The sequence below is a fragment of the Triticum aestivum genome, chromosome 3A (genome assembly GCF_018294505.1).
Source record: "Triticum aestivum cultivar Chinese Spring chromosome 3A, IWGSC CS RefSeq v2.1, whole genome shotgun sequence".
Taxonomy (NCBI): Eukaryota; Viridiplantae; Streptophyta; class Magnoliopsida; order Poales; family Poaceae; genus Triticum; species Triticum aestivum.
This window is the reverse complement of record NC_057800.1, coordinates 225,992,751-226,064,839: the sequence shown is the minus strand read 5'-3', so window position 1 is coordinate 226,064,839 and position 72,089 is coordinate 225,992,751. Positions and strand designations below refer to the sequence as shown.

At 45.5% G+C, this 72,089-nt stretch overlaps 1 protein-coding gene across 7 annotated transcripts; it reads left to right on the top strand.

Moving 5' to 3' along the window:
- The first annotated feature begins 29,720 nt into the window (after positions 1-29,720).
- On the top strand, positions 29,721-56,374 carry LOC123061060 (putative aconitate hydratase, cytoplasmic). Of its 7 annotated transcripts, none has more exons than XM_044483965.1 (21): positions 46,948-47,433; positions 48,104-48,176; positions 48,385-48,486; positions 48,723-48,883; positions 48,964-49,056; positions 49,212-49,397; positions 49,499-49,660; positions 49,870-50,017; positions 50,110-50,252; positions 52,886-52,942; positions 53,034-53,113; positions 53,325-53,400; positions 53,505-53,690; positions 53,808-53,875; positions 53,992-54,110; positions 54,181-54,305; positions 54,411-54,509; positions 54,768-55,247; positions 55,464-55,562; positions 55,657-55,899; positions 56,094-56,374. In XM_044483965.1, the coding sequence occupies exons 1-21, from the start codon at positions 47,020-47,022 to the stop codon at positions 56,154-56,156; spliced, it is 3,177 nt and encodes a 1,058-aa protein (XP_044339900.1). In that variant the 5' UTR covers positions 46,948-47,019; the 3' UTR covers positions 56,157-56,374. The 7 variants fall into 7 exon arrangements, with proteins under 7 accessions (XP_044339904.1, XP_044339900.1, XP_044339901.1 ...); XM_044483966.1 differs by having other exon boundaries at positions 46,949-47,433; positions 53,505-53,603; XM_044483969.1 differs by lacking the exons at positions 46,948-47,433; positions 48,104-48,176 and adding an exon at positions 29,721-29,995.
- Positions 56,375-72,089: the final 15,715 nt, after the last annotated feature.

Sequence of the window (72,089 nt, the reverse complement as noted above, 5' to 3'; positions counted from 1 at the left end):
AGAGTAGCGAGCCACAAGATCACAGGAGTTCTGCGAAGAACCAATCGACTAAATGTCAAATATAATTCACTTCCGAGTGAAAAAGGAAAAATCACACGTTTCTAAGACTACAGCCGAATACAAGCATTCGACCGTAGTCTCGGGGACTACACCCAGTGGGTGCACTCAGCGTGCCCCCACTAATTCTATCGAAGATAGAGTCGACCAGTCGACCTCAAAAAAAAGGAGAGATGTATTCTTTAAGACTATAATCAACTGCCAGCAGTCGACCACAGTCTCGGGGACTACACCCAGTGGGTGCACTCAGCGTGCCCCCACCGGTTTGCAAAATCCATTCGACATAGTCGAATGACGGAAAGACTGAAATTATAAAACCTAAAGCCGACTGCCAGCAGTTGACCTTAGCCTTGGAGACTACACCCAGTGGGTGCACTCAGCGTGCCCCCACTAATCCTATTGAAGACAGAGTCGACCAGTCGACCAGTTTGCGAAATCCAGTCGACATAGTCGAATGACGCAAAGACTGAAATTATAAAGCCTAAGGCCGACTGCCAGCAGTCGACCTTAGCCTCGGGGACTACACCCAGCGGGTGCACTCAGCGTGCCCCTGCTAACACGGAGTCTAAGTCGACACACCCACTGGGTGACTACCGTAGATGTTGGAAAGAAAAGTTTTTGATAGCATATCCTAACAGAACAGACGATGGTCGACTGACCTGAACATTACTTTGAAGGGCAGAACTGGCGTCGTAAGCTGCCTGGCTCGCATCCTGGATGGTCCTCAACTGCTCCATCATGATCCCTGCCTGGCGTATCGCCTCCTTCGCGGCGTCAGCTTGGTCCTCTGGGACGTGGTGCGTCGTGAAGAGGGAGGGCTGCTGAGCACTCGTCAGTGGATCTGCGAAGGACAGAGTGTGTCGAGTGGTGTTCTCCTCCTCCGCAACCAGAGTCTCAGGCGACGTCACATCCTGGGGCACCCTGCTGGTAGACGTTTTCCTACTCCTTCTGTGCTTCAACGGTTCCTCATCTTCATCATCATCTGGGAGAGTGATAACAACATTGGGTGGAGCTACAGAGAAGAATCAGGATTATAGGTCATAAGTCAGTCGACTAAAAACAGTGTTAAGAGTATAGTACCTGGCTTTGAGGTTGCTGCGTCCTCCATCTCATGGTCATCAGCCCGGGCTGAGGTCTCGGAAGTAGCAGCACTGCAACTCCAAAGAATCAGTCGACTAATCCCAGCGCCAGCCAGAGATAAAGTTCGTACAAAATAAGAAGACTTAAGCAGTACGATTACCCTGATATGGTGGGGATGGACACCTTCATCTTCGGCAGGAGCTTGGTCGGCTTTGACGGAGCCGCCCTGGGCTGCTTCGACGCCTTTTCAGTCGGCGCCGGAGAGGTGGTCCGAGGGCGCTTGGTCGACTGTGCAACGGTCGCAACCCCTTTGCCACGTTCAATCGCAGGGTCGTGGACAAGCTTCGACCACCTTTCTGAGCGCGGTGGTACGACCTCCTCCTCCTCTTCTTCCTCGTCTTCAGCATCATCTTCATCACCGTCATCGTCGTCATCGTCATCATCATCCTCAGCAACGTCCGAGTCCCACTCCTCCTCCTGGCTCTCGCCCCCACTCGCCTCACCCTCCTCAGTCGGAGCCTGTGCTCCATTGGGCATCGAGTACAGCTCGGTGAGGGCCTGATAGACATCAAGACAAAAATCAATCGACCGATTGGCAGAATAAACAGAAATGAATATGACAAGAACACAGTGGAGAGCAGAGCAGGCATACTTTGTTTGGATCACTGTGGTGGTCGAGTGGAGGAATCCTTCTGGCTCCGCGTGGGTTATCCTTGTTTCCGGTAACGGCGGCCATCCACCTTTCCAGAGTGACATCGTCGACTGCTTCTGGATGGACCCGAGTCTCGTCCTCAGCCCCACAGTACAACCACATGCAGTGGCTCCGAAACTGAAGGGGCTGGATACGACGCCTAAGGAAAACCTCCAGGAGATCCATGCCCGTCACTCCCTCCCGAACCAACTGTACTACGCGCTCCATCAACATCTTCCCGTTAGCTTTCTCCTCCGGAATCAACTTCAGAGAGGAGGGCTTGTTCACTCGGTCCATGGTAAACTGAGGGAGTCCACTCGACTGCCCCGGCGTCGACTGATCCTGGCAGTAGAACCAGGTCAACTGCCAGCCTCTGACTGACTCGGGAAAAGTCATGGCTGGGAAGGTGCTCTTATTCCTCACCTGGATCCCCAGGCCCCCACACATTTGGACAACTCGGGTCCTTTCGTCGCCTGGGCTCGCCTTCTTCATGGTCTGAGAGCGACACGTGAATATATGCTTGAACAAGCCCCAGTGCGGTCGACAGCCCAGAAAACCCTCACACATGGACACGAATGCGGCAAGATAGGCGATAGAATTTGGGGTAAAATGATGGAGTTGCGCTCCAAAGAAGTTCAAGAACCCACGAAAGAAAATACTCGGCGGCAAAGAAAATCCACGGTCGACATGGGTAGCCAGGAGCACGCACTCACCCTCTTCTGGCTGGGGCTGCCACTCCTTCCCCGGTAGCCTCGCAGCTCCATGAGGGATCAGACCCTCGTTGGCCATGTCGAGGAGATCTTTCTCCGTGATGGTCGACTGGATCCAATCTCCTTGGACCCAGCCCTTCGGCAGGCGGGATCTAGACGAAGACCCGCCGCGGCTGGTGGATCTCCCCTTCGCCTTCTCTGTCGCCGACGCCTTCTTCGCGCGTTCCAGCGCCGCCGTCTTCTCCTTGGCCATGGTTGCCGGTGAGACGCGCGAGGAGAAGTTGTGCGGAGGCGAGAGCGAGCGCGCTGGACGGAGACGAAGGGAGCAGAGAAAGAGAATGTTGAGGCACTGTACAAAAAACCCTCGCCGGGCGTATTTATAAGGTCCCTTCCGAGTGGATGACAGGTGGGCCCAGTCGATCTAATCATATCCAGGAACAGTTATGCAGGCGGGATACGTGGCAAAGAAAGCGGCACGGGGATCGAGGCATTTATGTCCCGTCCCACCGAACGCCGCGGTCCGCTCCGCTTCGCGCACTTCCCCAAATTTCGCATCCCGCGGAATCCGCGAACGGCAGATCGGTCTGTCAAACGCGGGATTTCCTGCGATCCATCGCTCGGAAATCGTCGAAGCCCGAAAGATCACTCGACGAAAGAAGAGAATGGATCGAGTCGACTGAAGACAAGTTGCTCACTACCAACGAAGAGATTCTTTGGTCCAGAACAACGCACGACCAGTGTGGAAAAGCTAATCGGAAACAACATCAACTCCTTCCTCACTCGAAGCCTCAATCCATTCGGGGGCTAATGATGGGGTCATGTACCTAGGGTAGGGCCACAGACCTGATCTAAGTACCCTGCCCAAGGACACCCTTAGAAGAGGTCACCTTCCAGTCGACTGACGAGAGACACACTCGACTGCCTTGAAGGACTCGACCATGAAGACTCACTCGACCACCAGAAGGTTAAGAGGCACTTTGCACTGCAACGGCCTGTAATTAAGTAGACTTTATGATAGTAAAGACACTTTATGTGGGGCGTTACCAGTAACAACCCGGACTTAACTTACCTTAAACCCTCTCCTACGTGGGCTGGCTGGGGTCCTGGCGCACTCTATATAAGCCACCCCCTCCACAGGTAGAGGGGTTCGGCACCCTGTAACTCTTATACATATAATCCACTCGACCGCCTCCGGGCTCCGAGACGTAGGGCTTTTACTTCCTCCGAGAAGGGCCTGAACTCGTACATCTCTTGCGTTTACAACCTCTCCATAGCTAGGACCTTGCCTCTCCATACCTACCCCCCACTCTACTGTCAGGCTTAGAACCACGACAGCAGACACAAATGCCGAAGCAATGGCGGTAACACCGATGAAACTGCTGTAAACGCCGGATTCAGCGGCTCCAAGTCCGGTCAGCAGAAAAAACCGTATCAAAGAAATAATCAGGGACCATCCAGCATGGACCAATACTTGACCGTCCGTGCCAAATCCATGGCACCCCGCACAAACCAGCCAATCATACTAACAGAGATTGCTGGGTTTTTAAGGAAGCCGGCAAGTTAAACGCCGAGAATAAGGAAAAGGGTTCACAGAGCGAGGACGATGACGAGGCGCCCCTGCAGCCAACCACAGGGGGACAGAAGAAGTTTCCCCCTCAAGTTAAAACAGTGAACATGATATATGCTACACACATCCCCAAGAGGGAGCGCAAGCACGCACTAAGGGACGTCTATGCGATAGAGCCAGTCGCCCCAAAATTCAATCTTTGGTCATGGTATCCGATCAATTTTGACCGTCGAGATCATCCGACCAGTATCTAGCACGGCGGATCAGCCACACTAGTCCTAGACACAGCCATCGACGGATTCCACCTAACGCGAGTCCTCATGGACGGTGGCAGCAACCTCAATCTGCTCTATCAGGACACTGTACGCAAAATGGGCATCAACCCATCACGAATCAAACCCACAAGGACTACCTTTAAAGGAGTCATACCAGACATAGAGGCCCTCTGTAGGGGCTCAATCACACTAGAAGTCGTCTTCGGATCGCCAGATAACTTCCGAAGTGAGGAGTTAATCTTCGATAGCGTCCCCTTTCGCAGCAGCTATCACGCACTGCTCGGACAAACCGCATTTGCTCGATCCAATGCGGTACCTCACTACGCTTATCTCAAGCTCAAGATGCCCGGTCCACGCGGCGTCATAACAATCAATGGAAATATGGAACACTCCCTCCGTACCAAGGAGCACACAACGGCCTTAGCAGCAGAAATACTGCGCGACCTTTTCCGGCAGAACCTTAGTTCAGCGGCCAAGCCCTTGAACACCATTAAAAGAGTCCAGACTATTCTGCGGCAAGACAGCCCGGCTCGTCAAGAGCTTAACTAGCAATTTGGCCTCCATCCCAGTCCCGATCAAACAGAGGCATTCGTACCGCGCGTACATAACTACACACTCAAAATCCCATTGGTATCGACGGAGGCATAGCTAGCTCGCGATCCACAGTGCAGCTCGACTGACCCTAGGATTCGCACACTTTTCCTTTTCCTTTTCATTTTCGGTTTTCTCTTTTCGAGGTTTCTCCTGACAACCCGTTTGTCGGACACACCAAGGAGGCAAGGAGCTTTGGCGTACAAGGGAATCCCCAGGTGGTCTCCGCTAACGATTGTTATACCTGTTTTACATACCCGCACGCAGCTCGCTCTTGGTCATGGCATGTTAAATAGCCTTACTTGCTTATCGTATTACTTGTAAAAGTACGCCTCGACGTATTAATCACATTACAAATGGTAAATAAATGGTAGCGTCAGCTTATTACTTAATTTTACCTTTTTCCTTACCTTTGTATCTATTACTCATTGCACACGTACACTCTGGTACATTTTACTTCACCAGGGGCTTTCGCGCCCCGCAGTACGGCAATAAAGTCCGAACACCTTTTTCAGTGCAGTTCGGCACCCCGAACTTATAGCATTATATGCATCGGCTCCGAATCATGTCTTTGGTCAATAGTTGGGTTGCCCGGCTCCTGTGCTTACTACCTTACGTTCCGCTATATCGGCTAGGGTAGTAAAGGGAGAACTAATGCGATTGTGTCCTGATACATCTACGTGGTATCTACTTTTCCAAACACTTTTGCCCTTGTTTGGACTCTAACTTGCATGATTTGAATGGAACTAACCCGGACTGATGCTATTTTCAGCAGAATTACCATGGTGTTATTTTTATGCAGAAATAAAAGTTCTCAGAATGACCTGAAAATCAACGGAGATTATTTTTGGAATATATAAAAAATACTGGAAGAAGAATCCACGTCGGGGGGCCCACACCCTGTCCACGAGGGTGGGGGTGAGCCTACCCCCTAGGCGCGCTGCCCTACCTCGTGGGCCCCCTGACACTCCACCGACCTCAACTCCAACTCCATATATTCGTGTTCGGGGAGAAAAAAATCAGAGAGAAGGATTCATCGTGTTTTACGATACGGAGCCGCCGCCAATCCCTAAACTCTCTCGGGAGGGATGATCTGGAGTCCGTTCGGGGCTTCGGAGAGGGGAATCCGTCGCCATCGTCATCATCAACCTTCCTCCATCACCAATTTCATGATGCTCACTGCCGTGCGTGAGTAATTCCATTGTAGGCTTGCTGGACAGTGATGGGTTGGATGAGATTTATCATGTAATCGAGTTAGTTTTGTTAGGGTTTGATCCCTAGTATCCACTATGTTCTGAGATTGATGTTGCTATGACTTTGCTATGCTTAATGCTTGTCACTAGGGCCCGAGTGCCATGGTTTCAGATCTGAACCTATTATGTTTTCATGAATATATGTGAGTTCTTGATCCTGTCTTGCAAGTCTATAGTCACCTACTATGTGTTATGATCCGGCAACCCCGAAGTGACAACAATCGGGACCACTCCCGGTGATGACCGTAGTTTGAGGAGTTCATGTATTCACTATGTGTTAATGCTTTGGTCCGGTACTCTATCAAAAGGAGGCCTTAATATCCCTTAGTTTCCAATAGGACCCCGCTGCCACGGGACGGTAGGACAAAATATGTCATGCAAGTTCTTTTCCATAAGCACGTATGACTATATTCGGAATACATGCCTACATTACATTGATGAACTGGAGCTAGTTCTGTGTCACCCTATGTTATAACTGTTGCATGATCGATCGCATCCGACATAATTCTCCATCACCGATCCATTGCCTACGAGCTTTCCATATATTGTTTTTCGCCTATTTACTTTTCCGTTGCTACTGTTACAATCACTATAAAACCTACCGTTACCACTACTATCATATTACTTTGCTACTAAATACTTTGCTGCAGATATTAAGTTTCCAGGTGTGGTTGAATTGACAACTTAGCTGCTAATACTTGAGAATATTCTTTGGCTCCCCTTGTGTTGAATCAATAAATTTGGGTTGAATACTCTACCCTCAAAAACTGTTGCGATCCCCTATACTTGTGGGTTATCAAGACCATTTTTTGGCGCCGTTGCCGGGGAGCATAGATCTATTCTTTGAGTCACTTGGGATTTATATCTGCTTATCATTATGAATAACTTGAAAGATCAAAGAACCAAGATTTTCCCTCAACTACGAGGGGAGGTAAGGAACTGCCATCTAGATCTGCACTTGATTCACCTTCTGTTTTGAGTAAACTTGTGACACCTAAACCTGCTCCTGCTATTAATTATGATATGTCGCATGTTATTGATGATGCCACTTCTGCTATGCATGATACTTATGATGAAACTACTTCTATGCTTGATACTACTGTGCCACTTGGTGAATTTCTTGATGAACAACTTGCTAGGGCTAGAGAGAATGAAATTATTGAAACTGATAATATTGATGAAAGTGATGATGAAGACTCTCCCCCTAGATATGAATTGCCTGTTGTGCCTGAGGGTTATGTTATGGATGAAGAAACTGCTAGAGACTTTCTTGCATGCAATGATAGAAGTGATCTTAAGAAATTATTAGCTAAGCTTAAATAAAAGTATTTGAATGCTAGAATGAAATATGATCCTGCTTATGCTACTTCACCTATCTTTATTACTGATAAGGATTATATTTTCTCAGTTGATCCTAATATAATTACTTTGGTTGAATCTGATCCTTTCTATGGCTATGAATCTGAAACTGTTGTGGCACATCTTACTAAATTAAATGATATAGCTACCCTGTTTACTAATGATGAGAAAACTCGCTACTATTATATCCTTAAATTATTTCCGTTCTCATTAAAGGGTGATGCTAAGATATGGTTTAATTCTCTTGATCCTGGTTGTGTGTGTAGTCCCGAGGATATGATTTACTACTTCTCTGCTAAATATTTCCCCGCTCATAAGAAACAAGTTGCTTTAAGGGAAATATATAATTTTGTGCAAATTGAATAAGAGAGTCTCCCACGAGCTTGGGGTAGGCTTATCCGATTACTTAATGCTTTGCCTGATCATCCTCTCAACAAAAATGAAATACTTGATATCTTTTATAATGGACTAACCGATGCTTTCAAAGATTACCTGGATAGTTGTGTTGGTTGTGTTTTCAGGGAAAGAACTGTTGATCAAGCTGAATTGCTATTGAATAATACGTTGACCAATGAAAATAATTGGACACTTCCTGAACCAACTCCTAAGCCAACTCCGAAGAAAAGGGGTATTCTATTTCTCAGTCCTGAAGATATGCAAGAGGCAAAGAAATCTATGAAAGAAAAAGGTATAAAAGCTGAAGACGTTAAGAATTTACCTCCTGTTGAAGAAATACATGGTCTTAATTCATCACCTATTGAAGAAACACACGGTCTCGATAACCCGGCACATGTAGTAAAGGTAAATTCTCTCTATAGATATGATAAAGCTGAAATCCCCCCTATTAAGTTTGCTAGCCAATGCTTATATGAGTTTGATAATTTTATTGTTAAACGAGAAAACTTTAATGCTTACCTGAAACATAATGCTTATATTATTAAACACTTGAGTGATTATATGGCTAGTGTTAAAGGTGAACTTAAACTTATTAGTAAACATGCTTCTATGGTTACCACTCAAGTAGAACAAGTGCTTAAAGTTCAGAATGATTTGCTCAATGAATTAAACAATAAGAATGATAATGATGTTAGAGTTATGACTAGATGTGGTAAAATGACTCAGGAACCTTTGTATCCTGAGGGCCACCCTAAGAGAATTGAGCAAGATTCTCAGAGAATTAATATTGATGCACCTAGTCCTTCTAAAAGGAAGAGAAAGAAAAATGATAGGACTTTGAATGCTTCTAGTGAACCTGTTGTTGACACACCCGAGAATCCCAATGATATTTCTATTTTCTGATGCTGAAACACAATCTGGTAATGAACATGAACCTAGTGATAATGTTAATGATGATGTTCATGTTGATGCTCAACCTAGCAATAATAATGATGTAGAGATTGAACCTGCTGTTGATCTTGATAACCCACAATCAAAGAATCAGCGTTATGATAAGAGAGACCTTGTTGCTAGGAAGCACGGTAAAGAAAGAAAACCATGGGTTCAGAAACCCATGCCTTTTCCTCCTAAACCATCCAAAAAAGGATGATGAGGATTTTGAGCGCTTTGCTGAAATGATTAGACCTATCTTTTTGCGTATGCGTTTTACCGATATGCTTAAAATGAATCCTTGTGCTAAGTATATGAAAGATATAGTTACTAATAAAAGAAAGATACCGGAAGCTGAAATTTCCACCATGCTTGCTAATTATACTTTTAAGGGTGGAATACCAAAGAAACTTGGAGATCCAGGAGTACCAACTATACCCTGCTCTATTAAAAGAAACTATGTTAAAACTGCTTTATGTGATCTTGGAGCCGGTGTTAGTGTTATGCCTCTCTCTTTATATTGTAGACTTGATTTGAATAAGTTGACGCCTACTGAAATATCTTTGCAAATGGCCTTCAAATCAACTGTTATACCTGTCGGTATTTGTGAGGATGTGCCTGTTGTGGTTGCAAACGTTACTATTCTAACGGACTTTGTTATTCTTGATATTCCCGAGGACGATAGTATCTCCATTATTCTTGGAAGACCCTTCTTGAATACTGCAGGGGCTGTTATTGATTGCACCAAAGGCAATATCACTTTTCATGTTAATGATAATGAGCATATGGTACACTTTCCGAGGAAACAACCTCAAGTCCACAGTATCAATTCTATTGGAAAATTTCATCGATTATTTTTGGAGGTTTTGAATTTCCTCTTCATACTGTCAAGAAGAAATATGATATTCTTATTGTTGGGGATGTGCATATCCCCGTTGAGGTAACCTAGTGTTATTCGAAAATTCTTCGGTTTCATGTTATTCGAAATGAGTTTGTTAACAAGGCCTGATCAACCTTGTTAGTGGATTCCTTTTGATGAGCATGAGATGGGTGAACTTAGAAAACACAACTCTCTGTACCCTCTTTTTACTTTCTGTTATTTATATTAAATAAAGCAAAAATAGTAATTTCTGTCAGTTTTCTGAATTATCCATGCAATAAAAAATACCTCGAAAATAAAAGTTCACGAAATGCCCTGAAATTTGAATATGATTTTTTTGGAATATTTGAGAATATCTGGCACTGAGAACACATCAGGGGGAGCCAGCACCTGGCCACGAGGGTCCAGGGCACACCCTACCCCCCTGGGCGCACACCTGCATCATGGGCCCCTGGTGGCCCCCTCCACTTATTCCAGCCACCACACACTCCTTCTTCCTCCCAAAAAAATCACCAACCAGCTCAAGCACGAGTTCTAGCTCATCTTGCTGCCATTTTCAATATCCTAGCTCAAAGCTCCATTCACAAAGCTGCTTTGGGGAATTGTTCTTCGGTATGTGACTCCTTCAATGGTCCAATTAGTTTTTGTTCTAGTGCTTTATTCATTGCAAATTTTTGCTGCCTAGGTGACCTTGTTCTTGAGCTTGCATGTCAAATTTATATGGTCCCAAGTAGTTCTAATGTATGATATAGTCTCTAGGCACTTGTGGGAGTAGTTGCTATCAATTTTGTTGAGTTTGGTTCACTTTTATTTTGAAGTTACTAAAAATTTCAGAAATTTTCAGAAAATGATGAAGAGATTTTTGAGGGGCTCGTCGAGCCAAAGCTTGAAGGACAAGCAAAGTGAGGAGGATAAGAGGCCCAAATATAATCTCCCTCGCACCACGGAAGTTCGGCCGTGTGAATGGCCTTGTGATGATTTCTTGAGAGCAGCCGGGATTTATGATGATTTTTATGAGTTGGCTGAGAATGCAGGCCTCACCAACTTCCTCCGCGACCAACGCGAACAATATCTCTTACTCACTAATATTTTTATGCAAAATTTTCATTTCCATGCTAGGAGGTCACCACATTCGGTGGATTTCTATTTATATGATGAGTATAAGGAGATGTCCCTCTATGAATTTTGTGAGGTTTGCAAGTTGCCCTTTTCGGGCAGCGTAGAGGAACCACATCGTAACGATGTGGAGGGGTTTATTGATACAATTGTTGTAGGGGAAACTAGGAAGGTTTCCGATGCAAGAATTATTAGCATACATTTTCCTGTTCTACGTTACTTTGCAATATTTGCTAGTAGATGCTTGATTGGTTGCGAAAACTGTGGCAACCTTAGTGCCCCTGATATTGTTATTTTGTGCCATGCCTTGTTCTGTGATGACACATTTAGTATGGGCGCTATTGTTGCAAAGCGGTTAAATCTTAACCATACTAAGGGCCCCATCTTGGGAGGTATCTTCGCATCGCGCCTCGCTGCACATTTTAACATACCTATTAGACATTATGAGAAAGAAGAAAAGTTGTTGCCTCTTGTTTTTCTAGACTATAAGAGTATGGTAGCACATGATTTTATCATTAAGAATAAGGAAAAGATGCTTAAGTACAAGCTAATTTTTGATAAAAATCACCCTAAGACTATCACTTTGCCTGCTCCTTCCTTGTTTGACTTATCTGCAGGCAAGTACCTTGTTCCGCCGGAGGCCATTCACGCCTACCGAAACCCCACACCAACTACAGAGCCAGATCCGGAACCACAATTTGTTCCTTCACGACAGTATGTTTACCAGTGGGATCCGGAGGAGATTGCCAACCAGTGGAAACCCGAGGCTCCTTCTCAGTACGACCCCAGCTTCAACTTCGGGTATCCACCAGGCCATCCATGGGCATAGACCAACTTAGGCCAAAAGCCTAAGCTTGGGGGAGTACGTATTTCTCACCGACATTACATTCATGTTCACACACTCATGCTAGTTGTCAGTGCTCATACTTTTTCATTGTATCATCCATTATAGTTTATTTCCTTTTTAGTTTTCTTCTTGTGTGCCTTAATAGACCTTAAGAAAAACCAAAAAAATTAGTTGTAGCTTTTAGCTAGTTTACTTTCCATGCCCGTATTAGTAGTAATTAAAAAGAAAACCCAAAAAGATTTCTCGTTCTTCTTTTGCTTGTTGGGAGCTTTCCTGTGTAAATAGTTTTGTTTCTTTTCTTTCCTTTGGGGGTCGAGAGGAGAAGACCATAATGAAAATGTTGAGTGGCTCTTATATGCATTATTGTTGATCTAACAAAGAGCCCATATTACCTTGTCTTCTCTCTTGAATTGAATGCTTGCAGATTCCAGCTTAGTCCAATGCACGTGCACTATTATTATTATTATCCACACTATTCGGTCGTGCAAGTGAAAGGCAATAGTGACAATTATATGATGAACTTATTGAGATGAGAAAAGCTGGTATGAACTCGACCTCTCTTGTTTTTGTAAATATGATTAGTTCATCGTTCCTGATTCAGCCTATTATGAAAGAAACATGTTTGCAATGACAATTAGAGATTGTAGTTGCTTATGCCATGCTTAATTAGCTAGGAAATTATAATGGTTTACCTTGCGTGCCAACATGCTATTAAAATGGTTGTGATGTGGTATGATAGGGTGGTATCCTCTTTCGAATGATTGGAGTGGCTTGACTTGGCACATGTTCGCGCATGTAGTTGAAAAAAATCAACATAGCCTCTACAATATTTATGTTCATGGTGCATTATATCTTACTCATGATTGCATTCAATGTTGATTAATTTTAATGCATGTTCATGACTGTTGTCGCTCTCTAGCTGGTCGCTTCCCAGTCTTTTTCTAGCCTTCACTTGTACTAAGCGGGAATACTGCTTGTGCATCCAATTCCATAAACCCCAAAGTTATTCCATATGAGTCCACCATACCAACCTATACACGGTATCTACCTGCCGTTCCAAGTAAATTTGTATGTGCCAAACTCTAAACCTTCAAATAAACATTTTGTTTTGTATGCTCGAATAGCTCATGTATCAACTAGGGATGTCTGTATCCTCCATGCTAGGCGGGTTATTCTCAAGAGGAGTGGACTCCGCTCCTCACTCACAAGAAAATGGCTGGTCACCGGGATGCCCAGTCCCAAGCTTTATGCAAATCAAATCAAAATAACTGCAAACATAACTCCCCCGGGACTCTTGTTAGTTGGAGGCACTCGTTGTTTCAAGCAATCCATGGATTGATGCTTGTTGGTGGAGGGGGAGTATAAACTTTACCATTCTGTTTGAGAACCGCCTATAATGTGTGTAGCATGGAAGATATCAAGATCTCTCAGTTGTTGTGTTGACAATGAAAGTATACCGCTCAAAATATTATTCATATCTATTTCAAAATCGAGCTCTGGCACCTCTACAAATCTCTGCTTCCCTCTGCGAAGGGCCTATCCATTTACTTTTATGTTGAGTCATCATCCTATTATTAAAAAGCACCAGTTGGAGAGAACCGCTGCCATTTGCATCCATTATTGTTAGTTTACATTGAGTATGACTATGACTGGATCTCTTTTACCATGAATTGCAATGTCTAGTCAGTCCTTGATCTTTAAAGGTGCTCTGCATTTATGTTTTGCGGTCTCAGAAAGGGCTAGCGAGATACCATCTTGTTATATCATATTATGATTGTTTTGAGAAAGTGTTGTCATCCCAGATTTATTATTATTGCTCGCTAGTTGATTATGCCATTGACATGAGTAAACATGAGACCTAAATGTTATTGCGAATGTGGTTAGTTCATAATCTTTGCTGAAAACTTGAATGCTGGCTTTACATATTTACAACAACAAGAGCAAACAGAGTTTGTAAAAGTTTTTCTTTATCACTTTCAGTTTATCAACTGAATTGCTTGAGGACAAGCAAAGGTTTAAGCTTGGGGAGTTGATACGTCTCCGCCGTATCTACTTTTCCAAACACTTTTGCCCTTGTTTTGGACTCTAACTTGCATTATTTGAATGGAACTAACCCGGACTGACGTTGTTTTCAGCAGAATTGCCATGGTGTTATTTTTGTGCAGAAATAAAAGTTCTCGGAATGACCTGAAAATCAACGGAGATTATTTTTGGAATATGTAAAAAATACTGGAAGAAGAATCCACGTCAAGGGGCCCACACCCTGTCCATGAGGGTGGGGGCACGCCCCCTGCCTGGTGGCCCCCCTGACGCTCCACCGACCTCAACTCCAACTCCATATATTCGTGTTCGGGGAGAAAAAAATCACAGAGAAGGATTCATCACGTTTTACGATACGGAGCCTCCGCCAAGCCCTAAACTCTCTCGGGAGGGCTGATCTAGAGTTCGTTCGGGGCTCTGGAGAGGGTAATCCATTGCCATTGTCATCATCAACCTTCCTCCATCACCAATTTCATGATGCTCATCACCGTGCGTGAGTAATTCCATCGTAGGCTTGCTGGACGTGATGGGTTGGATGAGATTTATCATGTAATCGAGTTAGCTTTGTTAGGGTTTGATCCCTAGTATCCACTATGTTCTGAGATTGATGTTGCTATGACTTTGCTATGCTTAATGCTTGTCACTAGGGCCCGAGTGCCATGATTTCAGATCTGAACCTATTATGTTTTCATGAATATATGTGAGTTCTTGATCCTATCTTGCAAGTCTATAGTCACCTACTATGTGTTATGATCCGGCAACCCGAAGTGACAATAATCGGGACCACTCCCGATGATGACCGTAGTTTGAGGAGTTCATGTATTCACTATGTGTTAATGCTTTGGTCCGGTACTCTATTAAAAGGAGGCCTTGATATCCCTTAGTTTCCAATAGGGCCCCGCTGCCACGGGAGGGTAGGACAAAAGATGTCATGCAAGTTCTTTTCCATAAGCACGTATGACTATATTCGGAATACATGCCTACATTACATTGATGAACTGGAGCTAGTTCTGTGTCACCCTATGTTATAACTATTGCATGATCGATCATATTTGACATAATTCTCCATCACCGATCCATTGCCTACGAGCTTTCCATATATTGTTTTTTGCTTATTTACTTTTCCGTTGCTACTGCTACAATCGCTATAAAACCCAAAAATATTACTTTTGCTACCGTTACCACTACTATCATATTACTTTGCTACTCAATACTTTGCTGCAGATATTAAGTTTCCAGGTGTGGTTGAATTGACAACTCAGTTGCTAATACTTGAGAATATTCTTTGGCTCCCCTTGTGTCGAATCAATAAATTTGGGTTGAATACTCTACCCTCGAAAACTGTTGCGATCCCCTATACTTGTGGGTTATCATGTCCCGGTTCTTCCGGACGAGCGCCTCAGTAGAGAAAGCCGAAAACTAACTGTCATGATGCAGCGCGAGCTAGTCAGCTATTCGAGAGGTTTCAAATCCTTAGAGATTTTTTCTGCTTTATGCGAGGAATCGGTTTCTTATCCGATCGGGTGCGTGTAGCGCCCCAAGTTCGGCCTTCCGAATACCAGGGGCTTCGCCAAAATTTTCATTGTCAAACTCCTATGGCTAAGTGAGGGCGACAAATGCCATATAGTCTGATTGCCTTGTTTGTTGCGCTAAACACCTCCTTTAGGGACTAGAATATGGAGTAAAGAGTGTTTAGATTTATCCGAACATCGCCGTACCATCTACGTGGGGGCAGAAGTCGACGACTGGCCAACCCTCAGATTTCATAAACGGCCGCACAGGAGGTAAAATTTTAAAATCACAAGCATTATATTACATAACATCATTGTTCCATATTACAGGACATGATAATACGAATGTTTTCATGGGAATATAACATCCTTCGTACATTGCTCCACCACAAGGCGGGATCCCTCAGGACACCATCAAAGTATAACTCGGGTCGGTGGTGCTCCTTGCCCTCAGGCGGCCCCTTGGTCATTATCTTCTTGGCATCCATCTCCGCCCAGTGCGTCTTGACGTGGGCAAAGGCCATCCGTGCACCTTCGATACAGACCGACCGCTTTATAACCTCAAGCCGTGGGCAGGCATCAACAAGTCGCTTCACAAGTCCGAAGTAACTGTTGGGTGGCAGGCCATAGTCGGACTATCAGCTCCTTCATGGCTAGCTCAGCCGCCTTGTGCAGCTCAACCAGCTGTTTCAGCTGGTCGTCGAAGGACACCGGATGTTCGGGTCCAAGATATTGAGACCAGAACAGCTTCTCCATAGAAATCCCTTCTTCAGCTCGATAGAACTCGGCAGTGTCTGATACGCTGCGCGGAAAATCCGTAAACGCCCCTGGAGAGCTCCAAATTTGGGCAAGTAAAAGGAACGCTTCCTTCACAGATTTGCTTTGCATAATGAAAGCCTTACCTGCCGCGATCTTCTTGGCCGCTTGGACCTCCTGAAGGGCGCTCTGGGCCTCGGCTCGAGCCTCTTGTGTGCTCCGGCGGTCGTTCACAAGTTCGGACACTTGCGTCTTAGAATCACGCTCCAAGGACTCGTACTTCTTGATAGCGTCCTGAAGCTCTTGCTGGACCTCGCCGACCCGGGCCTCATGCTTCTCGCGCGCGGCGCGTTCCTTGGTCGCTTTGTCCTCGGCCTTGGCTAACGCCTTCTTGAGGGCCGCCACCTCGGTCGTGGCCCCTAACAAAGTTCATGACGCTTTAGTCAGCATGAAACATTCATCCTTCCTAAAATATACGCGCAGGTTACTGCATACCTTGGTTGTCCTCCAGCTGCTTCTTTATGAGTCCGAGCTCTTTGTTGGCCCGCTCCAGGCTCTGCTTCAAGCCGGAGACCTCCGCAATATGAGCGGCAGCAGCCAGCAGCGACGCCTGCTTATTCACATAGACATCTTATGTTTAGGGATGGCAATGGTTCGGGTTTGGGGCGGGTGGAGCTGGTCCAAATCCAACCCATGACCCATCTTCCTACTCTCTTCCCATCCACCAAATTATCCATGGGCACAACTTGTGCCCATGCCAAACCTGCTGGATACCCACATAACCATGAAGCTCCATGGGCATAGAAAAGTCAGCATGAAGCATTTCCAAAGATCAAATTAACTCATAATCATTCACTCACAAATGATAACATAAGCTACATGCATAATTACGCAACAAGTGATACGATGAGTCCTTAAGTGTGACATACTAGAGGTTGATTCTGCAGCATATGGCTCATGGCACAAGTTGCATATTTCCTGCCATTTCCCATTGATTCGCTCTTTCTACTGTCACGGCATATGGCCCCACAAGTCATACGGGTATCCATTGGATATCCATGGAGCACAAACTATAACCATGCCCAACCCGGCTGTTCGTGGGTATCCATATCCACGGACCCATGAGCAGAAATGTGCTCCATACCCTTGCCCAACCGGATCGGGTATCCATGGGTATCCAGATCCATGGATAAAATTGCCATCCCTACTTATGTTAGACTCCTGCAAAAATTGTTTGATCCTCTGTTCATCTTTTTTTTCTGAACACCGAACAGAGCATTAGGGGCTACTGTCCACACTGTGATATTCTTTCTACAATTATTACCTCAAAGCCTGTAAAAGGCTAGCGCAGGCCTCGGTCAACCCGCTTTTGGCGGACTGAACCTTCTCGATCACCGTACCCATAAGGACACGGTGTTCATCCACAATGGAGGCGCCTCACAGCGTTTCCAGCAGAATATCCGGTGCCTCTGGGTGGACAGAGGTCACTGGTGGAACATGCACACCTCCTCCTGTTGGGGAAGGCCGTTCGCTGGACTTCGGAGCCGTGAAGGTCTCCGGAATGGTGTCCGACTAAGAGCCAAATGGAACTTGGCCCCCATCACCAGTCCCCATGGGGGCTTTTTCCACATGTGTCCGGCAGCCGAGGAGTCATCCTAGGGCGCCACCCTGACGATTTCCGTAATCTCCCCCGGTCTGGGAAGGTCCTTTGGGACACCACCTCATCATCACCCTTGGGCGAGACAGAGTGAGCAGGTGGCGGAGGCATACTAGCCATCTCCTTTGAGTCTAGTGAACCCTCTGTCGAGGATCGCGGGGAGCCGTCGCGGGCCGGACTGTAATGGCATAATTTAAACATATTAATATCATAAACTAGAAAGGCCGGGTATTGGGAGGTGCATGGGTTTTTTGGTACTTACGAGGTAGCCCGAGGCTTGGTCTGGGGCATTCGCTCCGAACTGCTATCAACGTCCCATGGGGAGTTATCCGCAAGGGAGCCCTTCCCCCTCTTGGGCGCCTTCGCCTCCAGATTCGGGGATACCCCCCTTTTCTTCCTCCCCTCCTCAGGGGGGAGTCGTTTTCCTCCTCCTCTTCATTGTCATCTTTGGCGGCCGAAGAGTGAGTCTCGTCTCTGGGCGAAGGCCACTCCTGGCCCCTTTGGCAATTTTCTTGGCCTTCTTCTTCGGAACATCATAAGGCGTCGAAAACAGCATCTTCGTCAAAAGTGGGGTTTCTTGGTCTTCGGGTAGTGGAGCCGGACAGTTAATCCTCCCTGCTATATCGATCCAGGCCTGAAAAATTGATAGGAAGGCTTAGACTCCTTCCTCAAAATATGCCAGTAGAGGGTGTACCTTGAAAACATGGAAGAACTTACCGAATTGGCCTGGCATTTTAAGCTGAGCCCGCGATCCTCGGTCGTGGACGGTGGTGTCTCGCCGGCCTTGAAGAGCACTTTCCAGATGTCTTCTTGCGTCGTGCCGAAGAGCTCTAGTAGCGTCTGGTGCTTGGCCGGATCGAACTCCCACAAATAGCAAGTCCGGCATTGGCACGGAAGGATCCGGCGAATGAGCATAACCTGGATCAGTTGATGAATTTGATCTTGTTGGTTATCATGTTCTGGACGCACATCTGGAGCCCAGTCAGCTCGCTCGAAGAGCCCCAGGTTAGGCCCTTCTCTTGCCAGCAGGTGAGCCGCATCGGAGCTCCGGATCAAAATCCGGGGGCCGCCGCCCAATTGGTGTTGCGCGGCTCGGTGATGTAGAACCGCCCCGACTGCCACCCCTTCACCGTCTCCACAAAGGAGCCTACGGGCTAGGTGACATTGGGCATCTTGCCCACCATGGCGCCTCCACACTCTGCTTGTTGGCCGCGCACCACCTTCGGCTTCACATTGAAGGTCTTCAGCCATAGGCCGAAGTGAGGTGGGATACGGAGAAAGGCCTCGCACATGACAATAAATACCAAGATGTTGAGGATAGAGTTGGGGGATAGATCATGGAAGTCTAGCCCATAGTAAAACATCAATCCGCAGACAAATGGGTGGAGAGGGAATCCCAGCCCGCGGACGAAATGTGTGAGAAACACCACCCTCTCATGGGGCTCTGGGGTAGGCACGATTTTTCCCTTGGCCGGGAGTCGGTAAACGATCCCCTTGGCCAGGTATCCGGCCTCCCGGAGCTCCTTGATGTCCTCCTTCTTGACGGAGGAGGCCATCCACTTGCCTCCAGCTCCAGATCCGGACATGATTGGAGTGCTTTCTCGGGCGGGGAAAGCTAGAGCTTGGGCACTGAAGCTCGAGTATGGAAGGGCAGAGGAAGGCGAAGGCGTGGGAGAAGAACAAGGAATCCTTATCCCCTTATAAAGGCAGTGAATATCGAACGCCTCCCCACTCGCCTTAAACCTTGCTTATTCTCGAGGGCTGTGTAAACAGGAACGGTTGGGTTACCCATGCCCGAATTGATGAAAATCCCACAATAAGGGGACACGATCTCTGCTTTGACAAGACGTGCCAATGGCAACCGCGTCTCGAAACGTGGAGTGGCAGACGAAAAATGGTTCGAAATTATGGCAGGATTGACGTGACGTCATGTTACTAAAGTGGTCAGCAGATTGGATTCGTGAAATATTATACTCTCTACGGCTGTGTGTTGCAGATCTGGACACGATTGTTTCGTCTGAAGACTATCTTGGAGTTCGGACGGAGGAACCCGCCTTGCAATGCCGAAGACAGATCTACGCGCCGGATACCTTGTCATTGAAGCCAGGTTCAGGGGCTACTGAGAGAGTCCTGGACTAAGGGGTCCTCGGGCGTCCGACCTGTTAGCCATGGGCCAGACTGATGGGCTGTGAAGATACGAAGACCGAAGACTGCACCCGTGTCCGGATGGGACTCTCCTTGGCGTGGAGGGCAAGCTTGGCGATCAAATATGTAGATTCCTTTATTTGTAACCAACCTTATATAACCCTGTATCCTCCTGGTGTTTATATAAACCAGAGGACTTAGTCCAGAAAGGAGAGATACTCATTACCATAGCCATACAAGCTAGACCTCTGGGGTTTAGCAATTACGATCTCGAGGTAGATCAACTCTTGTAATACTCGTATTCATCAATATCAATCAAGCAGGACATAGGGTATTATCTCCATAGAGAGGGCCTGAACCTGGGTAAACATCGTGTTCCCTGTCTCCTGTTACCATCGACCTTAGATGCACAGTTCAGGACCCCCTACCCGAGATCCGCCGGTTTTGACACCGACAATAACTATGCGCTTTTCTATCAATTGCTCGGCAGTAATCTATTCACCCACCATAATACATGCTATCTTGAGAGAAGCCACTAGTGAAACCTATGGCCCCCGGGTCTCTTTCTTATTATATTGCATCTCTTTTATTTACATCGCATCTCGTTTACTATTTTGCAATCTTTACTTTCCAATCTATACAACAAAAATACCAAAAATGTTTATTTTACTATCTTTATTAGATCTCACTTTTGCGAGTGACTATGAAGGGATTGACAATCCCTTTATGGCGTTGGTTGCAAGGTTCTTGATTGTTTGTTCAGGTACTAGGTGACTTGTGCGTTGTCTCCTACTGGATTGATACCTTGGTTCTCAAAACTGAGGGAAATACTTACGCTACTTTGCCGCATCACCCTTTCCTCTTCAAGGGAAAACCAACACATGCTCAAGAGGTAGCAAGAAGGATTTCTGGTGCCCTTCCCAGGGAGATCTACGCCAAGTCAAGACAGACCAAGTACCCATCATAAACTCTTCTCCCTCGCATTATATTATTTGCCATTCGCCTCTCGTTTTCGTCTCCCCACTTCTAAAACGATTTTCGAAAACCTTTGCCTTTTCTTCGCCCCTTTTTCGTTCATCTCTTTTTGCTTGCTTCTTGTGCGTCCGTGTGTTAGATCGTTTGTTTCACCTTCATGGCTAGTCCTCCTATCATTGTTAATACTCATGGTAATGAAGTTCTTAATTTTAAACAAAGGGAGGGAGAAAACCTAAAAGATGCTTGGTACAGAATTTGCAATGCTCAAAATAGATCTACTAGAAAGCAATCTACTTTCGTTCTTCTTCGCAATTTTTACGTAGGCATCACTCCTTGGAATAGATATGTTCTTGACACCATTTCCGGAGGGAATTTCTTGGGAAGCCATACTTTTGATTCTTATAATGCTATGATAGATTTGTTAGGCCCGCCACCTCTTTTGGTCAATGGAACTATTTTAACTTTGGAACATGTGATGCAAAGGCTTGATATTATTGAAAATAAAATTGCTACTATAGAGTTAATCGAAAAATTGGATAAAAAGATCCACAACCAAATTACCCAATACGGATCTAAGGTAGGAGTTACTCTGGAAAAATCTTAGGGAAAGGAACCCATAGTTAATGAGAAGATAGATCAAGATTCCACTAGAATTGATAAACTCGAAGATATTGTTACCAACTTGGGGACCGCTTTTTCTGCCGTTGAAAATACCTCAAATCCTCCTCCTACCAAAATTTCTAAGTTTATCTATGTTCCTAAAAATAAGGGTGAATCTTCTAGTAAGGAAAATGAAGACCTCAAATCAATAAGTGTTCACCCCAACTTTTTCGATATCATTAAGGAACCTTTTGCTACAAATGAATTTCTTGATTTCTTGCCTAGGAGTTTGATCATTAACAAAAACAAAGAACCTCCTAGGGGTTATGTGTGTTCAATTGAAGAATTGCATACCAAAGATGGCAATACTTAGATCTATTCTTGTTTTTATGCCTAGCTAGGGGCGTTAAACGATAGCGCTTGTTGGGAGGCAACCCAATATTTTTTGCTTTTTGTTCTTGTTTAGTAATAAATAATTCATCTAGCTTCTGTTATGATTGTGTTTTTATGTTTTAATTAGTGTTTGTGCCAAGTAAAGCCTTTAGGATCTTCTTGGGTGATTGTTGTTTGATCTTGCTGATAAAAACTGCAAGTATGCGCGCACGAAAAAAAATATCATTTTTTACCACAGAGCGATAAAATACCAATTCCAACTGCAATAGATCAATATACTTTTTATCCTGGTCTTCCTAATTTTGCAGAATATTTGGAGTTACAGAAGTATTTGAAATCTCCAGATTTCTACAGACTGTTCTGTTTTTGACAGATTCTGTTTTTCGTGTGTTGTTTGCTTATTTTGATGAATCTATGAGTAGTATCGGGGGGTATGAACCATAGAGAAGTTGGAATACAGTAGGTTTAACACCAATATAAATAAAGAATGAGTTCATTACAGTAACTTAAAGTAGTGGCTTATTTTCTTATACTAACGGAGCTCATGAGATTTTCTGTTGAAGTTTTGTGTTGTGAAGTTTTCAAGTTTTTGGGTAAATATTTGATGGATTTTGGAAAAAGGAGTGGCAAGAGCCTAAGCTTGGGGATTCCCAAGGAACCCAAGGTAAAATTCAAGGACAACCAAAAGCCTAAGCTTGGGGATGCCCTGAAAGGCATCCCCTCTTTCGTCTTCGTCTATCGGTAACTTTACTTGAGGCTATATTTGTATTCACCACATGATATGTGTTTTGCTTGGAGCGTCTTGTATGATTTGAGTCTTTGCTTTTTAGTTTACCACAGTCATCCTTGCTGTACACACCTTTTGGTAGAGACATGCATGAATCGTAATTTATTAGAATACTCTATGTGCTTCACTTATATCTTTTGAGCTAGATAATTTTGCTCTAGTGCTTCACTTATATCTTTTTAGAGCACGATGGTGGTTTTGTTTTATAGAAATTATTGATCTCTCATGCTTCACTTATATTATTTTGAGAGTCTTTTATAACCGCATGATAATTTGCTTTGGCTATAAAATTAGTCATGATATGATGGGCATCCAAGATGGGTATAATAAAAACTTTCATATAAAGTGTATTGAATACTATGAGAAGTTTGATTCCTTATGATTGTTTTGAGATATGAAGATGGTGATATTGAAGTCATGCTAGTTGAGTAGTTGTGAATTTGAGAGATGCTTGTGTTAAAGTTTGTGATTCCGTAGCATGCACGTATGGTGAACCGTTATGTGATGAAGTCGGAGCATGCTTTACTTTTTGATTGTCTTTCTTATGAGTGGCGGTCGGGGACGAGCGATGGTCTTTTCATACCAATCTACCCCCCTAGGAGCATGCGCATAGTACTTAGTTTCGATAACTAATAGATTTTTGTAATAAGTATGCGAGTTCTTTATGACTAATGTTGAGTCCATGGATTATACGCACTCTCACCCTTCCACCATTGCTAGCCTCTCTAGTACCGCGCAACTTTCGCCGGTACCATAAACCCACCATTTACCTTCCTCAAAACAGCCACCATACCTACCTATTATGGCATTTCCATAGCCATTCCGAGATATATTGCCATGCAACTTTCCACCGCTCTGTTTATTATGACACGCTTCATCATTGTCATATTTCTTTGCATGATCATGTACTTGACGTCATATTTGTGGCAAATCCACCTTCATAATTCTTTCATACATGTCACTCTTGATTCATTGCACATCTCGGTACACCGTCGGAGGCATTCACATAGAGTCATATTTTGTTCTAAGAATTGAGTTGTAAGTAAATAAAAGTGTTGTGGTCATCATTATTAGAGCATTGTCCCATGTGAGGAAAGGATGATGGAGACTATGATTACCCCACAAGTCGGGATGAGACTCCGGACGAAAAAGGGAGAAAAAAAGAGGCCAGAAAAAAAGAGAAAGGCCCAAATAAAAAAATGAGAGAAAAAGAGAGAATGGGCAATGCTACTATCATTTTTCCACACTTGTGCTTCAAAGTAGCACCATGATCTTCATGATAGAGAGTCTCCTATGTTGTCACTTTCATATACTAGTGGGAATCTTTCATTATAGAACTTGGCTTGTATATTCCAATGATGGGCTTCCTCAAAATGCCCTAGGTCTTCGTGAGCAAGCGAGTTGGATGCACACCCACTTAGTTTCTTTTTGAGCTTTCATACACTTATAGCTCTAGTGCATCCGTTGCATGGCAATCCCTACTCACTCGCATTGATATCTATTGATGGACATCTCCATAGCCATCGATACGCCTAGTTGATGTGAGATTATCTTCTCCTTTTAGTCTTCTCCACAACCACCATTCTATTCCACCTATAGTGCTATGTACGTGGCTCACGCTCATGTATTGTGTGAAGATTGAAAAAGTTTGAGAACATCAAAAGTATGAAACAATTGCTTGGCTTGTCATCGGGGTTGTGCATGATTTAAATATTTTGTGTGATGAAGATAGAACATAGCCAGACTATATGATTTTGTAGGAGTAGCTTTATTTGGCCATGTTATTTTGAGAAGACATGATTGCTTTATTAGTATGCATGAAGTATTATTATTTTTATGACAATAAACTTTTGTTTTGAATCTTTCGGATCTGAACATTCATGCCACAATAAAGAAAATTACATTGATAATTATGATAGGTAGCATTCCACATCAAAAATTCTGTTTTTATCATTTACCTACTCGAGGACGAGCATGAATTAAGCTTGGGGATGCTTGATACGTCTCCAACGTATCTATAATTTTGATTGCTCCATGCTATTATATTATCTGTTTTGGACGTTTAATGGGCTTTAATATGCTCTTTAATATTATTTTTGGGTCTAACCTATTAACCGGAGGCCCAGTGCTAGTTTCTGTTTTTTTGCCTATTTTAGAGTTTTGTAGAAAAGGAATACCAAACGGAGTCCAAACGAAATGAAACCTTCACGATGATCTTTCTTGGACCGAAAGCAATCCAGAAGACTTGGAGTCGAAGTCTGTAACTCCACGAGGCAGGAGGGCGCGCCCAGGGGGGTAGGCGCGCCCCCACCCTCGTGGGCCCCTCATAGCTCCACCGACATACTTCTTTCGCCTATATATACTCTTATACCCTAGAAACATCGCAGAGAGCCACAAAACCACTTTTCCACCACCGCAACCTTCTGTACCCGTGAGATCCCATCTTAGGGCCTTTTTCGGCGATCTGCCGGAGGGGGAATCGATCACGGAGGGCTTCTACATCAACACCATTGCCTCTCCGATGAAGCGTGAGTAGTGTCGGGGATATACCCCGCAGTATGATCCGGACAGAGTTATAACCCGGCTGGGACTTAGTAAACCGGCAGACAATTAAGACAGACAGTTACCTAGACGGTAAACTAGCAGGTTGATAAACCGGCTGACAGTTAAGTCGGGTGTTAAGACAGATGATAAACCGGCTGACAGTTAAGTCAGGTGTTAAGTCAGATGATAACCCGACAGGAGTTAAGTCAGATGATAACTCAGCAGACAATCATAAACCGGCACCAGTCATAACCCGGCAGACCATCATAAACCGGCACCAGTCATAACCCGACAGACCATCATAAACCGGCACCAGTCATAACCCGGCAGACAGTGATAACTGGGTTGCCAAGGGTTATGAAGCCCGAGACGTTATGAAGCCCGAGACTTTATGAAGCCCGAGACTTTATGAAGCCCAAGATGTTAAGAAGCCCATGAAGAGAAGTCATAATAGTTAAGTCTTGAGTTCGAGTTGGACTCTACATGTAACCCTCCCCTTCAACTTATATAAGGAGGGGCAGGGCTCCCCAAAGAGGGACAAGGAAGAGGAAACAATCTTAAGGGTTAGGGATAACTGGGAGAGCCGGTTTACGGCGACTCTCTCGTGATGATAATGAGACCTAGCTACAAACAGCATGTAGGGTTGTTACCGGATGATGTTTATCGGGGCCCGAAGCTGTCTAAACCCTTGTCTTGTGTTGCGTCTCTCGATTCCGCTCAACCCCTCTCAAGCTACCACATAGATGCGTGGCCTCACGACTAAATCGTCACACTAGGACATCTGCCGTGACAATTCCACGACAAGTAGTTTACCACAGACCTCCGGGTCCATAGTTATTAGCTAGATGGATTCTTCTCTCTCTTTGATTCTCAATACAAAGTTCTCCTCGATGTTCTTGGAGATCTATTCGATATAATACTCTTTTGCGATGTGTTTGCCGAGATCCGATGAATTGTGGGTTTATGAACAAGATTATCTATGAATATTATTTGGTTCTTCTCTGAATTCTTATATGCATGATTTAATATATTTGCAAGTCTCTTCGAATTATCGGTTTAGTTTGGCACACTAGATTGATCTTTCTTGCAATGGGAGAAGTGCTTAGCTTTGGGTTCAATCTTGCGGTGTCCTTTCCCAGTGACAGTAGGGGCAGCAAGGCATGTATTATATTGTTGCCATCGAGGATAAAAAGATGGGGTTTATATCATATTGCTTGAGTTTATCCCTCTACATCATGTCATCTTGCTTAATGCGTTACTCTGTTCTTATGAACTTAATACTCTAGATGCATGCTGGATAGCGGTCGATGTGTGGAGTAATAGTAGTAGATGCAGAATCATTTCGATCTACTTGACACAGACGTGGTGCCTATATTCATGACCATTGCCTTAGATATCTTCATAACTATGCGCTTTTCTATCAATTGCTCGGCAGTAATTTGTTCACCCACCGTAATACATGCTATCTTGAGAGAAGCCACTAGTGAAACCTATGGCCCCCGGGTCTCTTTCTTATCATATTGCATCTCTTTTATTTACATCGCATCTCGTTTACTATTTTGCAATCTTTACTTTCCAATCTATACAACAAAAATAGCAAAAAAATTTACTTCACTATCTTTATTAGATCTCACTTTTGCGAGTGACCGTGAAGGGATTGACAACCCCTTTATCACGTTGGTTGCAAGGTTCTTGATTGTTTGTTCAGGTACTAGGTGATTTGTGTGTTGTCTCCTACTGGATTGATACCTTGGTTCTCAAAACTGAGGGAAATACTTACACTACTTTGGTGCATCACCCTTTCCTCTTCAAGGGAAAACCAACGCATGCTCAAGAGGTAGCAATGATGTCCCTTGAGCTCTTGATACAATTGAGGACGAGGGAGAGTTTCCTCAGCACGACGGCGTGTTGACGGTGATGATGAAGTTACCGGCGCAGGGCTTCGCCTAAGCACTATGATGATATGACCGAGGTGTGTAACTGTGGAGGGGGCACCACACACGGCTAAGAGAAGACTTGGTGTGTCTTTGGGGTGCCCCCTCCCACATATAAAAAGGGGGGAGGAGAGGAGGCCGGGCCAAGGGGGGTGCGCCAAAGGGGGAGTCCTACTTGGACTCCTGGTCCAAGTAGGATTCGACCCCCCTTTCCTTTCCGGAGAAGGGGGAAGGGGAAAGAGGTGGAGGAGAAGAAGAAAAGGGGGGCCGCCCCCCAACCCTAGTCCAATTCGGTTTGGGCTTGGGGGGCGTGCCTCCACCTGGCCGTCGCCTCCTCTCTCCACTAGGGCCCATGAAGGCCCATTAACCCCCCCCCCCCTGGAGGGTTCCGGTAACCTCCCGGTACTCCGAAAAATGTCTGAACCTTTCTGAAACCATTCTGGTGTCCAAACATAACCTTCCAATATATCAATCTTTACGTCTCGACCATTTCGAGACTCCTCGTCATGTCCGTGATCTCATCCGGGACTTCGAACAAACTTCGGTTCATCAAATCACACAACTCATAATACAAATCGTCATCGAACGTTAACCGTGCATACCCTACGGGTTCGAGAACTATGTAGACATGACCGAGACACATCTCCGGTCAATAACCAATAGCGGAACCTGGATACTCATACTGGCTCCTACATATTCTACGAAGATCTTTATCGGTCAAGCTGCATAACAACATACGTTGTTCCCTTTGTCATCGGTATGTTACTTGCCCGAGATTCGACCGTCGGTATCATCATACCTAGTTCAATCTCGTTACCGGCAAGTCTCTTTACTCGTTCCATAATACATCATCCCGTAACTAACTCATTAGTCACATTGCTTGCAAGGCTTATAGTGATGTGCATTACCGAGAGGGCCCAGAGATACCTCTCCGATACTCGGAGTGACAAATCCTAATCTTGATCTATGCCAACTCAACAAACACCATTGGAGACACATGTAGAGCATCTTTCTAATCACCCACTTACGTTATGACGTTTGATAACACACAAGGTGTTCCTCCGGTATTCGGGAGTTGCATAATCTCATAGTCAGAGGAACATGTATACGTCATGAAGAAAGCAATATCAATAAAACTAAACGATCATAATGCTAAACTAACGGATGGGTCTTGTCCATCATATCATTCTTTAATGATGTGACCCCGTTCATCAAATGACAACACATGTCTATGGTCAGGAAACTTAACCATCTTTGATTAACGAGCTAGTCAAGTAGAGGCATACTAGGGACACTCTGTTTGTCTATGTATTCACACATGTACTAAGTTTCCGGTTAATACAATTCTAGCATGAATAATAAACATTTATCATGATATAAGGGAATATAAATAACAACTTTATTATTGTCTCTAGGGCATATTTCCTTCAATTTTTACTTTGGTAAACCATTTGTTTTTTTGGTATGTACCATAAAAATCAGAATTCAAAACTGTATGAAAAGTTCATACCATACCGAAATCATAAACCATAAACACCATAAAATTGGTTCGGTTTGGTTCATTTTCCGGATTTGGTTTTTAAAATGCATAGGGTGACCCACCGCTGTGATAGCCGCTACAGGGTTGGGTTTGATTCAGCTCGAAGTAGAGGAGGCCTACGTACATGGGGCCGTTTAAAATGGAGTTGAAGTCGTTCCAGGCACCATGGAGGCCTGGAGAGGCAGTCCGCCGGGAGACATATAGGCGACCTTGATCCGACTATACTGGATGGAATTGGGATTTGGGACGTACAAAAAATCTAGCCAGATATGCCCTTGGCGAGGAGGTACGTACATCATATGGAAGTCCTAATCTCCGCTTCCTACATACAGACCCAGTTCATCGTTATGTAGATCTACTTTTAAATCTTAATCGTCAATCTTTATGATTACGAAATCAACGGATGCAAAGGGGCGCATCGAGTCCTCCTTTTGATATTATTAGATGAAGATGTAATATTATGTAGATCTATTTTTAAATCTCAACCGTCAATCTTTATGATTAACACAAAATCAACGGGTGTAAAAGGATGACGTATGGAGAACTATAAAAGTTTTATCCTTTTAATATTAAACTAAATATATTAGGTATAGGTTAGCTGAATTTCCCAGATGAGCACAAATACGGAGTAGCAGGCTTGAACTCAGTTCGGTGGGATGTCCCGGTAAACCGTTAATGGTGACCGGAATACATGGCAATCCATCTCACGCGGAAGCTAATATGCTGTTTCTGTAGCGTGAGCAATCAAATCACGTAGGACCATCAGACCTTTGGTCCACGACTCCACGTACGAGAGAGAGAGAGAGAGAGAGAGAGAGAGAGAGAGAGAGAGAGATTGTACTGTTTGTGGCGAAGCAGCACCCCACGAGGTAAACGGTGAGATAGTTTAATGGACTGAGCGAGCGTGCATCGTCTCCATTGGCTGCTCTTCGGATCTACTCCTAGATCCGATCGGCCAGCAGAAAATGACTTCCACTTCAAGAAAAAAAAGAGACTAGCATACAATGCCCCCTATCCAACTCACGTGACACGTCCAGTTGTCCTCAGATAATTGGGTGCAAGTGGCAATATATTAGTAGCTTTGGGGTTGGAGGTAGCTCGTGGCCATGCACCATTTTCATTAAACTATTGCTAGTACATAGCTAGTCCCATCGGCAGATCCTTCTCCCTCCAGCTCCGTTCTGCCTCCGCCGATCTTATGCTCCTTGCCCGCACCGCGGCCAGGCGCCTCACGCTCACGCGGCCGTGCGGGTGGTCATCGGCGTGTGTCGTCTCGCGGACAGACGCCGGAACGACGGCTGGTGCGCCGCCGTGCCGGCCGTCCATCGAGCGATTTTTCCTGCGCAAGATGGCCGACGCAGGTGCGTGCGCGTGTGGTTTCTCTCTCTCTCTCTCTCTCTCTCTCTCTCTCTCCCGTGTGTGTATTCAACTAAACTATTCATATGAGTTTGAGAAATGGAGATGGAGGATGTTTTGGTCAACTCGGTCAGCGGTATAGTAGTATAACCCAAGTGGCCCAAGAAGACCCACCCCCTGCCGCTGCAGTTTCTTCTCAAGCGGCTAACCATCGCTCTCCGTTGGAAATTACCACACTTCTCGTGTTCTCCGGTCATTGCAAGCTCGAGCGGAGCTTGGCAAACAGCACTTCAACGGCCAGGCGTATGTCGGTGGCGGCACCGAGCTCGGTGAGCACAGACCGTAGTCGGCAGTGATGGCGAGCACCTATAACTAACGTGGACGCCGTAGCCGGCCGGTGACGACCAGCTTGGTGAGCATGAACTTGGCTACGCCGCTGTTCCTCCGGCAACTTGGCATGTGTTCCTTCCAACGCCCCTTCCAGTCTTGCTAGCTCGCTCGATGAGGCAGCTACCTGATTTGGATCTGGACTTGTTGCGGAAGGCTTTCTTTTTCAGTAGGCGTGGAGCCAGGTAAAGCTTATCTACTTTTGTTCTTGGCATGGGACAGGTTTTTTTTCCTTATAAAGAAGGATTGAGGTTTCTAACTTAGCTAAGCTAAGTCACATCATGAAATAGTTACACCGTACCATTTCTGATGCAGCATTCAATAAGGGTTGTTCACTTTAGAGGTAGCTCTCTGAATTCGCTCTAGCAAGTTAGAGAATCTGGATTGTCCTGCCGACACTGCTACAACTGTTCCATTTTTTGGCATTTTGAGGAATTTTAAAACTTTAACGCATGTAGACATTTTGGTTTTAAAACATGGGTCCTTATAAGCGGAGCTGCCGGCGCCGGTCTTGGCTAGGGCGGCGCCTGGTGCGAGGCCGCCCAGAGGTGCGGTTACGCCAGCCCCCAGGGGACCTGCGCCGCCTCCGATACGGGCGCCGACCCAGACGGCGGCTGGGGGGGGAACCGCGCTTATGCCTAGGGCGCCAGCTCCTCCGCGAGGACCGGTACCTCCGCCTACTGCCGGTCCGCGGCCACCACCGGTGCCGGTTCCCAGGGCCGAGGTGACAACAACGCAGAGACCATGGCCGAGGCAAATGGCGGCAGCTCCGGGCTCTGGTGCTCAAAACTCCACTCGCAACGGCTCGAGCGCGTCGGCGGGAGATGATCGAAACCCACCGCGCGGTCAGTGGGGCGACGACGGATACGATGCTTATGGTGCTGGGTTGCACAGGGGCTCTTCCTCAACCGGTGGAGACCGAGGATATGCTCGGGTGGACAAGGGACAAAGTAACAATGGTTTCCAAGGACCGACCGGGAACTTTGTCGAGGGAGCTCCCGGTCCCAACCGTGCTTTTCGCGGGCGCTTCCATGGAGGTCGGGGCGGTAACCGCAGGTTTAATCAGACTCGGTATGCTAGGACGGCTACAGTGACGGAGGTCGCGGAGGGTGCATCAGAGTTACCCCAGGTGGCAGTGGAGACGGTGCAGGCTTTGGCTTCAGTCTCGCTGCCTGAGCCTATGCAGACTGAGGATACTGTTTCCGAGCACGGTTCTGACAAGGTCGAGAGTGACAAATTGTCTAAGTGGGCGGCTAAGAAGAAAAAGCTCACTTGTTTCCGGTGTGGGGAACCGGGGCACTTTTTGGTCCAGTGTACGGCGGAGCTTTGTGATCTTTGCCGGAAGCCTAATCACACAGCGGCTGACTGTCCTCTGATGTTGGGGCCAAAACCATCCGTCCAGATATACGGGGTGTGTTGCTCCGAGTTGATGTTTTTTGAATCTCCGTCTGCGGAACCTTCCGCGCCCATAGTGGAAACCTCCTTCCCCGGTGTTGTGAAGGTGGTCCACGGGCCTTTGACCGAAGCACAGATTATTCAGCAGTTGAGAGAGCTAGCTCCGGGTAATTTTCAGTGGTCATTACTTAAGCTCTCTGATAATTCGTATAAAGTGGACTTCCCTTCTAAGGAGGATCAGGTGAGAATTCTCAAGTTTGGTATGAGCAGGGTCACAGGCACTAGCTTTGTGCTGGCGTTCGATGAGTGGAAAAAGAAAGAACCACAGGGCACACCTTTAACTCAGATTTGGGTTCGTTTCTCTGGTGCCCCGTCTGATCCTTTGGACAGCTTTCTGGTGACATGGAGTCTGGGGTCGCTGATAGGTAAGACCGAGCAGGTGGATATGCAGTTCACTCGGGCTCATGGGGTCGCACGGCTGCTAGTTAGTGTCGCCAATATTCAGTACTTGCCAGACGTGGTGCCTTGGACTTACGCAGGCGTTCTGTATCAGTTGGACGTGCACTATGAGGATCCTGATCTTTTCAATGAGTTTGAGGACGACAATCCCATGGACACTTCCGAGGGAGGTGGGGGTTCAGGTACCAGGGATGACAATGCTAAGAGTAATGAGGATAAGGCTTTGGGATCGTCGGGGCAGTCGGAGAATGCCGACTCCACTCCTGTTGGGCCGTCCTCCACGGTACCAACTACCACGCTTCAGTTGGGTTCTCTTGGGGCCTTCTCGGCGCCGCCGAGATTGTCAAGTGTTAGGGCTGGTCCTCCGAGTCCAACACTTAGATTATGTGTGGGGAGGTCGGTCGACCACACTGATGAGGTGGGGCAGCAGGCCCCGTCGTCTGTCCCTCGCTCGCCTTCGGCCATGGCGATCGTGGCGGAGCCGGTCGCTGCGGGACGAGCGGACTTGCAGGAGGCTAGACCTTCTGGGTCCTTGATGTGGCTGGAGACTGGGGGCGGCGCGGCCCCACTGGAGAGGTCCCCGGATGGCAAGGAAACGGGTGCGCAGGAGGCCGCCCTTTCTCCTGCGGTGGCACTGGAAGGCAGCCTGGTGGGTGCGCTTCCTGCGGAACCGGCAGCGCCTTTTTCTTTGGGCACGAGCATCGGCGAGGTGGATACTTCGTCATCTCGGGTGGCTGCTCCGGCGGCTCCGGTGATGGTCTTAGCGGCTGGGGGACGGGCAGGAGGCTCTTCCCCTAGCGCTACTTCGCGCGAGGAGGTCCGCGAGTTGGAGGATTCGGCATCTCTGGTGGCTGCTCCGGTGGCCTCGGTGATGGCCACTGCGGCTGTGGGACGGGCAGGAGGCTCTTCCCCTACCGCTACTTCGCGCGACGAGGTCATCGCGTTCGGTGGGATCCCGGACCCGGTCTCTGTAGGGAGACGGGTCAGCGGGAGACTACAGGAGCACTCCGATGTTGATGACATGCAGCTGAGGTGCGCATTGAGAGCGGCCAAGCTGCGGGACGTCGAGACTACAACTGGTATGTCAGTCAATAAGTCTAATTCTATTATGCATTTTACCAATGAAGAGATTGTTCATAATGCAAACCAAATAGGAGTGTCTCTTGGTAACGATGATCTAGAGATCTCTAAATCGGTTAATGAGATGCTAGACTTGGAAGCTGAACGTGCGTTAGAATTGATTCGTAACATAGCTGCAGTAAAACCGATGAATGAGTCGGAGATTGACAAGCTAGGGGTTAGGGTTCTTGATAGCTTGTGTGCTGATCTTGATCCTGCGGTCCAGGTGACGGAGGAGGAGGATGAGTATACCTCTCCGGTAACCACAAACCTAGAGGTGGTGCCTGTGGCCGTAGAGCCTCTTTCCGAGTGTGTTGAATCTATTGATGGTGGGGTTAAGCCTAAGAGGACCTGGAAACGTAAGGTTTATCCGGTGTCGGCTGTGCGTAGAAGTGCTAGGATCCGTACCTCCAAAAAATTTCATGATGAATTATGAAAGGCATTTTTTGGAACAGCAGAGGTCTTAAAGACTTGGCTAAAAGACGTTTTCTAGCAGAAGCTTCTATTGAACATCACTTAGACTTTATTGCTTTGTCCGAAACTGGACGAGGTAATTTTTCAGCACAATTTCTTAGCACCTTAGCAGGGGGGGTAGACTTTGATTGGCATTGTCTCCCACCTCGAGGAAGATCCGGTGGGGTTCTACTCGGGGTTAAGTGCGATACGTTGGAGGTTCGGAGTGTAGTGATGGGTGAATTTGCGGTTAAGTTTAGGGAAAGAACGAAAGCTGATGGTTTTGATTGGGCTTTGGTGGCAGTCTATGGGGCTGCGCAACCCGAACTTAAGGAAGAAAAGAATAATGACAACTTTGACGGCAGATGGTCCTTTATGTTCAATACTATCATAGAGAGCTTGGACCTCAGAGAGATAGAGCTTTCGGGTAGGAAATTCACTTGGGCAAACTCATTACCGGTTCCGACGTTTGAGAAGTTGGACCGTGTTCTGGCAAGTGTTGAGTGGGAACAGAAGTTTCCTCTGGTAACGGTGCAGGCGTTGACACGAGGTATCTCGGATCACACACCGCTATTAGTGGACTCAGGGGCCCCAACTCATTTGGGTAATAAGAATATTTTCTCTTTCAAACTTGCTTGGTTTGAAAGAGAAGGATTTATCGATCTGTTGGCTAGAGAGTGGGCTAAAGACTCGGGGGGAAGGTCACCCATGGAGCGGTGGCAATGCAAGATTCGTCATCTGCGAAGGTTCCTTCGTGGATGGGCTAAGCATACGAACAGAATTTATAAGGCGGAGAAGGAAAGGCTCCTTATGATGATTCACACCCTAGAGTTAAAAGCTGAAACCTCTCTTTTAGATAACAGAGAGTTGGAGTCTAAATTGGAGGCCGAGCTAAGGCTGAAAGCGCTTCTCCGTGAGGAGGAATTGAAGTGGGCTCTCAGAGCTAAGGTTCGCAAGGTTGTCCAAGGTGAGGATAATACCCAATTCTTTCATATGATTGCTAACGGAAAGCATCGTAAGAAGAGAATTTTTCAATTAGAACAAGATGAAGGAACGATAGTTGGTCAGGAAAACCTGAAAGTTTACATTACCAACTACTATAAGCAGTTATTTGGACCTCCGGAACGGAGTTTTGTGTCTTTGGATGAGTCAAGAGTTGAGGATGTTCCCCAACTTCAGACGGAAGAGAATGAGATTTTGACTGCCCCGTTCACGGAGAAGGAGGTGTATGAGGCCATTGCACAAATGAATAATAATAAAGCGCCAGGACCAGATGGGTTTCCGGCGGAGTTCTACAAAAAGTGCTGGCATTTCATTAAACATGACCTGTTGCTCATGTTTCATGAATTGTTTAATGGTCAGCTTCATTTATTCAAGCTTAATTTTGGAACAATAACTCTTCTTCCTAAGAAGACAGAGGCTATTCGCATTGAGCAGTTCAGACCCATTTGTTTGCTTAATGTAAGTTTCAAAATTTTCACTAAGGTTGGGACGAACCGACTCACGCAGATAGCGCATACGGTGGTGCAACCGTCCCAGACTGCTTTCATGCCGGATAGAAATATCCTTGAAGGGGTGGTCGTCTTGCATGAAACGCTCCACGAAATTCACTCAAAAAAACTTGATGGGGTGGTTTTTAAAGTGGATTTAGAAAAAGCATACGATAAAGTCAAATGGCCTTTCCTTCATCAGGCGTTGCGTATGAAAGGATTCGACAAGGCATGGCGCGACCAAATTGATTCCTTTACGCAAAAAGGGAGTGTAGGGATTAAAGTGAATGACGATATAGGTCACTATTTCCAGACACATAAAGGCCTAAGACAGGGGGATCCAATGTCACCGATCTTATTTAACATAGTAGCTGATATGCTATCTATTTTAATAGGCCGGGCCAAGGAGGCGGGGCAGGTTTCGGGCTTGGTTCCGCACCTAGTTGATGGAGGTATATCCATTTTGCAGTATGCTGATGATACGATCATCTTTATGGAGCATGACTTGGTGAAAGCTAGGAATATGAAGCTTGTGCTGTGCTTATTTGAACAATTGTCTGGACTCAAGATTAACTTCCACAAGAGCGAATTGTTTTGCTTTGGAAGAGCTACTGAGGACCAGGTTGCGTATAAGCAATTGTTCGGATGCGAGTTGGGTTCACTACCGTTTACTTACTTGGGCATTCCCATTCATCATCGTAAGCTTACGAACAAGGAGTGGAAGTGTATTGAGGATCGTTTTGAAAAGAAACTAAGCTGTTGGAAAGGGAAGCTCATGTCATATGGAGGTCGATTAATTTTGATTAATTCGGTTCTCACAAGTATGCCTATGTTTCTTCTATCCTTCTTTGAGATCCCGGTGGGGGTTAGGAAGAGATTAGACTTTTATCGATCCCGGTTTTTTTGGCAAAACGATGAGTTGAAACGTAAGTATAGGCTTGCCAAATGGGACATCATCTGTAGGCCCAAGGACCAAGGCGGTCTAGGCATTGAAAATCTAGAGATCAAGAATAGATGTCTCCTTAGCAAGTGGCTTTTTAAACTTTCATCCGAGACAGAGGCTACTTGGGCACAAATTCTGCGTAATAAGTATCTTCAGTCAAAAACTTTAGCTCAGGTGACGGTGCGCCCAACTGATTCACCGTTTTGGAAAGGGTTGATGAGAGTCAAGCCCCTCTTCTTTAACAGGACCAAAATCTTAGTTGGTGATGGAGCTACTACGAGGTTCTGGGAGGATACGTGGCTAGGAGAAACACCTCTGGCACGTCAATATCCCATACTGTATAACATTGTTCAACGTCGAGAAGTATACGTTGCAAATGTCTTACAGTCAACGCCTCTCAATATTAGCTTCCGGAGGACACTAGTGGGTGAACGATGGGAGGCATGGCTTCATCTTGTACGACGGCTGATGGATGTCCAACTGTCTCAGGATCCAGATAGGTTGTTTTGGAAATTGACAAAGGATGGTAGGTTCTCGGTTAAATCCATGTATCTGGATGTCATTAATACTAGTGTCATTCCTTGCTCCAGACATGTCTGGAAAGTTAAGGTACCTTTGCGAATTAAAGTGTTTATGTGGTTTGTGCATAAAAAAGTAATTTTGACAAAGGATAATCTGGCAAAACGCAATTGGGTGGGTTCTGCTAGATGTAGTTTCTGCGATTGTAATGAAACTATCAGGCACCTCTTTCTGGATTGTCCACTGGCTAAGCTTCTTTGGCGTTCGATTCATATTGCCTTCAATATTATTCCACCTACTTCTATCAATATGTTGTTTGGAACATGGCTTGATGGGGTAGACTTGGTTTTAGCAAGACTCATTCGTGTTGGCGCGTGTGCCTTGTTATGGGCAGTATGGAACTGCAGAAATGATTTGGTTTTTAACAGAGCAACGGACTTTCATTTTTTGCAGGTTATCTTCAGGGCCACAGCGTTGATCCGTATGTGGTCGCTACTCACTCCGATGGAGGACAGGGGGCATTTGGCTACTGCGTCTACCCGATGGGAGATGGTAGCTCGGGTTATTTTCAACCGGTTTGGATGGCGGTCATGTAATAGGATAGGCATGTAGTGCTCCTATTTTTTGCCAGCCGGTTGTGGCTTTATGTTTACGCTCGTCTGAGCGGCTTGTCGTCTTTTTTACTTTAAACCTGCTGAAGACTTTGTGACACTCTCTATTTTAATATTATGAGCCGTATGCATCTTATTGATGCAGAGGCTGGGGTTGCACCCCTTTTCAAAAAAAAAATGAACTCCGTGCTTAAAATTTACGATTGTTTGATCTATACAAAAGAAAAAAAAGTCACGCACTAGAAAATTTATAGCGCCCAAAAGGTAAATGCACAATGGTTTTATTTTTTGCACAGTTTGCAAATTATTAAAATTTACCCTATAGAATCTATATCTTTGTAATTATTCCCGCGATGTACATTTGTGAATGTCCTTTTGGAGCTTCTCAGATAAAAAACTTTGGTTAATTTTTTTAATATTTTTAAACAGGTTCATGTGTGGCCAAGAGTAAATCAGTTTTTTTTTCATTCATTATTTGAGCTGCCGAATAAGTAAATAAATAAATTATGTGACCGAACCAATCATGGCATAGTATTTTGTATGTGTGCAAGCCATGTGAAAACATATTTTTCATGAGGTTTTGCATGTCCATAGTACATTTTCACATGCACACATGGAGCATTAGTTCTTTGGTAATATAATTTTAAACAATAATATAACTTTGGAAATTTTGAATATAAGTGGAGCGTTGGTGTTGTGGTGCCAAAAATGTTATCTAGCATCTATAACGGTCAACCTGAAAAAGATGGAGACTCTTGTAATATTTTTTGTGTAAAATATAGCAAATGTATACTTTTACTGGCGATACACCAATTTAATCATGTTTTGTTGCAGACTATTCAAGCACAAATGAACATTCGTAGGTCTAAAAATTGTTGGTATTTTTTGGATGAGTGTCCGTGGCTTTCAGAATCTATATGCTCCTGTTTCGTATACATTTAGAAAAAGTTTAATCAATGATTATGATGTTGCCACACGCATATGCGTGGACCACTATGCTAGTTATATATTAAGCACATAACGGTTGACCCCAAAAGAAGATAAATTTGTTAAAAAGTAAAAAAAAAAACTATAATTGTATGACCTCTTGGGTACCATCTCAATATAACTGAACTATGACCTATATATGAACTACATGTTCCAGGCAAAGGCGACCTTATATGTAATTTCATATATTTTTCTAACAAGTCATTAGTGTGACACATCACTGTAAGAGCATGGACAATGTGGATCGGTTGTAAGGGTATCTCCAAGGGCATTCACCAAATCACGTACCTCATTTGTCGGGCGGGTACGTCTGGATGTTTCCGTGATGTCCCCCATTTGACCGCAAAAACACCGCTAGGAACGGTTCAAATATATGGGGAGTTTTGGGCGACCATGTCTAGACGGACAATGAAGCAAGAGTAGGAGGTGCCTCTGGAGATGCCCTAAGTGAATGTGTAGAGCCAAGTGCAATAAAACTGAAACCAGTGCAATGCTAAGCATCCTTAAGGATCTCATGCGTTAGAACTTAGGAAAGCATTTTCTAGAGTGGTTATGGAGGTCAAAACTACGTTCTACTAAAGCTTGTTTTAGGATATTTCCTCAACACTTGCATGTTGCAATATTTGGACTCCCGTATAAGAGTTTTTTAGACCAGATTTTACCTGCATTGTACACACCCGTACCAACTGTTACTCATCCAAAATTATTATCACGTAAGTACTATAGTGTATTAGTAAGAGAAAAGTGCATATTTCAACTCTGAACTCACGCCCTAATTTAATTTATAACCCTCAACTCCAATATCGTGTGCAGTATAACTCTAAACTCTCAAAACCGGATATGTTTCAGCCTCGTGTCCCTCAAACCAGTTTCTGGTCGGTTTTGATAGGCCTTGAAGATTTGACCGCCTAATCAGCCAAGGATAGCGCTGGGGAGGAGGCCATGTACTTCAGGAGTCCTAGGACAACGGCAAAACCTCAAACAAAAGCATGCGATCCACCTGATCGGGCTCCCGCACTCGATCGTAAACCTATACAGCGGAAGGAAGTGGAGTCGATGGCTGTACTTGTGCAAACTATGGGAATTGCGTCAAGGTTTTCTGCAGTGATCCTTGTAGTCGGTGGGGGTGCATACGGGGCTCCCTCTGTGGACGCTGCTCACCCGAAGCCGATTGACGGGGAACCTGTGGTACCTCCGGCTGTGATCCCGAGCACACTTGTGGCCGTCGTTGATGAGCAGGGGTTAGATCTGGTCATGTTCTATGGGGTACAACAAGCAATGAACAATATGAGTGCAGATAATAGTAAGGCTTTCGCTCCTTTGGTTCAGCAAGGCACCGTTGGGGTGCAGGCTGTTGAGAGGATGGCGAAAAATCAGAGTTTGGACAGGAAGGTGGAGGCAATGGAAGACGTAGCCATGGATGAGGAGACCGAGGTCAATTCAAACACGGAGGCAACCAGCCCAGGGGCCGCTGGTCAACTGACGGGGTCGCAGGCGGCGCCCCGTCAGGAGCAATGAATTGCGTAAGTTGGAACTGTCGGGGAGTGGCCAACAAGCCGACAGTTCGTGATCTGGTTGGCCTAGTTAAAGAAACAAAAGCAAAGTTAGTTTTTCTATGTGAGACTAGACAAAGTTATGAGAAAGTGAAACGTCTTCGTGGTAGATTAGGCCTAAGAGGTTTTTCTGGTGTTAGTAGTAATGGCTTGAGTGGTGGATTGGCTCTGTTTTGGTGTGATAGTCTGCATGTGGAAATTCAATCTTCAAGTGAAAGGTATATTGATGCTCATGTGAGACTGTCTGAATCAGATCCTTTGTCGAGATTAACATGTGTGTATGGAGAACCTAGGACGGAAAATCGCCATCACATGTGGTCTCTAATGCAGGATTTAAAAGCACAGTCTGATCTTCCTTGGTGTGTGATTGGAGACTTCAACGAAGCAATGTGGTCTTTTGAGCATTTCTCTGTGTCGACACGCGGAGAAAGTCAGATGCTTGCATTCCGGGATGCACTTGAAGTTTGTGAGCTAGGGGATCTTGGTTTCTCTGGGTTGCCATTTACTTATGACAATAAGCAATCTGGTAGGAGGAATGTCAGGGTCCGTCTGGATAGAGCTGTTGCAGACAATAAATGGCGTGATATTTTTTCTGAGGCTCGTGTGGTGCACAAAGTTTCGCCGTGCTCGGATCATTGTCCAATATTACTTGAGTGTGCACGAGAAGATGAGAATCCAGCAAAGCGTGGAACTAGGCGCTATGAAACGTTCTGGGAAAGGGATGCTAGCCTACCAGAACATGTGGCGGCTGTGTGGACTAGTGCTGGGCAGAAACTCAATCTGGGTGATGTGCGCTCGGGACTGTCTAAGTTGATGCTTGAGCTGCATGCATGGAGTAAAAAGAAGTTTGGTAATATTACGCGTGAGCTGGAGAAATCAAGAACGCAGCTAGAGGAGTTGATGAGAATGAATGCGGACAGACGGGAAATTCGGAAAGTGTCGGACCATATGGAGGAACTGCTATATCGGGAAGAAATGTTATGGATGCAACGCAGTCGCATCGATTGGTTGAGAGCGGGGGACCGCAATACACAATTTTTTCATAGGCATGCTGTATGGCGAGCTCGTACAAACAAAGTTAAAAGACTTGTAGATGCTACAGGAGCGAGTCACACTGATCATGAGGTCATGGGTAACATGGCTACCACTTACTTTCAGAATCTATTTACCCGTGATGAGACACTGGAACGTGAGCCACTACTATCCCTATTTGCTGAGAAGGTTAGTCCAGAGATGAACGAGCGACTGTGTGCAGAGTTCAGCGACAAAGAGATTTCAGATAGCTTATTTCAAATGGGTCCCTTGAAGGCCCCGGGGAAGGATGGTTTCCCTGCCCGTTTTTTTCAAAAAAATTGGTTAGTTATGAAAGCGGAAATTATTACTGCAGTGAAGGAATTTTTCAGATCAGGGTACATGCCACCGGGTGTAAACGATACGGTAATTGTCCTCATTCCAAAAGTCGCTGACCCAGTTCGCCTTACTGATTTCAGACCCATTAGCTTACGCAATGTTACCTACAAGATTGTGGCTAAATGTTTGGTGAACAGACTCCGTCCTCTTCCGGATGAGATCATATCCCCCTACCAGAGTGCTTTTATTCCAGGTCGTCTGATCACAGATAATGCGTTGCTCGCCTTTGAATGCCTCCATTATATTCAACATAAGAAAAATCCAGAGAATAGTTATTGTGCTTATAAACTAGACTTGTCAAAGGCCTATGACCGGGTGGATTGGGATTTCTTGCAGCAGGCGATGGAAAAGTTAGGCTTCGCTCATCAGTGGGTACAATGGATAATGACATGTGTTACCTCGGTGAGATATTCTGTTAAATTTAATGGAGCCATCTTGGATTCGTTTGCACCGACGCGTGGGCTTCGGCAAGGTGATCCCCTATCCCCTTTTTTATTCCTATTTATTGCTGATGGTCTCTCCGCCTTACTCAGACAAGGGGTGCAGTCACAAGCTCTCCAACCAGTGAAAATTTGCAGTCGAGCTCCAGGGGTGTCACACCTCCTCTTTGCTGATGACACCCTCCTTTTCTTCAAAGCTAATTCAGCCCAAGCGCAGTATATTAAGGGCGTCATAAACAGCTATGCAAGAGCCACGGGACAATTAATAAATCCCCACAAATGCTCTATTCAGTTTGGAGATAATTGCCCCATTGAGAAGCAAACCGAAGTCGGGCAAGAGTTACAAGTGCAAAGCTCAGAATTTCAAAGGAAGTACCTTGGGTTGCCCACTCCTGACGGACGCATGCACAAAGGCAAATTTCAGATGTTGCAAGAGAGCTTAACGAAATGCATCATTGCGTGGGGTGACACTCTTTCCCAGGCAGGTAAGGAAACAATGATTAAGTCCGTGGCACAAGCAATTCCAACCTATATAATGGGGGTGTTCAAACTGCCATATTCAGTCTGTGATGATCTATCCAGACTCGTGCGGAACTTTTGGTGGGGCTCCAAACAAGGGAAAAGGAAGACACACTGGCTTGCTTGGGACAAAATGCTCAAACCAAAAGGGAAAGGAGGAATTGGGTTCCGAGACTTCCGATTGTTTAATCAAGCTCTGCTTGCACGGCAGGCCTGGCGTCTCCTCACCAAGCCGGATTCTCTATGCTCACAAGTTCTCAAGGCGAAATATTATCCTAACGGCTCCCTCGAGGACACTGTTTTTGCAGGTAATGCTTCGCCAACATGGCACGGCATCCAACATGGCCTCGACCTGCTCAAGAAAGGGCTTTTGTGGCGGGTCGGCAATGGAGAGAAGATCCGCATCTGGAGGGATCCGTGGATACCACGACCGACGTCCTATCGACCTATCTCTGTGCGTGGGACTTGCCGGCTACGGAGGGTGGCTGACTTGCTGGACGATGCTGGACGATGGCGTGATGATCTACTCCGCCAATACTTTCGATCGATGGACGTGGACTGGATCCTGACGATCAAGCCTAGCCCGCATCAGCTCGACGATGTCCTCGCCTGGGGCCCTGATCCCCGTGGCCTCTTCAGTGTAAGGAGTGCGTACAAGCTCGCCTTGGAGGAAAAAACTCGCACCAATGCGTGCGCCACGAGCAGGGCACCGGACGGCACGCGTGCCGTCTGGAAGGCAGTGTGGGGGTGCCCTGCTCCCCCCAAGGTATGCGTTTTTGCATGGCGCGTTGCTACAAATTCTCTAGCCACTTTGGAAAATAAGCTTAAGCGAACTTTAGCGATATCTGACATATGCTCCCTGTGTGGTATGGAACGCGAGGACACATTTCATGCCCTCTGCAGATGTCCGAGGGCACGAGCTCTTTGAACGGCAATGGCGAAAACATGGAGTATGCCATGTGTGGATGACATCAACAACACTGGAACTGAGTGGATTCTTCATCTCCTTGACGGCTGCAGCAACGATGAGCGCCTCCCAGTGATCATGACACTCTGGAGGAATTGGCATGTACGCAATGAAATATACCATGAAAAGCCGGCGCCACCTGTGGAAGCATCGCAAAGGTTCCTAAGCAGCTACATCGACATTCTGCTTGGGTTGCAGCAACATCCCGAGGCCGACATCACCAAAGGAAAGATGGTTATCTCATACGATCACTCAAGATCCAAGGGCAAACGTGAAGTGACCGTGGCTTCCTGTACCAGGCCGCCTGAGCAGTGGAGCAAGGCACCAGAGGGCTGGGTAAAGCTGAACGTCGATGGAGCATGGCGGGAAGCTGATGGAACCGGTGGCCCGGGGATGATACTACGAGATCACGTGGGAGCAGTCATTTTCGCGTCTTGCAGGTTCCTCCCGAGATGTGCAAGTCCTCTTGAGGCTGAATTATCAGCCTGCATGGAGGGAGTTACCCTGGCTCTCGAGTGGAGCATGGCGCCTCTCGTCTTGGAGATGGACTGTGCTGCTGCAGTAAGCATGATTAAGGAAACATCATTGGACAGATCCCCCAATGCGTCTCTTGTTGGAGAGATTAAGAGGAAGCTAGCTGTAGGTAGGGAGCATGCAATCAGGTTGATTCCTAGAGAGCAAAACGGTACCAGTCATGCCCTTTCGCAAATGGGATGCTCGATCCCACGTACGGCCGTCTGGCTGCGTTCGGCACCTGACGAGATTGTTGGTTTATGTAAGCAAGACTGTGGCGAATCCACTTGAGTAATGAAATGATCCTTTCGCAAAAAAAAAAATAATCAGCCACCACATCACCAGAATTAGTCCAAAAATATTAAAGGGTCCAGAAAAATTTGAAATCTTTCCCAAAAAAGAGCAATACCATGCGGATAATTCAAGGAAAGTTTGAAACTTTTTTCCCAAATAGAATAAAAAGTACATATTCAGGACCATTTTATTGTCAAAATGACCAAACAATTAAATTTTCCAGAATATTTTGAAAAAAATCCTTAGTCACGCTAATCATTTTGTGAAAATTTGAGCTTTTTCGCAAACGTAATAAAAATACATATCGAGGACCATGTTTGGTCAAAATTTAACGACGAAATAAACTGTCCATACAAAATTGAAAATATTCTAAAACTAAACACTGTCATGCTAATTATTCTGAGAAAGTTTGAAACTTCTTTGCCAAATAGAATTAGAAATACAACTAAAATCAAGCAAAGATGGAGAGGATATATATTTTCCAAGTATTTGTTAATCTATTTGGCAAAAAAACTCGAACTTACCCAAAATGATCAGCGTGGCAAGGCTCATTTTGGGAATGTTTTCAATTTTTTCCAGACAATTTTATATTTTGGACATTTTTTGACCAAAAATGGTCTGGGATATGCATTTTCGTTGTGTTTTTATTTTTTTTGGCAGAAACTTTTGAATTTCGCCACAATGATCAGCATGGCAGTTTTAATATTTTAAACTGTTTTCAGTTTTTTTGGACAATTTTATTTTTTTGGTTTGACCAAAAATGGTCCTAAATATGTATTTTTGTTCTATATTTCGTTTTGTTTAGCAAAACAATAATGTCCGCATGGTGGGGCTCATTTTTTTAGGTTTTTCAATTTGTTCTGGACACTTTCATTTTTTGGGTCAAATATTAATGATATGGCGGCTTACTAGGCGGTCAAGTCTTCAATACATGTCAAAACCTGCCAGAAAGTTGGAGTTCAGAGTTTAGAGTTGTAATATAAATTGTATTGGAGTTCAGGATTATAAAGGCGTGATTTCAGGACAGGAGCATTTGCTTCTTGGGTGTATATACACTCTATGGAAATATTAGTAATTACTAAAAAGTCAAAAAAATCTGAAAATATTTTTGAAACTAACTTGGCCTTCCATTGTACTCGTAAAAGAAATTGCACGAAAGATAAAACCCTATTGACTTCAGGGGAAAATAAAAATGGAAGTTTAGACAAAAAAGTGTGAATAGTGACTTGTATATAACAATACTTTTTGCCCTAAAGTCAACGATGGGCTTTCGCGAAAACGATATATAGTAGTGCCAAAAAGACAATTTTATTCAAAGAAACTTTTGACTTTTTTTAATTTTTAATTAATTACTTTTCCAATATCAGGTGTATACACACTTATGAGCCAAAGGGCATTTATCCGTGAGTTCAATGTTGAAATAAGCACTTTTTCTGAATAAAACTGCAATTTTATTAATTAGAAATAACGGTTACATTGTCAATAAGAAAAAGTGCAATATCATTCATGGGCTCCTTAGACCAACCCCTAGTGACGGAAAATTTCGCTGGCATAGCAATTTCAGGAATTACCTTATTTGCTTCCCTATTACAATGTTCAAATCTAATAATAGGAAAATCACAAGCCAAAAAATAGCAATCATCGAAAACTATAGTTGTCCTCCTGCCAAGTGTCCTCCACTCTCCATTGTCCTAATCACTTCCGTACTGTCCGAGTTAACAAGACGATGGCAACCAGGTTGAAATAAGCACTTCTTTCTAGGGAAATACACAGGAGCTCCTGGGTGCTGCACACCTCTATACTAATGTTAATCGCAAAAAAAACCAAAAAAAGAAATTTGGGGATATCAAACCTGGGTTCTCACTCGACTCCCGTGCGAAGTTTCATGAAAAAAAATACTAGAACATATCCGTGATGAAGGAAATACTGTCCGAACAAAAAATCCATTCAAACAGTTTTTTTCTATACATAAAAAATTTCTGTCTTTTTTTTGCCACGAATACGTTTCCTTGTATTTTTTAAACGAAATTACACACAGGAGTAGATCGGAAAGTCAGGTTTTATATTATAAAATATTGATTTTTTTTTCAAATTTTTTGATATTTTTTGAATTTAATGTTCGCACAGGGGTGCAGAGCACCCGGAGTGCTATGAATCTGCTTCCCTTCTTTCTACCAGTAATAGAACTATTATATAGACAGTTATATTACAAGGCAAGGGAGAATATCTGGTACTCCCACCTCTAGGGTGCTCCCGGTGCTCCAAACTCGGTAGCACATTTTTATATGTTCGAAAAAATCTGAAAAAAAATCTAGTGTATCAACGTATGTTGTAAAAAAAATTCAAATCAAAATTCAAAACATTGCTCAAGATACAAAAATGACAAAATGACATCAATTGATAATGGGCCAAATCTAAAGCCCATCTTATGTTGTGTACTATTTACCGTCGAATTTGTCATTTATGTTTCTCAAACTATGTTTTGAATTTTGATTTTAAATTTTGTGACAACATACATTGATGTTGTGTATATGTGCTGGATTTTTTTCAGAATTTTTCAAACATTTAAAAATGCGCTACCGAGTTTTGATCGAATGGCTGTCACGTACGTACCAGTAGCCGGTCGATGAGGAATAATACCTCGTGTGGCACTCATGCCGCGTACAAATTCGTGCATGTAGATGTTGCACATGGGTTCTTCCATTAGTTTGCTTCGTTTTTAATCTTCCCTTATTTTCGTTTGCCGCGACGGCCGGCCGGACGGGGACGGCTTTGCTTGCCGCCGGCCGTGTGTTTGCTGGATGTTTGCTCCCTCCAACTTGCATTTCTCTACTGGCTACGGTGCTTGTACTGGCCCCACACACTTGCCTTCAATCACAGTAGATTATTCCCTCCAATAATTCCTCCTCCACTGATTGGCCATTACGACTCCAGTGCTCTGCCTGGTGCTTTTTCTCGGGCAAATCCCCCATGGCGTCCACGGCTGGACTCCAAACTTCCCACGGCCACTGGTTCAACACCACCCTCACATCCTCCCAATCCCACCTTGGCTTCCGCTCCTCCTTCCCGCGTCCTCCAGCTGGGGATTTTTTGGAGCGTTCTCCTCCTCGTTGCCGCCGACGATGCTCGCATGCGGTGGCGGCGGCGATCGTGGTGGAGAAGCTGGGGCAGGGAAGGTCTGTTGGACCTTCTCTGCCGGTGCCTCGACGAAGCCGCGATGGCTTCTTGGCGCGGCGGGGGCGTCAGCAGCCTGCTGCCGCTCCCTGTGGCAGCGCCGTGGAGGGAGCGGGTGCGGCCGCCCCAGGTACGCGCGCGAGCACCCGCTGGTCGTCGGAGCGGATGAGAGACCATGCGGGGAATGGAGATAGCTGTAGCTTTGTAGAGGTAATATACACGAAACTGTAGCTGTGGATCCCATCCGCTCGTGGCTTATCTTAGCAACGCACCGGGTTGATTGATTTTCCCCACTTGACTTTAATTGGTGTGGGAGCGGGGAGAGACGTTTGTGTCCTCGAGCTCCATGGAGTCTTTTTTTTTTCAGAAGTTCAAAAAATGAATCTTACAGTTTCAAAACATTCTGAAATTTTTGTGCATGCTCTTATAGATGTATACTACTCATGATGAAATACAATAACACGCACCAGCTAAAAAATGGCAAAGTCGTTGATTTTTTTATAGTGAACATTACATATACCGTTCATTGCTTTTAAAATCACGATTTTTTCCTTTTTGTGTACCTTGCTTGTTAACATATTTCGTTATGAAAATTTACACACATGTAGTATACCACAATGTGGATTCTTTTCTCAAAAAATTCGAAACTATAGAATATAATTTTTGAAGAGGCTCACTCACACTCGAGCTACAAAAGGCATTTATGGGGAGGGGGGACTACTGCGCTATACATGGTTCGGTGGAGTATATGCTACTCTCTCCGTTCAAAATACTTGTCATTAAAATGAATAAAAATGATGTATCTAAAACTAAAATACATCTAGATACATCTTTTTTATTTATTTTGATGACAAATATTTTCGGACGAAGGGAGTATCAGACTGGATTCTGCATCCGGCTACAGTGGAGCTGCGACCAGTACGCCGTGGAGCTGCAACGAACTGTGCCAAATGGTACGGCCGTTTTTTTGCTTGAACCAGAGACAATTGGTGGAGCTTCAACCAGCCGCGCCAAATGCTACAACCACCGTTGTTTTTGCTAGACACCATAGAAAGCAGAGGCTGCCCACGATCGACACATGAAGCTGCATGATGTTCAGCAATATAATAACGTTAACTATCAAGCACGTGTAAGAATCTTGTTGTTTGTGTTTGCATGCAGCAACCGATCGCTTCGCGAATACCTTGACCAGCCTCCCTAAGCCTGGTGGTGGAGAGTATGGCAAGTTCTACAGCATTCCTGCACTGAATGATCCAAAGATAGGTAATGACTCTTTTCTGTTTTTCATTTATTTGTTCGAGTTTTCTCCTCCTCTATCAGTGCAGTTTTTATTCGTAGCAACTGAGAACGCACAATGCACGTTTGCCGGTACAACCATATTCGAATTGCATACATAATAATCATACTATTTTGCGTACGTATAGATTGCAATGATATACTCTTCATAGATTTGCAAAAAGTAATAATTCTGACAAATATCTTATATTCCGCTTTATCAGATAAGCTTCCCTACTGTATCCGCATTCTTCTAGAATCAGCCGTCCGCAACTACGATAACTTCCAAGTTACGGAGAGTGATGTCCAGAATATCATCGACTGGGAGAAGACATCCCCAAAGCTTGCCGAGATACCATTCAAGCCAGCACGGCTTGTTCTTATGGTATTGAACTGATACATCACACAAGATTAATTCCCCATGTTTTGGAATGTATTTTGCTGATGACTGCCCTTACTCTCTAGGACAACACTGGCGGCCCAGCTGTTGTAGATCTTGCAGCCATACGAGATGTGATAGCGGAGCTAGACAGTGATCCCAAAAAGATCAATCCACTGGTACACATCTGCCATCTTTGTTATCCAAAATGCTCTATCAGTTTGTTCTGTATCATAGCAAAATCACTTCAAGTAGCCAGGGATATAGAACACGTATTTTCTTTATCTTGAACTTTTTTTTTTCCAATACAGATTTCTCATCTGGAGTATTGCAGGTTCCGGTGGATCTCGTCATTGATCACTCAGTGCGGGTGGATGTAGCCAAGTGTGCCGATGCATTGAAACAAAACATGGACCTGGAGTTTAGCCGCAACAAAGAGAGATTTAGTTTCTTCAAATGGGCGTCATCTGCTTTCAACAATATGCTGGTTCTGCCCCCTGGTTCTGGGATCCTTCATCAAGTAAATGATCTGGGTCCAGGGGCCAATTTCTGTACGGCTAATAAGTATCCTGTCTGACTAGCTCTTTGTACTCATATTTGGTTTTGTAACACAAATTTCAGGTCAATCTTGAGTATCTTTCCAGGGTTGTCTTCAAAGCAGATGGTGTCTTGTACCCTGACAGCGTGGTTGGCACTGATTCACACACCACAATGATTAATAGTCTCGGTGTTGCAGGTTGGGGAGTGGGTGGTATCGAAGCAATGGCCGCAATGCTTGGGCAGGTAAATCTCAAGTGGAAATCGCGTGCTCTTAAGATTGATCTTCTTGTTTCGATATAATTTCTTTCTGGGACACTAGTTGTCCGCGTGCTCTTGAGATTGATCTTCCTTATTTCACTATAAGTTCAGCAATATAATAATGATAAATGTTGATTATTATTAGTTAACATTTGATTTAGCTGCATCTCACCACATGTTATTACCATATGCAGCCAATGAGCATGGTTTTACCAGGTGTGGTTGGATTCAAGCTGACCGGAAAGTTACAGGATGGTGTCACTACTACAGACCTTGCCCTTACTTTGACCCAAATGCTAAGGAAGCATGGTGTTGTTGGCAAATTTATTGAATTTTTTTACGGTAGGCGTTCGTACTAAATAGCGACAGATAACATGTTCGTATATATTGGTCATATTTAATTAGTGTTTTCTCCTTTTTTCTATTACATTCAGGTGAGGGTGTGGGCAGCATCCCTTTGCCTGCTAGAGCCACAATCGCAAACATGACTCCGGAATATGGCGCTACCATGGGATTTTTCCCTGTAGATCAAGTGGCATTAGATTACCTCAGACTAATAGGGCGAAGTGATGAAACAGTATGTTTAACTATCTACTACTCTTAGTCTATTCCATCACATTTCTATTTGTTGATAGCTAAATAAGCATGATATAGGTGGTTAAACTGGTACCGTGAGCCAACCATAGCGCTTCTCCATTACACTACATACTAGGTTTTTTTACAGTACCCTGGTACTCCATAGATAGAGGTGGGAGTACCAACAAAATCGCACCGTTGATTTGAGAGGGCATTTTAGACTTTTTGTCTCCTTAATTTAGGTATAATGTTGAGATATTCCCGTGATCTAATTTCCTAATCCGATCAGCTTAAAAAGAAAAGAAAAAACATTCATCTGATCAAGCGCACGCCCGCCGCCTCTGATCGTGCACAACGACGGTTGCCGGCTTGCTGCATCCTCCCGGAGGAGCCGTCCTCATGCCCTATCACGCACATGCATGAAAATCTGGCAACTTAGCCGCCGGCAACCCGTCCCTCCGGCCTCCGCTGGACCTGCGCAGTGCATGCACCTCTGTTTCTAGCGTTGTCAAGCAATCGGTTCATGTTTCCAATTCCAACAGTCACATAATTACTAATAGTTGCATTATTTCACCTCATCGCGTTTTATCTCTTTTGAGATCTGATGTGATTTTGTTTTTGGGATGTGAAGAAGTCCTTCTCTATGCATCCCGTAAATCATGGCTCGGTCGCCAGCTTAAGCGCCGCCAGCATGTTGATTTTATCCCTTAATTAGTGGAGAAATAACAATCTAGTCCTAATTACCAAATTACCCTCGAAGTGGTGGTACTCCAGAAGTTTTAACGATAGTACTCCAAGGCATCTATACTGGAGTGCCAAACAATCCTGTCCATCAGATCAGAACAAATGAAGGGCTTATATTAGTTTGAGGGTACCATAAAACAACTCACATACTATAGGGCGTTTTTGGTTGGGCACTTAGGTCATTAACTAGCTATTCACACAAGAAAGCTAAAGGCTTTCGCCGTATCCAAAAGCCTAATAGTTAAAAGACATGAGTAATCTGGGGCTTGATTTTCTAGCTATTGCCAGTTTAATTTGTTACTTAGCCCATTGAGTGACCTAGAAACAAATAATTACGAAAAAGAAGAGAAGTCCATATTTCGTTCTTATTTTATGGAGAGAAGTCGAATCCATATATATTTCAGCGCTGAATTGACACGAATGTTTAAGAAATAACCCGGAACTTTAAAACCATCTAAGATATAACCCTAAGCTTTCAAAACCATGCAAATTTCAACCCTGACTCCCTCAAACGGGCTTCTGGGCAGTTTGGATGGTTTTGACCAGTTGACCGACCCAGATAGCATTCACATCAGCCGCCACGTCACCAACACACTTTTTTGACCCAAAAATAGACGTGTCGAGAAAAATTGGTCCCAAACAGTAAACTTTTTCACACACCTCAATTTTGTTTTGTTTTTTTTGCTGAGAGCAGCTCAGATGTCCAAACGAGCTGAAATTTGGCACGAACCTCATGCACTAACACCATCTTCCATGGAAAAATGCGGAATTTTTTGAAATTTTCTAGTATTTCTTTTGATTTTACTGTTCATGCGCAGGAGCAGATGAGCTCGGGAGCCATCTAGCCGCTCTTGGAAAATACATATTCAGGACTGTCTTTGGCCAAATTTTGACCCAAAAATAAAAGTTTCCAAAATATTGAAGACTTTCAACAAAATGAACAATACCATGCTGATCATTCTGGGAAAGTTCCAAACTTTTTTTGTTGAAACATTTTTGCTGAACAGATTAAAAAATACAAGGAAAAAGAAATACATATTTAGGACCTTTTTTGTAAAAGATTGAGCAAAAGTAAAAGTGCCTAGAAAATTAAAATATTCTCTAACAGGAACACTACTTACCATGCTGATCATTCTATGAAAGTTTACTTTTTTCCTTTCATATTAAAAAATACAAGCAAAATACACATTGAGGACCTTTTTCGCTCAAATTTTGACAACAAATGGAAGTATCCTAGAATAAATAAAAATCTTCTCTAACAAAAACACTACCATGCTGATCAACCAGGAAAAGTTTCAAGCTTTTTGCCAAACATATTAAAAAATACAAGGAAAATACACAGCAGGACCTTTTATGTTCAAATTTTGACCAAAAATGAAGTGTCGAGAAACAATTGAAAACATTGTATAAATGAACAGTACAGTGATGATCATTTTGGGAAAGTTTCAAACTTCTTTGCCAAACAGATAAAAATACAAGGATAATACATATTTAAGACCTTTCCTCATGACATGGCAGGTCATGTGGATGTTGACTAGGCGGGACATCTGCTCAAACCAGTCAAACTAACCAAAAACCGATTAAGCAGAGTGAGGATTAAAAGTTGCACCGTTCTGAAAGTCCAGGGTTGTAACTTAGGTGGTTTTGAAGTTTAGGGTTGTTTCTTAGACATTTGTGTCAATTTAGAGTTTAAATATGGACTTCCCTGAAGAAAAAACCCACAAAATAAAAATGATACTAGTTTATTTCCAAAGCACGACCACTTCTCCATGGAAGTCACTCAACTGCTTTTAGGTAAATAGTAAAGCACTTAAACATGCGTACTACATACTATGTATTAAGTTGGTTGCATCCTTATGCAAACTAATCAAATATTGCATTTTGATTTAGGTATCAATGATTGAAGCATATTTGCGAGCTAACAAGATGTTTGTAGACTGCAATGAGGTATGGCTTTGCCTTTGTTTTTTCATTATGATGCTCGCTTTTGAGTTTTATGTTACTCAGAATATGGACAAACTTGTGTTCATGATGGCAGCTTCAAACGGGACCAGTTTACTCTTCAGATCTTGAGCTGGACCTTACTACGGTGGAGCCTTCTGTTGCCGGCCCAAAGAGGTGTGTGGTCTTTACGACTATGTTGTTCTCATTGAGTAAATATGGAAGCTTCCAAGTTTGAGTACTCGTGCTTCAATTTGGGTGCATAGTTCCTCTCTATTTAGAGGACATTTAGTTCCTTCGATATCCTCCTTCATGTTATTTCATGATATAACTGTTCTGCTAATGGGGAGGTGCATTATGATGTATTGTTTGATTAATCAAATTGTAGGCCTCATGACCGGGTTCCTTTGAAGGAGATGAAATCTGATTGGCATACTTGCCTGGGCAATGAGGTTGGTTTCAAGGTAAGCTTTTGGTTTAGCGGCATATGGCTAATGCATGACAGGAATGAGATTAAATATCCAACATTAGTCGCCAAATACCTATAATTTCTTCAAAAACATTTCAGGGTTATGCAGTGCCTAAGGAAGAACATAATAAAATTGTGAAATTTGACTTCCATGGACAACCCGCTGAAATCACACATGGCAGTGTGGTTCTTGCAGCAGTATGCAGTTCCACAAACTCATCAAATCCTAGCGTTATGATCGGTGCTGGCCTTGTGGCAAAAAAAGCATGCGAATTGGGTCTTGAGGCCTGTTCTTTCATAATGGGTTCACATCTTCTATTTGATGGATGACTTTGTTTGTGCTTCGTCTCTTCTCTTGTGGTGACAATCTGTTTTTGACTGTGCAAAAAAACTTTTCTTCAGGTGAAGCCATGGGTTAAGACAAGCCTGGCCCCTGGATCTTTGGTTGTCACCAAATACTTGGAACACAGGTATATATGTCCTTTTGCCACCCCGCGACCTTTTGAAGAAACATGGAATCATAGTTGCAACGTATAGTGTATATATGGGGAATGGCATTAAAATATGTTGTGATTTATTCATGCAGTGGCCTTCAAGAATATTTGAACCATCAAGGCTTCCATCTTGTCGGATATGGTTGTACCACTTGTATCGGCAACTCCGGCGACCTTGATAAATCTTTATCAGATGCTATTGTAGATAACGGTAATACAATGCACACTAAATATTTTTCACTGCAATGCGTTTGTACTCATGGTTTATATTATTTGGTTAGATGTTGTTGTTGTTGTTGCTGTGTTGTCGGGCAACCGTAACTATGAGGGTCGTGTGCACCCTCTAACTCGAGCTAACTACCTCGCCTCACCACCTCTTGTTGTTGCATATGCTCTTGCTGGCACCGTAAGTCCATTACATTCTCCCACCTTGATGCTCACATAGGCATAACTCCCTCTTTTCCTTCGCATGATGGTTAACTAGGGCTCATTACAAATTGTGCCATTTTAGGTTGACATTGATTTTGAGAACGAACCTATTGGAATTGGAAAGGATGGCAAGGAGGTTTACTTCAAGGATGTATGGCCCACAAATGAAGAAATCGAGCAGGTAGTGTAACTTCAATACTCCTGCCCATGTTTTAGCTATCTTTATTATGTAAAGTTTAACCTGATTAAAATTGATGATAAATTAATCACGCTCTAGAATATGTGTTGTAAAATTGACTCACTCCGATTACTAATATATGAGATAAAATTCTTTGATGAAGCGAGAATAGTACCACTAAATATTTCATGGAAAAAAATATCTTGTGATGATAACTTATTAGATCCTTCATCTATAACTGAAATGCTACATGATGACTAGGTTATCAAGTCCAACGTGTTGCCGAAGATGTTCGTGGACACGTATGATTCCATCACGGAGGGCAACGATGCATGGAACAAATTAGTGGTCCCGAAAGAGACGCTCTACCCGTGGGATCCGAAATCCACCTACATCCACAAGCCAGCGTACCTGGAAAATATAACCATGACCCCGCCCGGCCCGCCCTCAGTGAAGGATGCCTACTGCCTACTAAGCCTGGGGGACAGCATCACTACCGACCACATCTCTCCCTCGGGGGTCATCAAGCCAGGAACCCCTGCCGCCAAGTATCTGCTGGAGCGCGGCGTGAAGCCTGAGAACTTCACCACATATGGCAGCCGACGTGCCAACGACGAGATCGTTGTGAGAGGGGCATTTGCCAACATTAGGATTGTGAACAAGCTTTTGGAGGGAGAGGTGGGGCCTAAAACTGTCCATGTCCCTACGGGGGAGAAGCATTACGTTTTCGACGCTGCCATGGTATGTGATCGTCTATTTTTAAAGTTGCATCAAAATTACCTGTATTTGAGTAGTTGTGGAGTCACTGAAATAATATCTAATCACCCACATTAACGCCTCGGTTCATATACAATCTATCCACCAAAAGTGTACTATTGATGTTTTGCTAAAACTGTGCACTTTTCAAAACCACTTCTTACAACTTTTTTGTTTGTCGTTGTAATTAATGCAATGCAGAAATACAAGTCGGAGGGTCATGACATGGTCATTCTTGCCGGTGATGAGTATGGAGCCGGGAGCTCGCGTGATAGTGCCGCCAAGGGGCCATTGCTCCTGGTAATCAATTCATCTCCATAGAGAGACTCTATGCCGATCCTCAATCTTGCTCAGGATGAAACTAATCAACAAGTTGTGTGGTGTTTTGGAACAGGGCGTCAAGGCAGTGATCGCTAAGGGCTTCGAGCGCATCCACCGGAGTAACTTGGTGGGGATGGGGATCATCCCTCTCCGCTTCAAGGCTGGCGAGGATGCAGATTCACTCAACCTCAGTGGGCATGAGCGTTTCACGATCGACCTCCCTCGCAAGATTACCGAGATCCGTCCAGGCCAAGATGTGATCGTTACGACAAAAAATGGGAAATCCTTCACTTGCACACTTTGCATTAACACACAGGTATGTCATATCTAAGCCATAATGTAAACTGGTTGAGGCATTGATATAGTCTTCAAACTAAAATTTAGCCTCCATGTATATTTATTCATGTAACATGTTGTTAATTTTTCTAAACTTATGGCCAAACATAAAAATATGCCTCTTGCACATATTCTAAAACAACCTACATTGTCCTGTCCTTTCTTGTGATGTAGGTGGAGCTGGAATACTTTAACCATGGAGGCATCCTCCCCTACCTTATTCGCAAATTGGCATGACTGACCGATGAACTACATTTAAATTGTATTATCTATATGCAATGTCATGATTTTATTCTTTATAAATTGATTACTTGTACCCCTTGATTCCGTTTTGACTTTCATTTTTTTTAACAAATTTGTGACGAAACATTTGAAAAGACAGAGTGGAGCTTCGATAATAATTAAGAGGGGACAATTTACTTGATAGTGTATTGATAATTTATTAGTGAAGACAATATGTTTGTTCGCGTATATGTTAGTTAGTTGTAATGGTGTCGTCAACAGTATATGTTAGTTTTTTTTTGAGGAACAATATATATTAGTTAGTTGTAATGGTGTCGTGCTTGATGTTGATGCACCAACACCTCGTGTTCTTCATTTCCTGTATTAGGTGCCGTACAGAGGATGCACCAGCTCCATAGTGTTAGGAAATATGCAACTTGAATTTCCAGATGGCCATAGGCCAATATATATACTTGTACAAGTGTGGAATATGTGCAGGAAAGAGGAAATCCTTATGTCACGTAGGCGGATATATACGTGGCCATGTTTTACTTTAGATATATGTCACGTAGATTGGGTATGTATAATATTTTCCAAGATTTTTTTACACAACCGGGTATATAAGTGTGCAGATATATTGGGTATTTCCACTTGAGGTATATATGTCGATCGGATATTATAATATTTTCTTTAATAGGTATTGGATAGTTAGGAAACAAAAATAAAATGCAATTAGTCAAATAACAAAATCTTGGGTATATACATACCCGCGTATGTACATACTTTTGTTAGTAAGTATAAGATACCCTTAATAGCACCATTTTGACCTGAGGGGTCTCGCGATGGGCGGGGCGACTGGAGACGGGTCTCGCGACCCAGGCGCCGGCGGCGACCGGCGAGTCGGAGGATGATTCCGAGCGCTAGTGGAGAGTGATGAGGAGGAGGGTGAAGACAACGGCCGACATCTTCATGCCTGCCTACCGGAGGCGGCGTCACCTACGCCTTCAGATCACATCTGTGAGGCTTTCAGGATTGGATATTTAGAGGAAGAGGTCGCGCTGATGGTGGATGAGGCGATCCCGTAGGATGATCCGGCAAGGACTGGACTGGAGAAGACGGAGAGGATCGAGATCGTTCGCCGCGTCGTGCATCGGAGGATGGCGGCGACGGCGGTCCGGCCATGGCATGGCCCGCTTCCAAAGGTACGTCCTCCGGCCCTTACATTCGGTGATTTTCTTGGTTCGGAATGGAAAGTAGTGCCCAGTCGCCGGAAGAAGGGCCGGCGGCCGGAGCCGACGGTGGTGCGGTTGTCCGGTGAGATCCCGATCAGGGTAGCCAGGCGGCGGCGTTTGAATTCGTTGCTGGGCTTGGTTGGGCGGCCTGACGATGGGTGTGAGGCCCATCGGATGGCATCGCAGTGTGGGCCGGAGTTGGCCGGGTATGAGGCCCAGAAAAACCCGGTATCCACAGGGTCCACGAGCGGCGAGGCTAATAGCCCTTGCATGCGTACGTACGAGCGTGTATCGCTGTGCGTTTCCTCTCCGCCGAAGCTGTGCCCTAGGTATAGGCACCATGCAGGTTCATCGGGTTTCCGTCGCTATGGTCCAGGGCGGGCGACTCGGATCCCTCCCCTGATGGTGGGACGGGCGGATGTTGTGCCTGCCGGCCCTAGCAAGCAGGCGATCGCCGGAGCGACATCGGCAGCCCGGGGCGGCGGCGTTACACAAGGCCAGCGGCCGGTGCTGCCGGCTGGCCGTGGTGCCGCACAGGGGCCTCCAACTACGGGGGTGGCCGGAAGAGGAATCCTGCCAGGGCCGCGGCCTACACAGACAGTGGCAGCCGTGCCATCCGCCGGACGCGGTGGTCAAGGTTTCAGGCCGCCAGTGCCGGCTGTAACTCCAGCCGCCGGGCGCGGTGGTCATGGAATTCGTCCGTCGGTGCCGGCTGCAACCCTACCGATGACCGTGGGGCGAGGTCCTGTTCAGCCGAGGCTGCAGACGACGGCACCTGTCGGGCGTGGCACCTATACTCAGAAGCAGCAGACCCAGGGCACTGCTGCCGGGTCTCAGCCACGTGCCGCGCCGCCGCCACACTACGTTGCGAGGCCGGCGCAAACACGCTCGGGCCCTACTTAGACGAGGCAGAACTCGGCTGCTACTGAGAATTTTGATCCGCCCCAGCGACAGTGGGGGGGGGATGACGGTTTTGATGCATATGGGGATGGCCAACACCGTGGCTCCTCATCCACGGGAGGTGGTCGTGGTCATGCTTGGCAAAGTGATGGTTCTGCTGAGAGACCTTTTCTTGGCCCTCCGGGTGGTTTTGTCGAGGGAGCTTCTAGACCAGACTACCGGCAGAGAGGTGGCTACCGTGGTTCTCATGGTGGTCGCAGTGGTGGTCGTGGTAGGTACCGTAACAGACACCCTCCGTCGCCGGTCATTGTTGACCATCCGCCCCCTGCCGTGGCAGCCGCACCCCTTCAGACGACGGACCTGCCTAGCCAGGCGATGGAGGTCGTGACGGCACTGGCCAACGCGGAGGTTCTTGGGACCGGGGGTACTGCCGAGGAAGGCGACAAGACCGATTCAGAGAGAGCATCCAAGTGGGCGCGTAAGAAGGAGAAGATGGTATGTTATCGATGTGGTGAGAAGGGTCACTTTATTGCTGAGTGTTTGGCGGAGCTGTGCGATACATGTGGTAAGCCATCACATGCCACGGGGGATTGCCCGTTTTTGCGTGATCAGGTTCCGGCTCTTACTATGTATGGAATATATTGTGCTGAGCTGATGTTCTTCGAGTCCCCGGCTGCGAGAGAGATCCCGGAAGAGACGCAGAGCTTAACTACTGGGATTGTGAAAGTTATCCAGGGAGAGGTTTCTGAGGCTCAGATTGTGCAGAGGCTTCAGGAATTGGCTCCAGGTGATTTCCAGTGGGAGCTTGTCAGTGTTGAGGCCAATGTGTTCAAGGTAGACTTCCCAACTATGGATGATTTGCAGAGGTTGTTGAGATTTGGTTTGTGCAGAGTTCTTGGTACTAAATGCATTCTGGAATTTCACGAGTGGAAGAAGGTGGAGCCTAAGGGCAAACCCCTTACTCAGGTTTGGTTGCGCTTTTCTGGGGCTCCCTTTGAGCCAATGCAGGATGCTCAAGTTGTGGCTAGCTTGGGCATTATGGTGGGAAAAACTGAGAAAGTGGATATGTCCTTTACCCGTGCTCATGGGGTGGACCGACTTCTAGTGAGCGTTCTAGACATTGAGTTCGTCCCTGATGTGGTCAACTGGACTTACAGGGGAGAGGTGTTTCCTCTCGAGATTGAGTTTGAGGATGCAGATTTGTTTACTGAGGCGATTAATGGGACTGATGTGGACATGCATGAGGGTGATGACAATGCGGGTGATAAAGGGGCACCGACTAATGAGGCTGGACGAGAGATGTCCAACGGATCGGAGCCTGTTGCTCAGTCGCCCGGGAACAGGCCCGGGGTAGAGCCGGCACCAGCTTCCTCGGTGCCTATGAGTTCACTGAGGTTTGGGTCTTTTGAACCAGCTTCTGCCCCTCCCAGACTATGGAGTGACTGGGTGGAATTTGATGATGTGTTTGAGTGCACGCCTCCGGTTTTGGAGTTTGATACTGCTGATAATCCCCTGATTGGAGGCTTGGTGAGGAAGCCTTCGGCGACATCCTTGGATGGGGGAGGGAAGGTGGAGCCTCCTGTGGCTTCTCTTTCCCACGCTCTCCCAGTGATTACTTCGGAGGTTATGGCTGATGGGGGGGTCTGGGGCAGGTGGCCTCGACTCCCTCTCCTCTTATTCTGGTGCCGGCGGCGCCGGCGACACCGACGATGACAGGCCAGGGGGGAAGCGGACCAGGGCAGGTGGCCTCGGTTCCCTCCTCTCCGGTGATGGCTAGAGCGGCCGCATCTCCAGTGGTGTCGGGTGGGGGTCTGAGGCAGGCGGCCCCGACTCCCCCTTCTCCTTCGGCAGGCAGGATGGTTGCGCCCTCTGGCCAGAGGGTTGGAGCAGGGGGAGGGTCCGGGCAGGCGACGCCCGCGCCCCTCTCTCCTGGTTGTCAGGCGGCCCAGGGCTTCGGTCTCGGACACTCGTCTGTGGGGCTTGGGAGCCCACTGCAGCTATCTTTGACTGACCCTTCAGCGCGAGGTAATTCTAGGGAGGAGGTCATTGCCTTTGGTGGGATCCCAGACCCGGTCTCTGTGGGGCGACGGATGAGTTCTCGTATCCAGGAGCACCCGGAGATTTATGACATGCAGCAGATGTGCGCTATGAGGGCGGCCAAGCTTCGTGACATTGAGGTCACTACTGGTATGTCTGTCAATGTGTCTAATTCTATCTTGCATTTTTCTAATGAGGAGATTATAAATAATGCAAACCAATTAGGAGTTTCGCTAGGGAGTAATAATAGTGAAATTTCCAACTCAGTCAATGATCTCCTAGATCTGGAAGCGGAACGCGTCTTAGAAACTATTCGAAACCTAGCAGCGGTAAAACCCATGAATGATGCAGAAATTGATGCATTGGGGGTCAAGGTGCTCGAGAACTTTTGTGCGGATCTTGCACCATCCATTCCTGAGTTTGAGGTAGAGGATGTAAATCTAGAGGATGTAGTAGCTAGACCCGCTGAGCCTGGTTATGAGGACCGGGTGGAGGACCAAAGTAAACCCAAACGTAAGTGGAAGCGGAAGATATATCTGGTTTCTGCGGTTCGTAGGAGTGCTAGGATTCGGACTACCAAAAAATTTCATGATGAAATATGAGAGGAATCTTTTGGAATAGTAGAGATCTGAAGGACTTGGCTAAAAGGAGGTTTCTTGCTGAGGCATCTCTGGAGCATAGATTAGATTTTATTGCTCTATCGGAGACTAGTAGGGATAATTTCGCGCCGCAGTTTCTCAACACTTTATCGGGTGGTGTCGATTTTGATTGGCATTGCCTTCCTCCACGAGGAAGATCGGGTGGGATCTTACTTGGAGTGAGATGCGATTCGCTGGAAGTCCAAAGTGTAGTGATGGGTGACTTCGCGGTTAAGTTTCGGGTCAGGTCCAAAGCTGATGGGTTTAACTGGGCTTTGGTGGCGGTTTATGGTGCCGTGCAACCCGAGCTAAAACCGGAGTTTTTGGCGGACCTTGTCCGAATCTGCGGATCTGAGCAGCTCCCAATTTTAGTTGGGGGTGACTTCAACATAATTAGGAGGAGGAAGGAAAAGAATAATGCTAATTTTGATGGCAGATGGACGTTTATGTTCAATACCATTATCGAAAGCTTGGATCTGAGAGAGATAGAGCTTTCCAGTAGAAAGTTTACTTGGGCTAATGCGTTGCCAAACCCGACATATGAGAAGCTGGATCGAGTTCTCGCAAACGTCGAGTGGGAACAGAAGTTCCCTCTCATAACGGTTCAGGCTCTCTCGCGAGGAGTCTCAGATCACACATCTTTATTCGTGGACTCAGGTGAGCCAAACCATGTGGGAAACAAAAACACCTTTTCTTTCGAGATGGCTTGGTTCGAACGAGAAGGATTCTTGGATCTAATTGCCCGGGAATGGGCTAAGGATGCAGGAGGAAGGACTTCTGTTGAGCGTTGGCAGAATAAGATTAGGCATTTGAGAAGTTTCTTACGAGGTTGGGCTAAGCACCTTAGTGGAATTTATAAGGTTGAAAAGGAAAGGCTCCTTTCACTTATTCAGACACTAGACTTAAAAGCTGAATCTTCGATTCTGCAAGCTACAGAGTTTCAAGTTAAACTAGATGCGGAGATGAGGTTGAAAGAACTTCTCCACGAAGAAGAATTGAAGTGGGCACTGCGGGCAAAGGTCCGTAAAGTTGTCTAGGGGGACGCGAACACTCAATTCTTTCATTTGATTGCTAATGGCAATCATCGAAAGAAGAGAATCTTTCAGTTTGAACAAGATGAAGGAACTATCTTAGGGCAGGACAACCTAAAACTTTACATAACCGAATATTATAAGCAGTTATTTGGACCTCCGGAGGATAGTAGTGTGTCCCTCGATGAGTCTAGGATTGAGGATGTGCCTCAACTAACTTCCACTAACAATGATATTTTGGTTGCTCCGTTCTTGGAGAAGGAGGTTTATGAGGCTATAACGCAGATGAAAAACAATAAGGCTCCCGGGCCAGATGATTTCCCGGCGGAATTATACAAAAAGTGTTGACATATTATTAAGGGGGATTTATTACCAATGTTTAATGATCTATTCACTGGACAACTTCAATTATTTCACTTAAATTTTGGAACAATAACTCTGCTTCCTAAGAAAACGGATGTTGTGAGAATAGAGCAGTTCAGGCCGATCTGCCTTCTCAATGTTAGTTTCAAAATCTTCACCAAGGTTGGGACTAATCGGCTCACACAGATTGCGCATTCTGTGGTGCAGCATTCCCAAACAGCTTTCATGCTGGACAGAAACATCCTAGAAGGGGTGGTCGTCCTTCATGAAACGCTCCATGAAATCCATTCGAAAAAATTAAATGGAGTTGTTTTTAAGGTGGATTTCGAGAAAGCGTACGATAAAGTCAAATGGCCATTCCTCCAACAGGCATGCGTATGAAAGGTTTTGATGAAGCCTGGCGCCACCAGGTTGAATCGTTTACGCAAAAAGGGAGTGTTGGAATTAAAGTGAATGACGATATAGGTCATTATTTCCAGACACATAAAGGCCTGAGACAAGGGGATCCGATGTCACCTATCCTGTTCAACATTGTAGCTGATATGTTGGAAATTATGATAGGAAGAGCTAAGGAGGCTGGTCAAGTAGGTGGCCTGGTACCTCATCTTGTTGATGGAGGTGTGTCCATCCTTCAGTACGCCGATGATACAATCATCTTTATGGAGCATGACTTGGCCAAAGCGAGAAATATGAAGCTGGTGTTATGCCTATTTGAACAATTGTCCGGGTTAAAGATTAACTTTAAAAGCGAGTTGTTCTGCTTTGGTAGAGCCAATGATGAACAAGAGGCATATAGGCAATTGTTTGGGTGCGATTTGGGGGCTTTACCTTTCACCTACCTAGGTATACCAATCCACCATCGTAGGCTAACAAATAGTGAATGGAAGTGCATCAAGGACCGATTCGAAAAGAAACTGAGTTGCTGGAAGGGCAAGCTCATGTCATACGGAGGCCGATTAATACTGATTAGTTCGGTTCTCACAAGTATGCCTATGTTTCTTTTGTCGTTCTTTGAAGTCCCAGTTGGAGTCAGGAAAAGACTGGGCTTTTATCGATCACTTTCTTTTGGCAGGGTGATGAACTAAAAATAAAATACCGTCTAGCTAAATGGGATATCATATGTAGACCGAAAGACCAAGGAGGTCTTGGTATTGAGAATCTTGAAGTTAAGAACAGATGCCTTCTCAGCAAGTGGTTGTGGAAGTTATCAAGTGAAACTAATGCCACTTGGGCGCAAATCCTTCATAGCAAGTATCTTCAAACCAAAACTTTGTCTCAGGTCACAGTAAGGCCGACTGACTCACCTTTTTGGGAAGGGCTTATGAAAGTCAAACAATCCATGTTTAATAGGACAAAGTTTATTATTGGTAACGACGCTAGTACGAGATTTTGGGAGGATACTTGGCTCGGAGAGACACCCTTAGCCATTCAATACCCGTCTTTGTATCGTATTGTTCAACGACGCGAGGTGTTTGTTGCAACAGTATTTCAATCTATCCCCCTTAATATTCAGTTCAGAAGAGCGCTAGTGGGCAACCGTTGGGAAGAATGGCTCCGCCAAGTAAGTAGACTGATGGCGGTGCAATTCTCTCAACAACCCGATGAATTACGTTGGAAGCTCACTAGGTCTGGAGTATTTACAGTTAAATCAATGTATATTGATGTCATCAATTCAAGCTTCATTCCTAGTTCCAAACATGTTTGGGCTGTCAAAATTCCTTTAAAAATCAAAGTGTTTATGTGGTTTGCCCATAAACAAGTTATTTTAACCAAGGACAACTTGATAAAGCGTAATTGGACAGGTCCTACTAGGTGTAGTTTCTGTGATCGGGACGAGACGATGAAACACCTTTTTCTTGATTGCCCACTAGCCAAAGTTTTATGGCGGACGGTCCATATTGCTTTTAATATTACTCCATAGAGTTCTGTCAACACGTTATTTGGAACGTGGCTTAACGGGATAGAGCCCGCTTTAGCGAGACATATTCGCGTAGGAGTTTGCGCCTTGCTGTGGGCTATCTGGAATTGCAGAAATGATTTGGTTTTTAACAGGACAACACGCATTCATTTTTTGCAGGTTATTCTCCAAGCCACGACACTGATCCGTTTGTGGTCACTACTCACTCCGATGGAGGCCAGGGAGCGTTTGGTTACTGGATCTATCCGATGGGAGATGGCAGCACGGGATATATTCAACCGGTTTGGATGACGATCATGTAATAGGATAGGCAATTAGTTTACCTATCTTTCCTTTTTGCCAGCCGGTTATGCCGTCTTTTATTTGGCTCTGTGTGAGCTCCTTCTTATCTTCTTTTGGAGACTTTTAGACCTTGTTGGAACCTTTTTATTTCTCTAATAAGAGGGTCGTATGAATCGTTCTGATGCAGAGGCCGGGTGTCCCCCTTTCCGAAAAAGTATAAGATACCCATTTCAGATAATTGGGAAACAAATAAATGTAATAGTTTAAAAAATAAATGATTGAATATATACATAGCTACGTATGTCCATAATTTCGTTGGTAGGTATTAGATGTCTGTATTAGATAGTTAGGAAACAAAAATACGCGTATTAGATACCTGTATCAATCCTAACAAAATCAACATTCTTACGTTTTATTGTATGGCAAGTCTTGCATGCGTAGTAATTAGAAAAATCAAATAAAACGTAAGCAGGGAAAGTCTTGCATGAAGAATAGTTAGGAAACAAATTAAATATAACACGATTTCCAAAACAATAAGGTGCCCCAAACAATTTACCTATATATAAAACTCTAACACCCCCGTTAAACTCATGGTGGATTAACAACACTGAGTTTGGAGAGATAGAAGCCATGCTGCGTTCTAGTCTGGGCCTTCATCAGAAAATCCGCCAATTGTAACTCGGAAGGCACATACTGAAGAGCAATAACCTGATCCTGCACACCAGCGCGCACATAGAAAGCATCAACACCAATATGCTTGGTGAGCTCATGCTTCATAGGATCACGCGCAATGCTAATAGCACCTATACTATCAGACAAGAGCGGAGTAGGTGTAGTAACAGAAACACCAAAATCCTGAAGTAACCACCGTAACCAAGTCACCTCTAGCGTCAAAAGAGCCATAGCTTGTAACTCAGCCCCTGCACTCGAACGGGAAACTGCAGTCTATTTCTTCGTCTTCCAGGCAATGAGAGAACCACCAAGAAAAACATAGTAAGCAGAAAGTGAATGGCGATCGGAGGGATCACTAGCCCACGTAGCATCCGAATAGGCCTGAAGCTGTAAAGAACTGGAGCGAGGAAAGAATAGACGGTGAGAGATCGTGCCCCGAAGATATCGGAGAACACGAAGGAGGTGACTATAGTGAACCGAAGTGGGAGCGAAGACAAACTGACTCAGAATATGAACTGGTTAAGAGATATTCGAACGATTGATAGCTAGATAGACAAGACTCCCAACAAGATGACGATAACACGTCGGATCAGGCAAGGGGTCACCATCAGTATCACGGAGGTGAACATTAAGCTCCATTGGAGTCTCAACAATGCGCTCATCGGCAAGAGCAGCACGAACAAGAAGATCATGTATATACTTTTCCTGGGATATAAAAAAGCCATCAGAGGTAGAAGAGACTTCAATCCCAAGAAAGTAGCGAAGAGGTCCAAGATCGGACATAAGAAACTTCTCACTAAGACAGGCCTTTACAAAGGCAATATACCCAGGCTCGTCGCCAGTGATGATCATGCCATCAACATAGAGAAGAAGAAGAGTCCGACCATGAGGAGAAAGGTGGACAAACAATGCTGGATCATGCGCACTCGCTGAAAAACCAGCGGCTGTCACCACAGAGGCAAAACGCTCAGACCAGGCGCGGGGGGCTTGCTTAAGGCCATAGAGAGAGCGACGAAGACGACGTACCATGCCATCAGGAACAAAATACCCAGGTGGTGGCTGCATGTATACCTCCTCACACAGCTCACCGTTAAGAAATGCATTCTTAACATCAAGCTAAGAAACAGACCAATGGAGAATATAGGCCACAACGAGAAGTGTGTAGATAGTGGTCAAATGGGCCACGAGAGCAAATGTCTCATCGTAATCACGACCATGCTCCTGCTAAAAACCATGAGCCACAAGACGACCTTTGTAACGCTCAAGAGAACCATCAGAGGAGTCTTAACCTTGTAGACCCACTTACAAGTGACGGGACAAACACCGGGAGGAAGAGAAACAAGATCCCATGTGCTAGTGCGCTCAAGATCAGCATGCTCCTCTGCCATCGCAAACTGCCATTCAGGATGAACAACAGCATCGCGATAAGACGTAGGCTCAAGTATAGCCGAAAGAGCATATCGACTAGGAGAATAGCGGTCAGGGGGAGGGCAAGGGCAAGCCCGAAGACCATAAGTCGGCTGGGATGAGGAGGACGATGCACCAGAAGTATATGGCACGTTAGTGGATTTATCCACAACATGTGGACGACGAGTATAATGAAAACGAAAGGAGGGAAGATGTGGAATCACTGGAGGTGGAGACAGGGAATGTAGCGATGATGAAGGTGGAGAAGGGGAAGGTATCGGTGATGAAGGTGGAGCTGGGAAATGTGTCGGTGATGAAGGTGGAGAGTCATGCGATAAGGAAGGGGAAGAATCCGTAGGAGAGGATGGCGTCGGATCTGCAATAGCAGGACGAGGAATAGGAATACTGGGCACAGAGGGAGGCGTGTCAGGAAAAGTGAGGAAAGAGATATCCTCCACTGAAATGGTCGAGGAAGATGGACGCAGGTAGAAAGGATGAGACTCATCAAAAGTTTCATCCCGAGAAATACGCATCCGACGACCGATAGGATCCCAACAATGATAGCCCTTATGCTCGTCACTATAGCCTAAGAAGACACACTCAACAAACTGAGTTGTCAGTTTTGTGCGTTCACGAGGGGCAAGAAGAACATAGCAAACACAACCAAACAAGCGAAGCGTCGAATAATCAGGAGAATGATCAAAGAGACGCTCGAAAGGAACACCACCCTGGAGAGCAGCGGACGGCTGAATGTTGATGAGATAGGTGGAGGTGAATATATCCTCGGCCCAAAAATGAGGTGGAAGAGAAGCGGCGATCATCAATGCACGAGCCGTCTCAAGAAGGTGGCGATGCTTTCGCTCAGCCACACCATTCTGAGCATGAGCACGAGGACAAGAGAACTGAGGAAGAGTGCCCTGCTCAGCAAGAACACCACACAACATCTTGGAAATATACTCGCCAGCGGAGTCAGCACGGAACACACGAATAGGCGAAGAGAACTGAGTGTGAACCATGGCAGCAAAATGCTTATAGATGGAAAGAACCTCACTGCGAGAAGTCATAAAATAAAGCCAAGTGTAACAAGAGAAATCATCCATGAGAATAATATAGTATCGATGCCCCCCTTTTGAAGTGAAGGGAGCCGAACCCCATACATCAGAATGAACAAAATCAAAAGGACGCCGAGACACCGATTCACTAGTAGGGTAAGGTAACTAAATCTGTTTTCCTAGTCTACAACCCTAACACTCTAAAGAGACATCTCCTGAGACAGACCCCACAAGACCTCGACGAACTAATGATGACAAGCGGGACCCACAAAGATGACCAAGTCGATGATGACACTGCTGGAAGGAGCCGGTAGCTGAAGCGACATAAGCGGATGGACTGGCGATAGCGGTGGCAGCGGAAGAAACACGAAGCCAGTCTAGCCCCCAAAGACCCTGAGAGTCACGACGGCGAGGGCCAGCCCCAACCAAAGTGTGCGTTCGACCATCCTAAACAGAACAAGAGTCAACGTCAAGGATGACGCGACAACCGGAATCAGTAAGTTGACCGACAGAAAAAAGATTCATGGTAAGTGGAGGAACATGAACAACATCAGGAACAGAGTAAGAAGGTGTGGTAAGATTGCCTCCACTAGCAACAGAAAGAGGAGTACCATCAGCAGTGAGTACATGAACAGGAAAATCAAGCGATTTAAGAGAGGACAAATTTGAAGAATGAGAAGACATATGAAAAGAAGCTCCGGAGTCCAGAACCCATGAGGATGTACCTGACCGTGTAGAGGTTGGTTGCTCAGTGCGGGAAGCATCAGTCACAAAACCTGCAGTACGCGTCGAAGGAGAACCTAAAGCGGCAAGCAGACGCTTAAGTCGCAGAATATCCTGCTCAGTCAAGGCGGTGGCTGAAGATGTCGAAGTAGAAGAAGTCCCTGAAGCTGATGATCGCGCCTTACGCAGGTGTTTCTTCTTCTGGAAGCACTGAGACTCAACATGACCATCCATCTTGCAGTAGCCGCAGTGAGGACGAGACCGACCTTGGCCGCCCGCAGGAGAAGGCAAGAGCGGCGGAGCACTCAAGTGGGAAGAAGCCGGTGCAACAGGCATAGTAGGAACTCGAGTAGCAAGCCAGAGGGAACCTCAAGTAAACCAGCGCCACGGAGGCGGGTCTCCTCAGCACGGATCTCAGAAAGCGCCTCCATGTGGGGGATACGACCACGAGCAAATAACTGAGTGAGCGGGGGCTCAAACTCCTTACGGAGTCGAGACAAGAACTTGTAGACACGATGAAACTCCAAATCAGCCCGCACAGCTTGGCAACACTGACAAGTACGACAACCAGCGGTGCGGAGAGAATCAAGCTGTCGTGAGATAGCAGAACTCTGTGCATAGAACTCATCAACTGTGGAGTCACCCTGCTGAAGAGCATGCTCCCGACGAACCACAGACAGGTATAAGGCATCACCAGAGGGCTGATAGCGCTGACGAAGCTAAGTCCACGTCTCAAATACAGTAGAGAGGCCGAAAAACTCAGAGGCAAACTGAGGCAGAACACCAGCAGTCAAAACAACTGCGGCACGAGCATCATCATTAGGCCACTGAGTGTAAGCAGACAGAGTTGCATGATAAGTCTGAAGTGCGTCCTCATAGGTCTGAACCTGCTCATCGTAAGCAAGAATGGCAGCGTCATCAACCAACTTAGCTGCATCCTTTGCAGCCTGATCAGCGTCGGCAGCAAGAACCGGTGGCATCGGCGGAGTAGGAACCACAGGAGGAACTGGACATGGCGCACTGGGGACCTCGCCAGAAAGAACGCCCAAAAGACGAAGGCCACGCATGTGAATCCGCATGAAGATGACAAACCCAACATAGTTGGTACCATAAAAAATCAGCGGACAACGAGGAACAACAACATAACCCGAGGATTGAGACATCGTGACCTTTTTTTGGTCAACAGGCAGCAACGAACGTAGCAGAGGGACCTGACGAGAGGCGCAACAAATGACAACCGGACGTGCCGAAGCTAGCAGCAGCAGAAGACAGCCGAGCCGCTGAAGAGAGATGCAGCGACGGGCAAGGAACAACATGCAGGCTGCGGATGGAAGTACTAGCTCTTTGCGTTGATTGGTCAGCAAAGCAGTGGGCAGAACCTTGGGCACTCGCGATCCAGCGATCCAGCCTCACGATCCAGCGATCCAGGCGGGAGGTCGATCCAGGCAGGAGGTCCGCGCTCGGCTCGACCTGGGCTAGCGAGCAGGCGGATGGTCCTGCAGCGACGGGGCGACGTTGATTGGATCGGAGGAGACGACACACAATGGTCTAGCGGGCGGGACGAAGGAAAGAGCAGGCCAGCGTGGACCTGCAGGAGAGAGGATCGGAGGTGGAGAGCCGGCGGAAAGAGATAGAAGCAGCGGCGGCCACAAATTTGATCAACATCACGAGTTGTGACGTGCAAAAAATTGACCTAGCTCTAATACCATGTTAGAAAATATGCAACTTTTATTTGTAGGTGGCCATAGACCAATATATATACATGTATAGGTGTGAAATATATGCAGGAAACCCCTTATACAATAGGGTAAATACGAAAGGTTACATGGCTATATATATATATATATATATATATATATATATATATATATATATATATATATATATATATAGGGTCGCGCTATTCGTCACCCTGGGTGAGGAATGGTTATTCTTCACCCCCCTCTATTTTACCATCAATGCACCGTAATTTTACGTTTCGTAAGTTTTGTCTTATTTCCAACGCAAAAAGGGACCGTAAGAAAATATATAATCGCCGTAATAAATATTTTATGTTATGTAAAATTACAAACGTAAAAACATAGTTTAAAATACACATAAACTGCAAATTTTCTTGTCTTATGACCTATATTTTCATTTTTCTTATGTCAAATTTTACGTAGTGAATCAATAGGAATGTAACTATTTGAATTCGAAACATAATTTAATTATGAAATGATCGTAAGATTACCTTGGATGAAGAATAACTTATTCTGCACCCTGGATATATATATATATAGAATAGCACTATTCTAACCCTGAGATTAGAATAGTTATTTGGATCACGATCACCTATATATAGTAGGGGCGACGGACATCCTTCCGAACTCCCGAATCGAGAAAATAAAATAACGCACTCCCCTGACTCCCCACTGGCCCGTCCCCCACCTGATTCCTCTTTCCCCGCAGCGCTGCCGGCCACCGGATCCGCCGCCCCACCTGCGTGTGCTGCCGGCCACCGGAGCCGCCGCCCACAGCACGCAAGCTGCCATCCGCCGGTCGCCGCCGTCCCTGGATCCCCTTGCGCCGCCGGGCCTTGGATCTCCGAACACCGCCGCCCGGCAGTGGAGCCCCGCGCGCCGCCGTGGATCCCAAGTTCCCCGCTGCCCAATCCGCCACCGTCGTGGTCGCCAGCTTCCCGCCGCACCATCCACCACCGCAGCCGTCGTCGCCCACGCCCCTCCCCGTTTTCATGGCGCTGCCTGCACCCGGTTCGCCATCGCTGGCGCCCGGATCCCGCCACCACAGCCGCTTGCCTCCCCGGGTCACGCCGCCGCGGGAGACCACACCACCCCATACCCGTGCAGTGCAACTCTCTCCTCCCCACTTCCATATGTATCTTCACCACCGCGCCACCACACTCCTGTGCATTTCCTTGACGTCTCACGCCACCACACCTCTCTCTGTTGTTGCTTCGACTGCCAGCATTCACAGGATGTTTACACTATGGCTTTTTGTTTGGTGAATCTCTAGTTCGCAGGAGTTTCTTTGATGCATGATTCTTCTAGACATATGTAAAACTCTGTGTTCCCTATTTGGGGCATGCTAGATGTTCGATATAATGTACTTGATGCTAGATGCTCTCTCCCGAACTTCAGACACATATGTGTTTGGACCATCAAGGAATTTTTTCTGGAAGGCATTTGTGGCGAGAGATGCTCTAGCCTTATCTTCTTGTGGCGATTTGCACGTTGTCGCCATTCTGTACTTGTAGCACAACCGTCGCGCTAAAAAGAAAAGTACAGAGGTTGAGATTTCATGGAAAGTAGCTCGATCAATTCTCATTCCCTATGTGCTATGAGCTGATTCGTTTAGAATTTTGTTAGATTGACTACCAAGCATTTTCCCTGTAAACTACAGATGTACAGAATGAATTTTGAGTTGCAATCCAGAGAAAAATAAAAATATGGAAGTTCATATATTGATTTTTGAGAGAGTTCAATGTGGTTGATTGCGGCTTAATAAATTTTTGGATCTTTGTAACTTCATATATCGATCTCTTTTGTTCTCTTTTATGCATGCAGGCGGTGATGGCGCTGCTTCTCCTATGCAGCCGTCGCGCCCTCGCCTACCTCGCGCTCACACTCACCATCATCGGCCACTGCTTCCTCGCCGCCCTAGTCAGCCTCTTCCTCGTCGCTAACCCAGGAGAAC

Bases quoted from the DNA above. Each gene is read 5' to 3' on its own strand.
- LOC123061060 (XM_044483965.1), top strand. From the start codon at position 47,020: ATGGCGTCCACGGCTGGACTCCAAACTTCCCACGGCCACTGGTTCAAC. The intron at 50,253-52,885 runs GTATGTTTAACT...ATTTTGATTTAG, and splicing joins TAGGGCGAAGTGATGAAACA to GTATCAATGATTGAAGCATA. The intron at 53,691-53,807 runs GCCTGTTCTTTC...ACTTTTCTTCAG, and splicing joins CATGCGAATTGGGTCTTGAG to GTGAAGCCATGGGTTAAGAC.